The sequence below is a fragment of the Lepus europaeus genome, chromosome 13, assembly GCF_033115175.1.
Source record: "Lepus europaeus isolate LE1 chromosome 13, mLepTim1.pri, whole genome shotgun sequence".
Classification (NCBI taxonomy): Eukaryota; Metazoa; Chordata; class Mammalia; order Lagomorpha; family Leporidae; genus Lepus; species Lepus europaeus.
The window spans coordinates 26,846,147-26,917,114 of NC_084839.1; the positions used below are offsets into that span (position 1 = coordinate 26,846,147).

A 70,968-nucleotide genomic window follows, 5' to 3' on the forward strand; every position below is an offset into this window, starting at 1 on the left:
TAAAGTCCAAGTCCAGCACCTTTGAAAAATCCCTCAGTCTAGGGAAGTTTTTCAGAAGTTCCTATCTGTCCAGAATCAAAGGGTCTGGTGTGTCGGACGGGGTGGACTGGACTGGCGAGAGGAAGCAACCTCAAGTAAATGAATCACGCGGTGTACTCTAATCACCTAGGCACCTGCTCGCCTGAAAAACAGCTTGTTGTTTTCATTTGTCATAACTGGGCCTCACTGGGCAGCAGGAAGCCAGGCCTTAGCTGCCACCCGGTGACGCTGATGACGCGCAATGTGTCCCAGCTGCTGCAATTAGAAAGGCTGAGCCGTCCCCTTTAAGAAGCTGACTCACGTGGACGCTGTGTTGTGTGCTCTCAGCTGGGAGGAGGGGTGGATCCTAACTCTCACCACATTGGCTGTCTCGGGAGCGGGGGCAGAGCTAGCCTCTTTGATTGGCTGTAAGAATCCGAAGTGACGGGTTGGGGGCGGAGCGAGCTGTAGTAATCCCGCCCTGGGTCCGCGGCTTCTGGTGGGGGGGGGTGGGCCGCCTAGCGCTGGGGAGCTGGAGTGGGGGAGGGTGAGCTAGAGAAGGGGCGGGGCCCAGCGGAAGGGGCAGGGAGCCAGAGAGAGGGGCGGGGCCTAGGAATGAAGGGCGTTCTGGGCCAACCGGGAGAGCCGACTGCGTGGGGGCGGAGCTACACCGGGTGATTGACGCTGAGGCCCGACTAGGAGGAGGCGGGGCCAAGGCCGGGGCCTGACTAAACCTGAAGATTCGGGTGGCCGAGGGGCTTCTTCTCAGCTGAGGACCGAAAAGACGCTGGCAGCCGCGGATCTCACCGCCGCTCAGGGTGAGTACCGCGGCGGGGGCTGGGCTCGGGGCCCGTGGGGGCTGAGGAGACTCTCGGGTCGGGCGGCTCCGAGGCGCTCGGGGCTCGGCCCCGGGTGGGGGCCCAGGCAGGAAGTGCCTGTTCCCCGCTGCGCCCGTCCCGGGGTTCCAGCGCGGCCGCCCCCGGCCCCTCTGGGCGGGCCTGGCGCCGGGGCTGCGGGGCGACTCGCCCGGCTGTCTGCTCTTTGTGAGGCCCTGGCGCGGCGGCCGCGGTCGGCCCGCCTCCGCCGCGACCCCTCGGCTCCTGGCCGGCCCGCCCAGCCGGGCCGCCGGGCTCACAGGCTCCTCGGCACGGAAGCCCCCGGGGCCCGCCGCGGACAGTTTGGCCCGGGACCCCCCCCCACCTCCGCCCCGCGTCTCGTCTGCCCCGCCCCCACCGCACCGCCGTGCCCGCCGCGCTGTCGGGGGCGCGCCCGGGCTCCGCGCGCCGGGCTCCGCGTCCCTCCCGCGGGGCCGCGCGCCCGCCCGCCCGACGTGAAGTCCCGACTTGGACGCCGAGTTGTTTGGGCCGTGGGGACTCCGCGGCGCGTCCCGCCGGGCCGGAGCGGCATTGCCCACGGCGGGGTCGGCGCTTGCGGTTCTCGCCGCGGGGCGAAATCCGCCCCTCCTGCCCAGCCCGCTCCCGGACCGCGGGCGGCGGGCAGGGCGTGACGGCCGGGCGTCGCGGCGCCCAGCTGTTCCTGCCTGTGTTTGTTGTGCCGGAGGAGGCCCTGCTCCGCGCTCGGCCGCCCGGCAGCTCCCGATTGGCCGGCGGGCGTCACGTGGCCGCGATCAGCTGGCCGACGGGCTGCGCGGCCCGGGTGCGGGCGGGCCGGGCGCTGCGGGCGCCGGGGTCGCCGGGGTGCGGCCCGCGTCCTGCCTGCGCCCGTGGAGGGTGGGTGCGCTTCGCACAGCCTTGGCGCCGCAGTGCTGCGCAGGCCGGTCGGGCAGAGTTAGGAGCAGCGGGAGTGGGGAGCGGAAGTACTCCAAAAATCTGCTAATCCCGACACCCACTAATCCCCCTTCCAGGGGAGTCTGGGAAGGTGGACAGGCCGTTTATTTTTGAACTTTCTCTGTTTTCAGAGGCCTCTTGGTAACCCGAGGATTTTTATTCCAGGTCTCCTGGACAGATGGAAAACCTGAAGGCACCTCAGGCTAACCTTGTGTTTTTGGACAGTCAGCTGACTTGTTAGTGAAGTGGGTGGGTGGGGCGAGGTAATAGACTATTAGCTGACTTAGCATCGCCGCTGCGTTCCAACGAAGAGGAACCTGAACGCGTGCGGTGTTCGTGCCAGATGCGAAGTGCCTGGGCGGCTTCTTTCCCTAAAAGTTTACCGCATCTGTGCCCTGGGTTAGGTAAGAAGGAAATGACGGAGCACTTGGCGTTTGTTCTGTAGAGCAGCTTACAGTTCAGTAGAAAGCCATAGGCAGATGAACCTGAGTGGCAGTACAACGTGTAGTTAGGGAATGAGTGTGGAAAGAAGCAGGAAGCAGTGTGCAGTGAATTGGGATTGAGTAGTCCTAGAGAATGAAGAGACTTTGGGTTGCCGTTGGGCAGAGGAGCTTAGGTAAATCAGGCCTGGAACATTTACAAGGAGCCTGAAGAGGGGGCTTGTACGGTTTGGCACACAAAATACTTTCCATATGTCATCGTCTTTCTCCGTGTGTTCTGGACCCCAACTAGGGTGTGTGACCTTTGGAGGTGTGCTGCACCCTCACCTGGCCATGAGTCTGATACAGAATTTGGATGTTGTGTATCTCTAGCAGCCACCTGTTTTTAGGAAAGAACAGGATGGAATGTGCTCAGTTATTTAACTCTATACAGGGAAGCTAAGTAAATCGGATTTTAGCAGTAACTTTTCTAAACAAGGTTGGTAAAATTTATTTAACCTCTTCTAGCATGTAATCTGGTTGGATCTCTGGACCTGCTATTTGCCTTTTCTGTTCTTTAAATGGTAGGAGAAAGAAACAGATTTAGAAACAATAAAGTAAAAGGAAATAAGGCCAAAAATTACATGAAAAGAAATTAAGCTGTTTACAGCTCTCCAAAAAGCAAACAGTCCTTGAGGCATGAAGCTAGTCCTAAATGTGTCCATGGGATGTGAAAGTAGCCATAAATGCTTTCACGCCCAGTGTATCATTCTAAGCTCTATAGCACCTAAATGGCTTTATGAGTCCGGATCCGTTTCCCTGGCAGTCCAGTGTTGTAATGCCTGGTGTAATGTAGGGACTGAACCTTAGCTAGGCAATGCGACTTGACACCTGAACCAGGAAACCAGACAGTTAAATTGTGCTCCCATCCATCCACTTGGAGGCTTTTGATATTGTATCACAATAAACTGATCATGAATTTGTCTTGTCAGGAGGTTTTCTGGGCGATTACCAACTCAGATCATTTAATGACTCACCATGACTCGCTGAGTTACATGACAAGTCTTACTTTCTAATGATGACTAGCCAATACTGTGGACATCCAGTAAACTTGGAAATCATGTAGCAAAACAGAAAAACAAGGCATTAATTGTACGAAGGGAGAATGCAAAAACATGTGCCTAAAAATTGCTAAGAAATGATGGCCTGACTCCACAACTTAAGACATTTTACAAAGCAAAGTAAGCTGGTCAGCTATTGCCAGAAGGTTGCACAGCTCTCTGTGTCACAGAAACCTTGGCGTGGTGAATATCTTGGACGGGAGTTGGAATATTTGTTGTATGCATCAAATTCTATTTGCTGTGTAGGTTTTCAATAGAATTTGAAATTTCACACAAAGCATTATGAAAGTGGTTGCTGAAATTACAGTTGCCTGAAATGTTAAGTATTATAGTAATTAACTCAGCATTGTTAAAAGCTATGGGTTCTGTTCCTTTCTTTCTTTCTTTCTTTCTTTTTTTTTTTTTTAAAGAGAAGGTACTGAAAACCAGATTACATGCTTTCACAGTGATTCTGTTTTGGCAGAATCACTACAAAACAACACCTCCTGAAGGGACAGACTCCTTTAACTCTCTCTGTGCTATGCTCCTGCATATGCATTTCCCTGAAGCAATCTTTGTACCATGCCTGTGCCCACTCTGCGAGTGCTCTGGAAGACTCCTGGTCTGTCCAGTGCTGGAGTTCAGGGAGAGAGAGAGAGAGAGAGAGTGAGTGTGTGTGTGTGTGTGTGTGTGTTTTCCATGGAGATGCCTTAAGGGGATAATTCCTTTATAAAGGAAAAGTCTGTATGTGAAGTAGATGTTTTCTTAACAGAATGTTTTATGAGATGCAAATTGATACCTATTCTCCCTGGTATTTTTGGGGCTGGGAAGTAGCGCCTGCTTTTGCTAATTCCACTTGCCAGGTTTGACACCAAACTGAAGGATAAATTATAGGAGGGACAAAGACCTATTTCAGAATCAAGATCTAAGACATTAAGAGTTGCGATGGTTCAGAGGTTTCTGCCTTTCCTTCTGCGTGTGATTTCTATCACGGGGTCACTGTGCTTTGCTGTAGTTAACAGGAGGTGAAGCCAGTGGGTTTATTGTTCCACATCTCTTCTGAGCTTTGCTTTCCTCATCGGTAATAGAGGGAAGCTGCGATAGGAGAATGTTGAGGAAGGCAGTCTGGTTTTTACTGTCCTTTCTTTAGCATTCACTGTGTGCTGGGCACTGTTGTGGGGGATGTGTTTATTTAATTTTCATAACACAGAGCAATGGATATTGCTGGCCCACCAATTGCCAAGCTACTGAGGGAGAGAGCTGAGATCTTAACCCAAGAAGTCTGGACACTAGGAAATCTATACTGTCCATTGTGTCCAATTTTTTTTTTTTTTTTTTTTTTGGACAGGCAGAGTGGACAGTGAGAGAGAGACAGAGAGGAAGGTCTTCCTTTGCCATTGGTTCACCCTCCAATGGCCGCCGTGGCTGGCGCGCTGCGGCCGGCGCACCGCGCTGATCTGATGGCAGGAGCCAGGTGCCTATCCTGGTCTCCCATGGGGTGCAGGGCCCAAGCACTTGGGCCATCCTCCACTGCACTCCCTGGCCACAGCAGAGAGCTGGCCTGGAAGAGGGGCAGCCATTGTGTCCAATTTTTAACATATTGCATTCCTGCAGACTTTGTTTTTCGAGGATTTCTGAACGAAAAGTGTCAGCTCTAAAAGACTCTATAGCTTCTGTAAATTAAAAATACTAAAGGCAGTGGTCCTAAAATGTGATTGCTTCACCAGGTCACTGACAAAATAGAGATTGGAAATTCTAGGGGGCTAAATGTGCTGGCTGTTAGAGGGAGATGAAATGGAAAATAATTGCTAAAATATCTATGAATCATCTATGAATTTCATATATTTTCATCCTGACCACTCAGCTGTTTCAGGTAATTTCAAATCAGTTGAGAATGGATTCCCAGTTACATAACTGAGAAAATTATTTTTCTTATTTCAATCTTTTTAGAATTTTTATAACCTGGCACTTTGAAAAACTAGTATCCAAGAGGCCTTATTCATAAAATTATCTGGGAATTTCACTTATAAAAATTAAACATAATTAGTGTTTTTTGCTTAAGATATTAAAAAGCTGTGGAGCATCTTAAGTAAAACTTAAGCTGAAATTACTATGAGTTTGGCTCTTATTTCAGCCATAAACTTGGAACACAGAGATACCACAGCATCCATTTTATTATTAATGGATGCAGTAAAGTGCCCCCACAGTCAACAGAGTTAGCTATCTGTGAAAGCAGCTTGCTCTTAAGAAGTTTTAGAAATTTGTGATGGAGGAGATTTGGGATTCCTGTAAGTCCAAGCAAAGCACATCTAAGAAATGGTTCACTTGGTTTTTTTCTTCTTTTTTTTTGACAGGCAGAGTTAGAGAGAGAGACAGAGAGAAAGGTCTTCTCTCCGTTGGTTCACCCCCCAAATGGCCGCTACGGCTGGCGCACTGCGCCGATCCGAAGCCAAGAGCCAGGTGCTTCTCCTGGTCTCCCATGCGGTGCAGGGCCCAAGCACTTGGGCCATCCTCCACTGCCTTCCCGGACCACAGCAGAGAGCTGGACTGGAAGAGGAGCACCTGGGACAGAATTTGGCGCCCCGACAGGGACTAGAACCCGGTGTGCCGGCGCCGCAGGTGGAGGATTAGCCTAGTAAGCCGCAGTGCCAGCCTGAGAAATGGTTCACTTGTAACAGTAATCAAACAGAAGAGGGATCAGTAATTGGCAGTGGCTGGGTGTGATGGGAGTGACTGGCTACAGACTGGTTAGTGGGAATTCGGGGGCATGATGGAAACATTCTAAAGCCAATTTGTGGTGATAGTGGCACAATTTTATAAATTTATTAAATATTGTTGAATTGTATGCTTGCAGTAGGTATCTTTTATTGTAAGTAAGGTGTTCCTTAATAAAACTGGTTTAAAAAAGAATTATTTCTCTGCTGTGAGAAAAAACATTTCTAAGTTTATATTAGAGCAGTCTCTGAACACTTGGGAAAGGGCGGCTGGAGCACATGCTTTGGACCATATTTTTGCAGCACCATGTAGCTTAGGACAGAGGTGGTGACCCCTGTGAATGTGTGCTGCATTTAAAAATACGCACTCCTTCACCACGGAAGATTTATCTGGATGTGGTGAGAGTTTGAATCCAAAGACAATGAGGGAGCAGGTGTGGGGAGAGACTTCCAAGGATGATTGTGGAGGTGTCTCCAGTTTTTCCGTTATTTATGAAGTTGCCACGGTTTCTAGTTGAGGAGAGTTGTGATCAGAATTGCCACCAGCTAAGTTAGGGAATACAGGAGGAATATGGAGGCGCAAGAAGTTCATGATAAACCTGAGGGGGAAAGACTGAGTCTAGCAGCCTTCTGGGCGTGGGAGAGTGAATGGGGTACAAAGAACTAGAACAGGGTTTAGTTCTCACCCCAGCTTGGCCACTTTTGGAAAATTGGATGGTCTCTATTTATCTGTGAAAGTGAGGTAATAAATCCCTACTTTTGAAAATGTCAAAACTAAATGTGGTACGTAAAGTACAAAGTGCAGTGCCCCATGCAGTGTAGACACATACAAGACAGGTTCAGTTTACCCTCTGGATACAGAGAAGCCTGATTCAAATGTTACATCTTAGTTTTTAATGACTTTCCTTCTTAAATAATAAAGTGGCTGTCCTAGGCTGCTGTAACCAAATATCACAGACTGGGTGGCTATAAACAACAGAAAGTTATTACAGTCTGGAGGCTGGAAGTCCAAGATCAAGGCACAGGCAGATTTGATGTCCAATGAGGGCCATTTCTATGTTCACTGGGCCTGTGTCCTCATGTGGTAGTGTGGTAGGAGGAGGCCTTTTCCAGGTTCCTTGGGCCTGTGTCCTTGGGTGGTAGGAGGCAGGTCAGCTCTCTCGGACCTTTTTTTTTTTTTTTTTTTTTAAGATTTATTTATTTATTTGAAAGGCTAAGTTGCAGAGAGAAAGTCTTCCATCTGCTGGTTCACTCCCCAAATGCCCACAATGGCTGGAGCTGGGGCGATCTGAAACCAGGAGCCTGGAGCTTCTTCCAGGTCTCCCACACAGGTATAGGACCCGAGGGCTTGGGCCATCCTCTACTGCTTTCCCAGGCCATAGCAGAGAGATGGATCGGAAGTGGAGCAGCCGGGACTCAAACAGGCACCCATGTAGGATGCTGGCATTGAAGGCAGCAGCTTTACCTGCTATGCCACAGGGCCAGCCCTAGGACCTATCTTTAAAAGGACACCGATTACATTCATAGGGCTCTACCTTAGTGACCCTTAACACTATCATGTTGGTGATTAGGTTTTAGCATGATGGATTTTATTTTTTAGAAAGATTTAACTATTTATTTGAAAGGCAGTGTTAGAGAAGGAGAGACACAGCTCTTCCATCTGCTGGTTTACTCCCCACATGGCCTCAATGATTGGGATGGGCCAGGCCAAAGCCAGGAGCTTCTTCAGGGTCTCCCATGTGAATGTAGGGGCCCAAAAACTGCTTTCCCAGGCACGTAAGCATGGAGCTGAATCAGAAGTGGAGCAACTGGCACCCACATGGGATTCTGGGGTTGTAGGTCGGGGTTTTAACCTGCTGTACCACAGTGCTGACCCCAGCAGGGGTCACAAGCAGATGGTAACAGTGGCATTCTCACTGATGTCAGCCTCTTGAGAATTTGCATAGTCTGTCAGCACTGGGTTGCATCTCTAACCCTGCAAAACTTGTGCTTACACCTGGAACCTGGTGACCTCATCGAAGTCTTCTGCCCCCTACGAACCTTTGACAGCAAATGATGTTTTTGGTTTGTAGCTTAGTTTTTTTTTGGCAAACAAAAACTACATTTCATAGTTTTATATACATAGATAGTACTCTATAAATGGTAACCACAACTAGCAATGGTGCACCATAAAATTCTGCCCAGATATTTTTGGTCTTGGTAATGAGTCATATAATTGAATCCAGTGAAAAAATGCTTGGATAAGGAGTAAAAAATAGATCGGAAAAGGAAAAAGAAGGCATGTTAAATCTGTTTACCCTCAGTACCAAATGGTCACAACTACATTGTAATTTTGATTGTGAGTTAAAAATATGTAGGTAGAAGGTATAGGCAGAGTTCACCTTGAAGTTCAGTACATTTTCTACAATAGCGTTGTATGTGCCATGACCACTTTAGAAACATCTGGTTACTACTGCATTATGGTTGGAAAAAAATACCATATGTGTATAGGAAAATCAACTTATAAATAAGTCCTGAGAGCCCTGGCTGGAGGCTAAATGACTGCACGAGCACTGGTCTTCGGACAAGTTTAGACTCTGAGGATCTTGTGGATCCCTGTCTGTGAATGAGCAGCATTCAGAAACGAGACCAAAATCGCCTTCTCACTGGATTGTCAATGCTTTGTTTATATTGACAATCGGAGATTGAAATGCTGGTGAAGTAATTGTGTAAAGCAGAGTGAAGATTAAGCAAATGAAATGCCCTTGCTGTAGAGGGTGCAGCTCAGCTGGAGTCACTTGTGTGCTGGTGGAGAATACTTGTGTTACCAGATCTCTCCATAGTTAAAAGCCCAAGCTATATGTTTTTTTTTTTTCCCCAAAACTTAATACTTTACCTGATTTTGTTAAGAATAAAAACATGTGGCTCAACTAAAAATGATCTTACCTCATGTTTTTTTGAAGGAAAGGTTTTTTTTTGTCTGTTCACTGCTGTATTTCTTAGGCCAACAAATGAATGCAGCCTTCAGGCCTCAAATTTGTAACTTCTGACCTACATGTACAAATATTATCTTCTTAAGCATCTGGAGAAAGTAAGGCAATAATCTTCAAGGCTGAAAAGCTAGACAGTAAGTATTACTTTTTGTTGTCCTTTTGCAGAAATGTACCAAAATTAAATGCCATCCCTTAAGACTATTTTCATTTTTATTTGTTAAAAGATGTATGTATGTATTTTAAAAGGCAGAATTAGGAAGAGGAAGAGGAGGGGGGAGAGGGAGATATTTTATTTGCTGGCTGTCTCCCCAAATGACCGCAAGGGCTGGGGCTGGGCCAGTCTGGAACCAGGAACCAGGAACCAGGAGCTTCCTGGTCTCCCAGATGGGTGGTAGGGGCCCAGGCTCTTGGGCTATCTTCAGCTGCTTTCCCAGATGCATTAGCAGGGAGCTGGATCAGAAGTGGAGCAGTTGGGTCTCGAACTGGTACTCTCATGGGATGCTGGTGCCACAGTCCACAGGTTAGCACACTGCACCACAATGCTGGCCTCCATTAAGTCTGTTTTTACTTCAGCGTTTATTTGTTTTTTGTTAATGATCTGATTTTCCATTTATTAGATGCAAGCTGTAATTATGTCATCTATTTTTTTAAGTTTTTTTCTAAATTTCCATATCATGTTTCAAGGGAGTCATAGTCTTTTGGAAGTGACATGTCTTATGACATTTATGCTGCCTCATCTCTTGAGAAAGTTCATAGCTCTAAGAATGGGATTTTCTTTTTAAATTTCTAATAAAATATGCCAAACTGAAGAAGAATGTGGAGGTTTACTACTTTCTGGAATATTTATTTCCTAGAGGCAACTATATAAGTTCTGCATATCGTTTAAAGGTGTATATTCTTAAATATTTAAAACATAGGAGCTGATAACTATACTGGGAATAAGTTCTTTAAAAAATTTTTTTAGTTATTTGAAAGGCAGAGATACATGGCTCCCATCCACTGGTTCACTCCCCAAATGCTCACAAGGTCCTGGGCTGGGCCAGATTGAAGCCAGGAGCCAAGAACTCAGTCCAGACCTCCCACACTGGTGGTGGGGACCCAACTGCCTGAATTGTCATCTGTTGCCTCCAAGGGTGTGCTTCAGTAGGAAACAGCGGATTTGGGGGCAGAGCCAGGGCTCGAACCCAAGGCGCTCCGATAGGGGATGTAGGCATCACATGTGGCATCTTAACATAGCCAAACGCCTACCCTCATGCTTTTTAAAATGAAAGCCGTGGAGTATTCTGGAGAACACCTAGATCTTTAAAAATACTGTTTAGGAAAATTAACTGTAGGGAATTTAAGAAGTTGTATATATTAACCCCACTAACTTGAAAATATTTAACTGTATTTTCCTACTTTCAGAAGTTTATTCCAAAGATTGTATTTTTTAGTGTTTCAGTGCTTCTGATATCTTGAATCAGTAAGATTTTTTTAAAGATAAGCAAGTTCTATGACAAGAAAGCTCATCTTTCTTGTCTGTATTCCTGTTGGCCCTAGCCTGTGCCACCCCTAGACCATCTGGTGTGCCCTCTCCAGGGAGGCGGCAGGGAATGGTAATGCAAGAACTTTGAGGTGGGGGGCTGCATTCCAACTGATTTTTGAACTTAACCTCTGACAGGTTAATAATCTTCTTAGACGGCTTTGGGTAGTATATGAATTGGGCATGTTACCCATACAGAGTTGTGAAAGTTTTGAAATAAGTATCTAGTACGGCACTCCCTAGACATTAGACTCAAACTTAGTAAAGTTTGTTATCACCCCGTCCAGTTGTAGATGTGACCACTGGCCACAGACCCACTCACCTGGTGCTCCCAACCCACACTTACCCTCTTGTTTTCTCCTTGCCCCCTCTTCTGCTCTGATCTCATCATCCCGTTCTTTTCTCACGTTATGCTAGTTTCTGAATCGACTTAATGCTACATCTTTTTTTCTCACCTCTTGGCCGGTCTTTTAAATCATTCCTCTCATTCCTTTTCTGAAATTACACTCCCCTTTTAAAAACACTGAAAGAGAAGTGATACCACTCCAGGGCTTTGGCCTGAACACGTTTACTTCCTTGGCTAGCTGCTTCTAAAGTGCTCCTAGCTTGGACTGCCTGTTTGTTTATTAAGCGTGTGAACTTTGTATCCTTTTGTTCAGGGTCAGCTATTTCACATCAAGTCTGACAAAGAGATTATAAATGGGTCTCTGTGACATCTACCAGGTAAGTGCTAAGACAGGTTCTTGTATAAAATGCATTTCTCATCCTTTCCATTTGCTCCTAGGTTTTTAGAACTTCAGCTATCAAAATGGGCAGAATTTTCCTTGATCATATCGGTGGTACCCGTCTGTTTTCTTGTGCAAACTGCGATACGATCCTGACCAACCGCTCAGAACTCATCTCCACTCGGTTCACAGGCGCCACTGGCAGAGCATTTCTTTTTAACAAGGTTAGTGAGATGAACTCTTCATTCTGGCTTCAGTTGCCAGCAGCACCAAGATTACCCCCTCAGAGCTGGGACACCAGGAAGAGGCTGTGAACTGAAATCTATAGAAATGATTGCCCAGAAATTTTTTTTCAGTAGACCTCAGAGAGGCATTAACTAAAACTGGATTATTGACCTTGAAACTTTAAAGAATGTGTTAAAGAAGGGTGGTAGTCCTTGGAGCCAGCACTGTGGCATAATGGGTAAAGATGCCACCTGTGGTGTCAGCATCCTATATGGGTGCCAGTTTAAGTCCTGACTGCTCTACTTCCAATCCAGCTCCCTGCTAATGCATCTGGGAAAGCAGCAGAAGATGGCTCAAGTGCTTGGGCCCCTGCACCCATGTGTTAGACTAGGACGAAGCTCCTGGCTTCCGATTGGCCCAGCTCTGGCTGTTGTGGCCATTTGAGGAGTGAGCCAGTAGATGGAAGATATTTATCTTTCTAACTCTGCCTTTAAAATAAATAATCTTAAAAAAATTGCCTCAGGAAATGTGCAGTGTATAAGAATTTGGTAGACTTTCACACTGACAAGACACCCATCTCCTAGTATGCTTATCCACATAGAGAGGGAGACAGGTGCCTTAAGCTGTTGTGACCAGCCAGTAAAAGTTCATAAGGATCATCTGACCAACTTCTCTTGCTCTAATTCATGCTCACCAATCGTCCTGGTTATGATTTGGTGTATTATGTAGGTTTGGCAACAAGAAGAGGTACCTAATTTGCAAATGTACTCCTATGTCCAGTCTGCCTTTCTCTTGAATTTCTAGCTTGCTTTGAAATTGGTTGATGTGATTGTACCCTGGAGTCTGATGTATACTTGCAAACTTGAATTTCTAAACCTTCCAGGCTGAAGAATAGGGCCTGGTCTGAGGGACTGGTCCTTAGGAGGTGAGTTAAACCTGTAGACAAGCTTCTCTGTTAGGATTGATGGTCTATACTCCTCGACCTTTACTAAGGTACATACGTCAGGCCAGATGCTTGCCAGAAAGATTTAGTGGAACATGGCTATGCTCACAAATTTCTGTTACCCTTGGATGTTCTCAAGCTGTAACAGTGAAATACTTGCAACATGACCGTATAGCCTTCAAAGCCAAAAACACTCCCTCTCTGGGCCCTTCACAGGAAAGTATAGAGGACTGCTGGGTCTTCAGAATTAATGGAAATTCTTCACAGATTGTCATAGAACTCTCTTCATTGTTTTCATTGTCTTTGAACTTAAAAACTATTTCAGTGTATGATCTATAGAAAGCTTAGACTCAGCCTGTTTGAATATAAAATGTATTTCAGAAGCAGATGTGCTGCATCCTTAGAGGATCTGTAGTGTGCTCAGTTCTTTCACACGGATTTCCTGACTGCAGTCATCACTGAACAGTGGGGTGACTCAAATTCCAGGACTCTTCATGACTACACAAAGAACTAAATAGTGTGACTTGGGCTAGTACAACGCATGATTGCATCTAATGTCCACTGAAGTATGACTTCCAGATGTTTACCTATCCTGGTAATTTCTAAAAGTAGCCCTAGAGCAGGGTTTTTGTAGGTTTGACTGAAGTAACAACTTCTGTTTCTAAAGTTGCCATTATTGTACCAATCATAATATTGTGTACTTCTTTGACAAGTAAAATACCTTTGCAATTTTGTTTTGATCTGTTTCTTAGGTGGTCAACCTGCAGTACAGTGAAGTTCAGGATCGGGTCATGCTCACTGGTCGTCACATGGTTCGAGACGTGAGCTGCAAAAACTGCAATAGCAAGCTGGGATGGATCTATGAGTTTGCCACTGAAGACAGCCAGCGCTATAAGGAGGGCCGTGTGATCCTGGAGCGGGCACTAGTTCGAGAGAGTGAGGGCTTTGAGGAGCATGTACCATCTGATAACTCTTGAAGAAAAAGAGATCAGTCCATCTTCTCCCAGGTCTCCTTCACTGAAAACAAAAATCTACTTACATACACTGTCACCTTAGCATCAGAGTCGGATTCATGAACTGCGGAACAAGAAGTTGTGAGAATCTAAGATGGAACCTTTCTTTGTTTCTTTTTTTTTTTTTAATTTTGTATTTTCCATCCAACAGCAGTGTGTAGAGAGTATTATGCAGATGCAGTGAATTTTCCCCCTGTGTTTACATCTTGAGGCAGAAGAGTTTTTCTGCAGCTACAAGGTGGGCAATGTGAGGAAAAAGTCTGGGCTGTTAGAGAAAGTGGTTTTTTGTGTTTTGGAAGGAAAATATGTCAAGAGCATGGTTTTTAAACTTATTTGGCTTCATTTTAAAACTTTTTTTTTGAAAAAAAAAAATCAGTTATTTCATTTGATTTGCTAGCTTCAGAGAAGAGATCCGAATCTGTGCCCAGCGCTAAAGGCTCAGTGTTAGCATGGCTTGTGCTGGCCAGTGTGCCATATTCTTGTTGGAGATGAACCGTAGCACCAGAGCCCATTCTTCCCTGTCAGTCTTGACCGTTCTTCATGACTTGTCAGCACGTAACTGGTGTTGATTGGAAACTTCTGAAACGGGGCAGAGTTGCTTGGTTGTCTTTTTCCATGTAACTTAAGCATAGTAATATAAATAAAGTAATAGTTGGATGTTATTGGTCTTGTGTTGCTTTTAAAAATACCTAGTAGAGGGTATTTGATAAGTAATTTTCATAGTAGTTTCTTTTTATCTCAGTCGAAAGTGACTGTGTATAAGATGCCATTCTCTGTTTAAAAGAAAGCACTGTTTAGACCCACATTACTGAATTTAGAAAACAGTTGAACAGAATGTCAATGTGCGCTCATGCAGAAAACATTTCATCCGCATCTGTTTTAAAAGGAGGGAGAGATGAATAATACTGCTTTACAACGCATTTCAGCCTTTCCCCCTCTGTTTGCATTGATTTTTGACAAGTCTGTGGAGCCTAGTAGTTTCACCCAAGGACTAGATTTCTTGCTGTGTTATTTTTTCAGGTCCTCCCTCAGAAATTCAGCTATTGAAGGTGGAACTGTACTTGGTCCCCTCAAGTCGAAGGGATCAAATTTGACATGGTATTATTTTAATCTCAAATTTGTGACATCATAAAATATTAAAATATAAATGTTCTTTGTATCCCAAGTACTTCTAAATATTCTAGTATTTGATTTTGGTGGAATAAGTAACAGTAACATTGGCTCATTATTCAAAAACGAATGGGTGTTTACATGCTCAGTTCTAGGTCTTTGTCTAGAAAGGAAACTTGGCCTCACTGGAATCTTTGTCATTGATACTGGGAATGACTTCTGAGTACCGTTAAGTTCTTACTCACCTTTGGACTGGAGGAGAGGCATGGGTTTCTGATGAAGTAAGTGGACATAAATGTACCCTCCCTTCACAGCGGATACAGACTTCTTCAAGCATTAAGAAACAGCATTCATTCCATTCATTTCCATACTGGCCTTTGATTATGTGCAGAATCCTGGTAGCATGCCTTACCCGCAGCACTGTGTGCATCTGCTGTCACAATAAAGCATATTTTGTCCTGCACTGGTGCAGTATTGCTGCTTACTTCCCATTGATTCTGTCTAGTAATCCTCTTGCTTTAACCTCTGAACACATACTTCATACCTTTATGTGGTTATAGCTTCACTTGGTGTCGTGATGAAGTGACATTCTAGTTAATACTAGCTAATAACCCCCAAAGGTAATGAGTTTACCAATATTAGCTTCTCTGTCATTTTGCTTTAGACATGGGCAGCTTATGTGTACAAATGTCACTTGGCTAGGTTAACTTTTAGGTGACTGGCAGGTTATAGCAAGGAGCTCTCTGTGCCTGCCTTTTCTTGTTTAAAGATTTATTTACTTTTATTTGAAAGTTACATAGAGAGAGAGAGGTCTTCCATCTGATGATTTGCTCCCCAATTGGCTGCAATGGCCAGAGCCGCACTGATCCGAAGCCAGGAGCTTCTTATGGGTCTCCTATGCAGGTGCGGGGCCCAAGGATTTGGGCCATCTTCTGTTTTCCCAGGCCATAGCAGAGAACTGGATCAGAAGTAGAGCAGCCAGGTCCCCATATGGGATGCTGGCGCTTCAGGTCAGGGCCGTTGCACCATAGCGCCAGCCCCCTGTGCTTGCCTTTAAAAACCATTCAATTTGCAAAAAAAAAAAAAAAAACCAAGATGCAACCAGATTAGTTTGTTTACAGAAAAGCAAATGTTGCTCTTTTGAAGTAGGAACACTGACAAGGAAAGAATTTGTTTTGAGTTGGGAAAGATAATGAACCAAGTACAATTAAAATTATTGTGTAAGTAGGTTACTGAGGGAGCACAGATGGAAGCTTTTAGAATCCTTCCTTGTCTCGGTGATGGTGAGCATAAGTTGTTTCGGTCTTTTTTTTTTTTTTTTTTTAATTTATTCAGTTGAAAGGGAGAGACAGCAGGTCTTCCATCCGTTGGTTCACTCCCCAACTAACTAATCAGCTGGAGCTGGGCCGATCCAAAGCTAGGAGGCAGAAACTTCTTCTGGGTCTCCCACGTGGGTGCAGGGACCCAAGTGCTGGGGCCATCCTCCACTGCTTTCGTAGGCCATAGCAGAGAGCTGGATTGGAAGTGGAGCAGCTGGGATACAAACTGGTGCCCATATGGGATGCTGATGCTGACCCCCAAGTTGTTTCAATCTTAAACATATTTTTAATAAAGAGAGCCTCACTGAATATCCTGAGTTAGAAATGCTAGTAAGTATGTAATGATTAAGTTGTAGTTGTGAGTGGCCATTTTGAGATTGAAGGGGGGAAAAATGGTACCATATGTTTTCCAGATTTACTTATTCATGAAGGTTACCTGGAATATGTACATGGTAGAGACCAAGTTCAGCCTTTGCCTCAATTGCTCAACTAGTCATTTTTGAGTGGGCAGAATTGAGAAACTACCAGTTGTAAAATATTCAGGTATTCAGAGATGGGTTCCTGATGGTTCATTTCCAAAATAATTATTTTAAAAAATCCCACAACTTAAATAGATACCTGTTAATTGCTTGTCTGTTTAACACTTGCTTGCCAGCAGGAGCCATATGAAACTTCAAGGAAGCTGTGAATTGAGAGTAGCTAGCGCTTTTGCACAATGTGAACATACCTATTACAAGAGTGAAGCAAAACTTAAACTAGGTTGACTACTCATCCCTGAGTTGGATGTTAGTTTTATGGCTTCTGCATTTTAAAATATTGGGCTTTCCAAATTGAAACTTACATAGGAAGGCATAAATCCTAAAGCACCGTGAAGGATGATGATCATGGACATTATACGTGTTTAGGTTTTTTAAGTCAGCTGCAACATGATCACCTGGGTAAGTGTGAATTTCCTCCCCATTTTCTCCCCTGGTGCTGATGAGTCTCTGAGGTGAAGCCAAAAATGCTAGCAATTTTTTAAAAACTAAACTCCCAAAAAGTAACATGTCTGAATAGCAATTCAGAAGGTTATAAAAAAATAACCTGTCTGTTTTGTATTGCCACCTGATGTCAGAAGAGACTTATAGTCCTTAGTGACAGGGCAAAAAAGTTTAGGGGCAGCTGTGGTGTAGGGTTTGCTCCACTTGAAATGTCTGCATACCAGATTGGAGTTCATGGTTTTGAGTCCTGGCTCTGCTCCCAATTTTAGCCTCTTGCCAGTGCACACTTCGAGAGGCATCAGATGATGGATTATGTACTTGGGCCCTGCCACCCACAGGATTGAGACCTGGATTAAGATCAGGGCTTCTGGCTTCAGCTTTGGCTGTTAAGGATGTTTGGGAATTTAGTCACTGGATGAAAGCTATGTCTGCCTTTCAAATAAAAGTTAAAAATCAACTAATTGGCAGTTCTCTACATGTTTTAAAACAGTAACTCATAAGTCGCATAAATGTATCTATAAAACAAAAACAGAGAAACTGGCTTCAAGGAGCAGAGAAGTCTCTGTAAAAGAGGCCCCTACTTTGGAGAAAGATTCCAGATGGGAAATCTAAAATCCTGTTTTTAGTACTAATTTCTTGCCCTGTGATTTTAAAAAATTATTTAACTCTGAACCTTAGTTCTCTCAAAGATGAGTTGTAAAAACAAGCCCCATCTTAAAAGATTCTTGTTATCATGTAGTGAGACATAATACCATAAAACCTGTTGAATATTATTCAGATGCCCATGCTCTGTTCAATAATCTTAAGTAGCCCTTCACAATCTAACCTAATTGTGTTCTAAATGAAAGAATGATCAGAATGCTGTCAAACTCCCTTTAAGCTTTCTTGGACCTGACAGGCACTGCTAAGCCTTTCAACAAATTAGGGTAAGGATTACTTGCTACCTTCCAGTGTGCATATTAGCAGGAAGGTGGAATCGGGATCAGAGCCAAGACTCAAGCCCAGGCACTGTAATGTGGGACACAGGCATCTCAAGTAGCATCTTAACCCCTGTAAAAATAGCTGCCATTCCACAAACTTTTTGAAGAACACTCATATGGTTAGCAGTGGATCAATTTTATTGATCTTTCCAAGGCATTTTTAGCTTTATTTATTGATTTTTCTATAGTTTGATTTTTTAAATTAATATTTTCTTTCACTTATTTGGGACTTAATTTGTTCTTTTTCTAAGGGTAAATTTTAAAGAGAAATCACAAGTAATTGATTTGGAGCCTTAATATATAAAGCATTTGAAACTATAAAATTGCTTCTAGACATTCTTAGCCAAATCATGAAAGTTTTAATATCTTGTGTTTTCATTTCCATGTAGTTCAGAACGTCTTCTGATTTGTGATTTCTGTGGTCCGATGGTTATTTAGAAATGCATTGCTTAAATTCCAAATATTTGGGAATTTTCCAGATACATTTCTGTTATTGAGCTCTGAGTATATTCTGTTGTAAGGAAACATGTAAAAGTGCAATTCTTTTAGACTGAGATTTATTCTTTGGCCTATGGTCTAACTTGGTAAATATTCCATGTGCAGTTAACAATTTTGGTATTGTTGAGTAGAATTTAAAGCGAATGTCAATTTGATCCACACAAAAAAAATTAGGGTGTGAAATCTGCAGTTTATCAAACTGCCCTTTTGACCTTTTGATATAAGGCTTCTTTCATAATCTGCTCCAGCTGACATTTTACCTTTCAAAAATCTTAGAGGCTCCTATTCTCTGATGGAGGAGAAGAAAGATTGATTCATAGAATACAGCCTCAATGGTAAAGAGAATAGGATTCCCACCCCCATGCCTACAAGGTCACTTTGAGAAGAATGCTGCAATTTCCAGTAATAGCTACTGATTGTAGTTACTTTGCAAACCTACTTTGCCTGTGTTTGCCTGTTTCATACTGTTGCAATGTTAGTTCAGTAAAGTTTCCTAAAATTGTAAAATTTATATACTAAATCATATGGTTTTAATCCTCTTCTGATTTGCCTTAAAGATTAACATGTCATTTTTCTGCCCCTGGTTTAAAAGCAAAGGACACATTCCATCCAGTAAAAAACAAAAACCTGTATCCAGTGCAAATTAGAAATTCCAGCTTTGGAAAAAGATGCTATTTGAGTCTTTGAGATTCAACCAGAGATTTTCAGAGACTGGTGCAATTTAAGAAATCTCACCACTGCGCTCCTGAGTCAGGAGGAAGCGTAAGCTGTTCTCAGAATTTCACAGCTGCCACCCACTGTGGAGGCACCGTGGGGTGTGCTGTTCTGTGGCCACACCACCTCTGGCTACCACATCGTCTGCGGACTCTACCCATGGTCCTGGAAAATAACTGGGCAAAGCATATATTACTGTGAACTCAGGAAAGTCCCACAAGTGGTTTTTTCCTGTGTCTTCAGCTAAGCCATGTGTGTTTTGGAAACCTGTGGATGTAGCAAAAGATGGAAAAGTGTTTTGACCCCTTTCCAGGGTGAGACTGAGGTCCCGGGTTAGAGTCCTGCTCCTCAGGGCAGCAGCAGAGAGTGAGCTGCAAAGGTTGGGAGGGAGGCTTTTCTCCGGACTTTAATAATGGGCAAAATGTTCAAATGGTCCTGCTGAGCTTTGCATAAAAGAAGAAATGTTTAGTGGAAAATCAGTTCGAACCTCTGCCACCAGAAAAGTGCCAGTAGATGGCGTGAGTGTGCAAGAAATTCTGATCTTAACTTTTCATCTCTGGCTGATCTGTTTTTTTGGAAAGAAGCTTTGAGCCAGGCTGTTCTGTGGCTGTTAGTCCACTAACCACAGACTGGCACGTGCTGATGTGAGAGTTGTAGTCATTATTGTAGGGGTCAAAGGAAACAGAAAAAATGTTTTTCAGGGCTGTATGGGCACTGGTTCAAGACCTGGCGCTCTACTTCTGTCCTAGCTCCCTGCTAATGTGCCTGGGAGAGCAGAGGAAGATGGTCCAACTGCTTGGGCTCCTGCAACCATGTGGGAGATCGGGAAGAAAATCCTGGCTCCTGGCTTTGGTCCTGCCCAGCCCTGGTCATCATGGCCATTTGGGGAGTGAACCAACGGACAGAAGATCTCTCTGTATCTCCCTCTCTGTCTTTCAAATAAATGTTTTTAAAAAGTGTTTTCATACTACTAAGTGCTGTGCAAATAGTAACTTCCATTTTTTGGTGATAAATTTTTTTTGTTTTAGTATCTAAAGCCTTAGCTTATGTAATAACAAAAATGCTTATTGTGAAAAGCTATTTTTTTTAAATATGGCTTTCATTTTGATAATGGCAACCTGAGCTTGCCAAGAATTCAATGTCACAGTTTGAAGTCATTTAACCAATTGAAACCCGATTTCTTCAGCTTTTTTTTTTTTTTTTTTTTTAAGATTACTTATCTGAAAGGCAGAGAGAGATTTTCCATCTGCTGGTTCACTTCCCAGATGGCTACATGGCCAGGGCTAGGCCAGGATGAAGCCAGGAGCCTGGAACTCCATCTCGGTCTCCCACATGTGTGCAGGGGCCCAGGCACTTGGGCCATCTTCTGTTGCTTCCCCAGCCACGTTATCAGAGAGCTGGATGGGAAGTGGAGCAGCCGGGACTCGGACTTGGTCACCCGTATGGGATGCCAGAGTCTTAGGCAGTGGCTTACCCGCCGTACCACCTCAGCGGCCTCCATTTTTCAACTTTAAAGCAGAATGGTCCAAGAGAACATGTGTGAAGACATGTATGGTATTCCAAACATGAAACACAGTCCCATCACTTGAATGAGATTCAGTGAGTTTCTTAACCAGTAGCCTAAGCTCCAGTTGCTACAAAGTATTTGCTTGTGTTTTTACTCACTGTACCTGTTAAGTGTGCCAGGCAGCTTGCCAGCAGCAAGGAGGATTTTTGCAAAGCCTGGTGAAACTACCGAATGCTTCCCTGCTGCAAGAAACTGAAGGCATCACTATGGGATGCATAAACTCGGGGCAGACTGAAGGGTCTCCACTCTTCCAGCAAATGACTCATTTCTTAACCACTGCACCAAACGCCCTAATTGATTAATTTCAGAGCTGGGAAGAAATCCTCCTTCTAGAACAAATGAAAATAAATCCTCTTCAATGTGCAATGGATTCTGAAATTGGATTAACTATGTTCTAAAACAAGCTTCATCTATCTCCCTTCCAGAAGCAAATACCCAGCTGCCTTGTTGGGACACAGGACAGTAGGACACTGCCTCTGACAGCCAGGCCAAAGTAGAGGACTTGCATAGTGGGGAAGGGCAAGGAGTCCAAGTGCAGAGCCGCCTTTGCACGGGAAACATCCCAGGTAACGTGTCAGTGGGTGAATCAAACATCTCAGGGCCTCCGACTTAGGCAGTTGGAGTAGCAGTCTGAAACTCCAATGCAAGGCAAGGACCTGGGGTGCAACCAGAGGCGGTGGTTACAGAGTGAACAGGGGAAAGCATACACCACTTGAAGCTCATCACTGTCAATTTACAAGGAAAACAGTATCTGGTCAACCACACTTAGGGCCTCCAGGGCTCCTGTTTGCACCCCTCATCTGCTCTAACCTCTCATTTGAAATACAATCGTACGGCACCTAACATGCGCTAGGAGATTCTGACCCCTGGGACACGACCTTCTTAGTGTGTGTAAGTGCACGTTGTGATGTTGGTACCACGGAGTCACCTAAGGATGCACTTTGTAGAAGGCATCCCTGTCATTAAGAGCCACATGACAGCTTGGAAGCTATGGCTGGGAGAGGTGATGGGACGCGGCCAAGCTCTCCCTGTAAGACCACCCCAGGAGAGGTGTTTCTACATGGCAGCAGGCACAACAGCGCAGGAGCATCTTGCACGCGCACAGACGTCTCCCCACAGCCTCCTTGGGAGGCACACTGGTTAAAAGCCAGAGCGCCTGGGCCCAAAGCCCAGCTCTCACACTTGATACCTCTGCTCTTGGGCAAGCTTCTTAACCTGTCCATGCCTCTGCTCCTACATCTGTAGGGGGGATAAGAACAGTACGAACTTCCTAAGGTGGTCAGTAAGTTTGAAGTGCCTGCGAGTATTCTCACTTCTTGTGCAGAGGGGGAAGCACTACTTAGAGGTCCAGTGTGTGACCACCTGACCCCCGCCTCTGCAGTGGCCACACTTGGGAGAGATACCAGAGGCCAGAGCTAGGTGCCTGTGGGTTTGTTCACTTTTCAGGAGTTAGCTTCCAGGCTTCTAGAATAGCAAGCACAAGGATGAAGTTGTTTCCATCAGAATTTCTCAAACTATGCATAAGAATTAAGGGAGCAGGGTTGTTAAAATAGACTGCTGGCTTCGCCTCCAGCGTCTGATGCAGCGGGTCTGCTGGGACCTGCGAATTTGCCTTTCTAACAAGTCAGTGCTGTTGCTGCTGGCCCACAGACCACACTTGAAGAACCACTGACATAGCTTTTTTTTCCCCCTTTCTGCTTTCTAACCCTCAAAATAACCCTATGGGCTTGGCTTGATCTCCGTCTTACTGTGGAGAAAACCAAGACCTGGGAATGTGGCTGCCTCCTCCGCTGTCTCACCATCTGGTGGGACCCAGGGTGCCCCGGCTGGCTTTGCGGCTGTGCCGTCCCAACCTCGCCTGTGGCCTGGGATGGGTGCGCGTGCTCTCCGCCAGGCGCAGAGCTGTGGGCCAGAGAAACAGGGCAGGAGTGTGCGGGTGGAGCTGTGAGGGAGACATCCGTGGAGATGGCAAGGCCTCCCCACTGGTTCCTGCCCACGTCCTCTGCACGCAGCCACCACGTCGACCTCGTCACCTCCCTGACTCCTGGCTTCCCCCTCTTTGCTCCTACAAGGGCCCATTTGCCTCCGTAGATTGACTCCCTGGAAAGCTTCGGTCACACTCAGTCCTCGCCCATCCAGCTTGCTGGCCTACATTCAGTTTTTCCTCTGGCTGTGTCACTCCCGCTCATCCTGGAGGCCTCAGCTCTTTGTCCACTGTCCTTCGCAGCCCCCGTGGGGGTCATGTGCTCCTCCTGTCCCTTCCCAAGAATACTCTATCCTCATGCACATCACCTGCACTCGCAGGTGTATAATTCGCTCTCTGCTGGTCTATTTCTCCTAAATTGCTAGTCTCAACCAAGTTTTCTCTTTAAAGTCCTTGAGAGCAATTACCATCTATGGGGCACTGTGGAGCCAGGGTTCCAAAACTGTCCATACATTTTAGAGTCACCTGGGCATCTTTGAAAAATTCTAAAGCCAGGCCACTCCAGTCTAGTTTCAGATTTTGGAGTCTCTCGGATTTCTGATTTTCACACTAGGGATGCTCAACACAAGAAGTCTTTGCAAATATTAAGGGGGAGAAAAATCCCAAATCAAAGCATTTGGGATCTGGGATAGTCAACCTGTACATAAGCAACCAGCATTTCCTTCTCACAGTTCCAGAGGCTGGGAGGTGTAAGTCAGGGCCTCCCCGGTTTGGTGTGTGGTGAGGGCCCACTTGCTCACAGCCAGTGCCCTCTGCTGCGCCCTTGCCCTGTGGAAGGGAGGAACTTTGGTCTCCCAGCCCGTTGGGAGTTTCCTAGGCCCAGTCCTGAGCACTCCACCCTTATGACCCAGTCACCCCAAAGACCTCACCACCTAATGGCATTACATTGGGGGCTGGATTTCTTTTCTTTTCTTTTCTTTTTTTTTTTTTTTTAACATTCATTTATTTATTTGAAAGGCAGAGTTACAGAGAGGCAGAGGCAGAGAGAGAGGTCTTCCATCTGCTGATTCACTCCTCAGTTGGCCACAATGGTCAGATCTGCTCAATTGGCCACAACACTCAGATCTGCCCCAGTCCGAAGCCAGGAGCCAGAAGCTTCTTCAGGTCTTTTCATGTGGGTGTAGGGACCCAAGGACCTGGGCCATCTTCTGCTGGGAACAGGCCACAGCAGAGAGCTGGATCGGAAGCCAGGACTCGAACTGATGCCTATTTGGGATGCCAGCACTTCAGGACACAGCATCAGCCCCAATAGGTTTGTATTTTACAAGTCACTTGTTGCATGGTGAAAGCTAAAAAACAGACTGACCTTTCCTTCTGCAAACCCACGCAGTCTGGCGTATGAACACCAGAGGGAGCCACCAGACCACTTTCAGGTCTGGCTGCGTTTGCCTTTTCCTTACTGACCTAGTGGGCACAGCCAGGAAACAGGCTCCCTACCTGAGGCCCTGCTCCCCAGGGGTGCACAACCAGCCCCAAGACCCAGTTCAGAGGCAGCCCTTCGCTCCTGTCGCCAGGAAGCTCACAGGTGGCCTCTGAGACTTGCTTCATGGGCTTGATAGCAAGTTTGGGGGAGACTTGACTCCAGCTCCCCAAAAGCCAGACAAGTCCCTGTCCTACAGCTGGGTGAGGCCTCTGAGTAAGGCACTGTGGCCGTGCAGCTCCCTTAGGGAAAGGGTCTCTACCTCTTCCAGGGACTCATTTATTCTTAAGAAAGGGTAGAGCACCCAGCCAGGTCTTGTTCCCTCTGTTGTCTTGTGCAGCCCGCCCGCACCCCCACCCTGACCTGTCTCTGAGCTTGTGGCTGCCCCGTGGCCAGCATGTGACAGTGTCCCTGCTGCAGGTGGCGGCTGACACCTTCCATCTCTGGACTGAGACGTGGGGGCCCTCGTCAGGCTCTGACGTCCGTGTCCTCCCACCCGCTAGTCAAGAAGCCAGGGCCTGTCACCTGGGTCTGCCCAGCCTTCGAAGTGCTGTGAAGCCAGGGACCACCCCTCCGGACCAGCCAGCCAGCCCTCAAGAGGGCCACGCAGGAGCCGCGACACAGCTGGAGAGAGTGCAGGGGCAGCTGAGTGAGCAGGACGCCAAGCATGCCCCCCGCTCTCCTACTGTGTCCCCCAGAAAGGACAGAGAGCCCTGGCCTTCATCTTCTCTAGCCCGAGATCAAGGGTATCCAGGTGTTCTGGGTCCTTATGTTCTGTTTTCCCAGCCCAGCAAAACAGCTTTTTGTGGGGGAGGGAGGAGAAGTTTGGACAGATCCTGGAGACCTCACCTCACGGATCTGGAAGTGGGAGGTCACAGGAAGAGGTGAGAGGGTTGAGGTTAATGGACCTTGGAAAGCCCCAGGAGCTGGCCAGTTCCCAGCCCTAGGAATGACCCTTTGCCCATGAAACTGGAGAGGAAATGGGTCCACCCTCCAGGGACCTTGTGGCAATGCAGAGGAGGCTGGATTTTGCTTCTAATGCCATAGGCAGAAGCATTTGCACATTGTCATACACATGTATGACTTATGTCATCTATTGCTTTGTATTTCTTCTTTATATTGCTGCACATTATTTTTAATTCTTGAAATTGTATCTATAAATAGGTTATAATAATTGTAGACTTCAGTATTGTAGAGGGGCACTAACATATTCGTGATGAAATAGAGCCTTATTGGGGCTGGCGCCATGGCTCAGTAGGTTAATCCGCTGCCTGTGGCATCAGCATCCCATATGGTCACCGGTTCTGGTCCCGGCTGCTCCTCTTCCAATCCAGCTCTCTGCTTGTACTGGGAAAGCAGTACAAGATGGCCCAAGTCCTTGGGCCCCTGTACCCACATGGGAGACCAGGAAGAAGCTCCTGGCTCCTGGCTTCAGATTGGCATAGTTCCAGCCATTGCGGCCATTTGGGGAGTGAACCAACAGAAGGAAGACCTTTCTGCATTACTTCCATATGTTTTCAGAATTCTCCTGTCACATAGCAGGTGCTCAGGGAATGGTTTTGTAACTGGGGCTCATGGTCTGCATGGCATGAGACAATGGAGTGCCTAAAACAAACAGAACTGCAGAACACATAACTACGGAGTGTCTACTACAGGGCAGGCCCTCGGAGCTGACACTGAGTGGGGGACTCCCCAGTAAAGGAGTCACAGGCATCCTTCACAGGGTGACACAGGCACAGTACTGCGTCAGACAGCCCTTGTCTTGGCTCTCCCTTCCAAGGTGCAGAGGCCTGAGCCCACCAACTGGGCCCTCCACTATCCTCAGTCATTGGTCTGGTGGAAAAGCACAGCCGTGTGTAAAACGGAAGGCTCTCCAAAGTCACAGCGACATTGGGGTGGTCCCTTCCTGCTCAGGAAAGAACATGGGGGGCTGGGAGGGTCAAAGGAGGAGCTGGACACTGGCACATTGTTATTGACTTACTAAAGATTTTTGTGTCTATGTGAGAGGCAAAGCATCAGAGAGAGATGGAGAGAGAGAGAGAGAGAGAGAAAGAGAGAGAGAGAGAGATCTCCCATCCTCTGGTTCACTCCCAGATAGCTGTAACAGCCAGGTCTGGGCCAGGATGAAGCCAGGATCCAGGAACTCCGTCTAAGCACTTGGGCCATCCTCCACTGTTTTCCCAGATGCGATAGCAGAGGTGGAACAATCACACTCACACTGGCACTCTGATAGGGTATGCTGGTGTGGCACGCTGCAGCCCAACCCACTGAAGGGAGCTCTGGGGAACACCTGTGCCACAGGGACGAATACCCCCTCCTGGGCACTCTCACCTCTCCTGGCCCTGCTCTGGCCAGAATGTTCTCACCTGCAGGAGGTGACGACAGAGTCAGCAGAGGCTGCTCCAGCCCTGGAGGAACAGGGTCTCCGGAGAAAGGCGTGGTGGCCCCTCCCCAGGCGCAGGCTCTCTGGGAAATGACCTTGCAGAGAAACAAGCCACCCCCCACGGTTCAGAAGAGTTCCACCGGCTCCTTGGCAGCCACGAAATTGATTTTCGGTTCCCTCTTGACTCTCTCTGGCCGGTGGAACTCAGTTATCGAGCCTCACTTCCTGTTCTGCCAGTAACCTCATTTGGTAAAATTAGAATTAGGAGTTTAATTCAATGTCGTGCAAAGCCGAATGCAATTAGGCTGGTGGTTTCAAGACCTTCGCTAGGAAGCCGAATGCTGCGCTCTCGATTCCTCTTCCTAAAATTGACATCTAGCCAAGGCGGGGGGGGAGGGCACTCCTCCCCAGTTCTGTGTCCAACAAAGCTAAGAACCGATTCTGTGAAGCTTGACCTGAGCCTATCTTTAAAAATAAAAAAGCAAATGATTCTTGGATTTTGCCCCATGCAGGATACAGGTTGCAGCACACATGGCGGATAGTCCTCGGGTACCTCTGGGTGCGCCACGGGTTTCCGTGTAGCAGTTAATGTGATCTTTAAACAAAATTCCTTGTTTACTTTCATTTTATTTGAAAGGCAGAGAGAAAGAGGTACTCATCCATTGGTTCACTTCCCAAATGCCCACAACAAGCCAGGGCTGGGCCAGGCTGAAGCCAGAAGCCTGGATCAGCCTGGGTCACTCATGTAGGTGGTGGTGGGGCCCAAGCACTTGAGCCATCCTCTGCTACTTCCCAGAGATGTTAGCAGGGAGCTGGATTGGAACCAGGCACTCTGACATGAGATGTAGTCATGTGTCCCAAGTGGCAACTTAATGGCTGTACCATACACTGAAGGACCCTTATGGGGGAGAGGGACAAGAAACTAGGCCTGGGCAGATATCAGGGGCTTCTTAAGAGGTTAGATGTTCCCCAGGGTCCAGCGGGCACGTTCTCTGGGAAGGAAAAGTCTATCCCCTTTAGAGAACCTCTAGGCATGCCCAGAGCAGAGCTGCCACTCCCCTTCGGAGAGTCTCAGTACTCGCCTCAGCATTCTCCTCAGCTGGTTCCCTCAGCACTCTCCTCAGTACTCTCCGGTATGCTAATTGTCCCTCCGAACCGGCCAATCCCATATGCTAATTTGTTGACTATATAACCTGTGTGAAACTGCCGCTCAGGGCTCCTCACCGCCTTAGGTGGGGGCCCGTTTGCGCAAACGTACAATAAATACCTCATGCTTTTTGCATCAACTGGTCTGGAGTCTGGATTTTTGGGCGTCCTCTCGAGCAAGTGGGCATCTCTACAACTGAGAGGTCCAACAACACCAATCCCTGTGTAATATTAAAAAAAAAAAATACTGATTTATTTGAAAGGCAGAGTTACAGACACACACACACACACACACAGAGATCTTTCATCAACTGGTTCAGTCCCCAAATGGTCACAGCAGTCAGGGCTGGACCAGGTTGAAACCAAGTGCCAGAAGCTTCTTCCAGATCTCCCATGTGGGTTCAGGGACCCAAGTACTTGAGCCATCTTCTGCTGCTTATTATCAGGGAGCTGGATTGGATGTAAAGCATCCAGGATACAAACCAGCGCCCATATGGGATGCCAGCATCACAAGTGGTAGCTTTTCCTGCCATGCCACACCCCCTTTATGTTTTCTTTACTCATTTGTGTCTTCAGAAATATACGTTACCTTTGCAGGTGCCTGGGGACCATGTACTACACTGTCATGGTCTTCAAATCCTTAGTAGCTTCTGAGTCAGGAACCCTGCATTTTGCACTGCACCTCACAAATTATATACCCACCAGATCCTTACCATAAGGCTTTTGCTTGTTACATGTCGTTAATCCCACTTGTAAAATGGGAAACTGGGGGCTGCCATTGTGGCACAATGAGTTGAGCTGCTGCTCATAACACTAGCATCCCATATGGGCACTGGTTCTAGTTCTGGCTACACCACTTCCGGTCCAGCTCCCTGTTAACAGACCTGGGAAAGCAGCAGGAGATGGTCCAAGTGCTTGGGCTCCTGCACACACGTGGGAGACCCAGAAGAAGCTCCTGGCTCCTGGCTTTGGCCTGGCCCAGAGCTCCCTCCCTTCCTCTCTTCTCTCCCTCTCTCTCTTTCTCTCTCTCTCCCTCCCTCCCCCTACCCAGTAAAAATAAACAAACAAATGAAATGAGAAACTGATGATCAGTGTGGTTTCAGCAGCTCTTCCCAGGTTATTCAGCCTGAAGATGGATTGGAAGCCAAGTGTCGGCGCTGAGCCACAGATCCAGACTGTGGGTCTGATAATGCCCCACTGGCTTAGTTGTCCTACTCAACCAGCCCGCCTCTCCAGATTACAGGATTAATTCTGGACACTCTGGGCTAAGGGGAATTAGCAGGAGTTCTCGCTTTTCCTTAATCATCAAGATAATGACTTTCGCTCTCTAAATAGTTTTGCATGTGAAGTATTTATGTTCTGACAAAATGTTTTTCAGCAAAACACAATAAATTTTGTCTTTGAAACCCCTGCAATCTTTCTATTTCATACACTTTTAAAATAGCATTAGAGATGTCGACATAAAGAATGTTCGCTCCATAACAAAATTACACTTCTTCTTTAGATGTAGTAACTTAATAATTAAAGCAGTATGCATGAAATATAAATACAAGGTATTCATAAATAAATTAAATTAGATTTTAGCTGTTAAGAACCAATTATCATGTAAGCTATCTCTGATGGTTGAAATAAGAAAGTAGAATATTAATTTTGACATTCTCTATGGGCTGTGATTATAAATTGCTAAAATGGTCTAATGGGTCATGGAATTTTACTGAGATTGGCAATGGCCCCTGAAATATTCATAGTATGTTAGAAATGAGTCGTCTTGATTGATCTTAGTTATAATCTCATCATGTTTACAAGACGGGAGATGGCGGGGTGTCACAGAGCTGAGAAGTCTGTCCTACTTATGAAATAATAATAGTAATTATGATGGTGGCACCGTGATTAAAATGTTCAAACCTAGATTTGAAACCCAGCTTCACCCTTTGCTGGCTGTGTGACCTTGAACAAGTTGCTCAACTTCTCAAACGTCTTCACCTACAGAAAAAGGTGATAATGAGGGCTCAGATAATGTATAATTATAGCATATGCCGCAGAGACTAACACTTGGCAAGCACAAAAATAAATGTGAATTCTTAGGATTTCTGCTTCCACACTAGGGGAGCTTGAATAGTTTGGGAGCACAGAACTTTCCTATCTCAGTTACTACACGTCAACTTTGCTTTTAAGGGCTATGACCTGTTCTTTTTTTTTTTTTTTAACTTTTATTTAATGAATATAAATTTCCAAAGTACAGCTTATGGATTACAATGGCTCCCCCCGCCCCATAACTTCCCTCCCACCCGCAACCCTCCCCTTTCCCGTTCCCTCTCCCCTTCCATTCACATCAAGATTCATTTTCAATTCTCTTTACATATAGAAGATCAATTTAGTAAGGAAAGATTTCAACAGTTTGCACCCACACAGAAACACAAAGTGAAACATACTGTTTGAGTACTAGTTATAGCATTAAATCACAATGTATAGCACATTAAGGACAGAGATCCCACATGAGGAGCAAGTGCACAGTGACTCCTGTTGTTGACCCAACAAATTGACACTCTAGTTTATGGCGCCAGTAACCACCCTAGGCTCCTGTCATGAGTTGCCAAGGCTATGGAAGCCTTCCGAGTTCACTGACTCTGATCATATTTAGACAAGGTATGACCTGTTCTTTAGCACCAACTTGAGAAAGTATTGGGACACTCTCAGCGGTGTGCTGGCAAATGCTTAGCAACAAGCTGTGCGTAGCAGGGGCAGTGGGGGGAGGGACTCTGCTTCATGGCACCTGCCAATTTCCTTTGTGTAGTTGTTCCTACCATGACTGATTACTGGGCTGCTATAATGATGAAATAAAGAGAGGACGTGAAACCTAACCACTGACACTGTGCAACACCAAGGAACTGAAATTCATTGGTTGATGCACAGACAATTACTGTAGTTACGTGATCCCAAGATACTAAGTCTTTGTCTTTTAAAAAAGATTTATTTATGCATTGTTATTTTATTTGAAAGACAGAGAGGGAGAGATATCTTCTATCCACTACTTCATTCCCTAAATGCTTGAAATAGCTGGGACTAGGCCAGGCTGCAGCTAGGAGTCTGGAACTCCACCCAGTTATCCACGTGGATGTCCAGGACTCAAGTACTTGACCCATCATGCGTAGCCTTCCAGGATACACGCTTTCAGCAAGCTGTATCTGAGGTGGAGTATTCAAGACTGGAAACCAGGTGCTTTGATTTGGAATGCAAGGATCCCAGGCAGCAGCTCAACCCACTGCCCCAACACCCACCCTAGTCCTGTGTCTTTTGATCAGCTGTTCATCTGGGCCCTGGGGCTCCTAGTTTGTGTATCCTAATCTACTTTTTCCTTCTCTGTGACCCTTTAAATCACAATGATTGTCTGCACAATTAACAAGGAAGCAAGTTGGTTAGTCTGTTTCAGACCACAAAAGCAGAGACTAGGTCATGTTGCCTGAGGCTTGGAGCAGTGCCTTAGGGAGCTTTGGGGGGGGGGGTCCCTCAGAGCAGGTGGTCCACCACCTCATGCAGCACAGGAACCAGGCTTCTTGGCCTTCAGGTCACTTTGGCTTCCCTTTAGAAGTGGACATCTTCAGTTCCCAGCTCTAGTGCCCCTGCCAGGCACAAAACTGAGCTTCCACCTCTGTTTTTCTATCAACTCCTGACTGTTGGCCACTTTGTGTCAGCTCTGTTGAAAAGCTCTCACCATCATATTAGGAACACAACTCATACTGCCTGGGTTCAGATCCCAGTACCGCCAGGGTTTCACTCTGGGTTATTTACGTAGTCTTGCTGTGCCTCAGTCTCCCCATATGTAAAATGAGGATAATAGCACCTACCTTATAGTAGGTTATGAGATAGAAGGAGTTGCAGCATGAGAAGTGTTTAGAAGACTGGGTGACAGTCTTGTGGTGCAGCAGGTTAAGCCGCTGCCTGCAATGCCAATGTCCCCCATCAGAGCACTGGTTCAAGTCTTGACAGCTCCACTTCTGATCCACCTTCCTGCTCATGTGCCTGAGAAGGCAGTGGACGATGGTCCAAGTGGTTGGGACACTTCCACCCAGGTGGGAGACTCAGATGGCATTCCAGGCTCTGGCTTCAACCTGGCCCAACCCTGGCCATTGCCATCATTTGGGGAGTGAACCAGTGGATGCAAGATCTCTCTCTCTCTCTCTAACACTTTGTCTTTCAGATAATGAATAAATGCAGAGTGAGCGGTAATTGCTGACTGCTGGCTTCTGCTCCTGCTGTCATCTTCTGTGGTCTCCCTATGAAGTCTGTACTCCAGCTGGGTCTGCCACTGTGTCATGTGTGCTTCCCACTCTGGGATGGAGGATTCCCTTGTCTGCATAAGAGTGGCTGCCTTTGGCGAACCAGCGACATCCCAAGGACCAGAGTGTGGTGCGGGACGGTGTGAGGAGGGCTATGGCTGTGCAGGCACCCGAGCCTCTGGGCTCAGTCCTTTCTGCCATGGAGAAGGAGGTGACACAGGGCCCCCAGCAAACCCAAGCGACCTCACTCTGTGGCTGGGGACGGGAGGCTTCAGTGGAAGAAAGCAGAGGGAAACGCAAGGAAGTGTCCACGACTTTTTCATCCTTGAATGTTGTCCGTGTTTGCCTTTCATTATCCTTGGCTTGAGGCTCATCTTTCAAAGGCTGGGCTGTGAACCCCTTCCCACCAGGCACCTCTAGGGTCTGCTCCCCCGGCAGTGCCCTCTGAAGATGCCAGCGGCTCTCAGGCCGGCTCGAGTGATCTCCCAGGGCTGCGGGCAGCGTGATAAGAAACAGCTTCTTCATTTTCCTCCAAGGGCAAGCATTTAAGAGTGTGTTTCCAAGGTTCATCTGCTCATCTAATAACAATAATAATTACCTTAATGTTCTCTGATAAGGGGTTAGTTAAACAAATTATGGTACATCCACGGTACATGGTGCGGCTATTAAATTAAATGAAGTAGAACAACACACTGTAGCATTCATCATCATGTCACTTCAAACCTGTGTCGTGAGGGTGGCTTTGTGTGTCTTACATTGGGGAGGGACTGCTCTTAAGGATCTTGGAGCTAGACAGTGCCTGGTTCCATCCTGAATTAAAGTCACACCCTTGAGTGAGAGCCACTGCATTTTTGCCCTGGCTGCCTTGAAAGGGGAGAGAGATTCCCAGGCGTGGACGAATTCCCTGGAATCCCACTGGAGGCCGAAGGGAATTCCTAGAGGTGAGGCTATGCCCCAAACGTCAATGTCCGGGAGATGGCAGGGCTCAGAACTGGAGGTCCCAAGTGAAGCGTGACTGTGAGTCTTTAAGTGGAGTCTCTAAGACTTCTTGTGGAATCAGGTGGCTTGATCAGGTTGGGTCAAGGCTGACCACCTGCTTGCCTTCCAGCTGCTACCTTGGGGGATGAGTGGCTACTGAGGGACCACTTTCCAAGGGAAGTTAGAGAGGTTGGTGGGGAGTCCAAGCAAGGCTTGAGAAGGGGCTAGCACTTGCCACAGAAATGGCATCAGAGTGGACAGGCACAAAGACAGAGAGATGTTGCCGCCTGTGTGGCCACTTACAAGGCCAAGGGGAGTCGGCAGCCTGGGATCCACATGGGAGGGCCTTCCTCATTACTCTGAAATGAGCATGTGGCAGGATAGATAGTGGCTGGGCTTGATCTGCTGGATCAGAACCTCACAACAATGACATCTCCCCAAACCATTGCAGCGTGCTTGCTGCCTAGGGCCCAAGAGCAAGGTGTGGAGCCCTCGCCGAGTCCGCGCAGTCCCTGCTGCAAGAACTCCTGGCCTGTGCAGGCTCATCCACCACAGGGCTTTGTTTCTCGTTGTCCTGGAGGTGGGCATGCAAGGTCAGGATGTCAGGTAGCAGATGGCCGCCTTCTTGCTGTGGCCTGGGTCTCCCAGGCAGGTAATAGGGACCAAAGGACTGGAGGTATCACCTGCTGCCTCCCAGGGGGTGCATTAGCAGGAAGCTGGCATCAGGAGTGGAGCTGGAATTCAAACCCAGGTACTCTGAGCTGGGATGCCAGTGTCCTAAACAGTGCTTTAACTTCTGCCCCAAATGCCCGCCCTGTGTCCCTAATTTGAAGCCACGTGGGCCTCAGTGTTAGAAGGATTTTGACCAATAGAGATTTGGGGGTGCTAGCTCCCCATATTTCTTTTTCTTCAACAGTGTTGAAGTTAGAAGGGTGTAGAAACTGAAAGGCGTCATTAAGGCTTCTGCCCACGTGATGCCACTCCACGTGCTGCCTGAGTTATGTGCGAAGGAGGCAGGGACACGTCATTCAGGCTGTAGCCAGCGCTGCCCAGAGAGGATTTACTGTGGTCCTGGGAAGACCGGGGTACAAGGCAGGGAAGTTGCAGCCAGTAAGTAGGCAGCATTAACAAGAAGCAGCAGTAGACACTGGGCACCTCTTGGGGAAGGTCCGGGAGAAATTAGCAGGAGGAGGGGCTGGCGCTATGGTGTAGCAGGTAAAGCTGCTGCCTGCAGTGCTGGCATCCCATGTAGGTGCCGGTTCAAGACCCGGCTACTCTATTTCCAATCCAGCTCTCTGCTATGGCCTGGGAAGCCAGTAGAAGATGGTCCACGTCCTTGGGCCCCTGCACCTGCATGCGAAGACGCAGAGGAAGCTCCTGACTCCTGGCTTCAGATTGGCACAGCTCTAGCCATTGTGGCCAAATGGGGAGTGAACCAGCGGATGGAAGACCTCTCTCTCTCTCTCTCTCTCTCTCTCTCTGCCTCTCCTTATCTCTCTGTGCAACTCTGACTTTCAAATAAACCAAAAAAATTCTTAAAAAAAAAAAAAAAGAAATTAGCAGGAGGAAAATGGACACAGACAATACCCATTATCACATGAGCCACAATCTCTCCAATGTCATGGGCTAGCCCTGGCCTCCTCATCTCTAAACTGTGAAAGGTCACAGCACCTGCATGATGGGGCTGCGTGAGGTTAAGTGAGCCAGCGCGTGTGCTGTGCAGTGCCTGGCGCTCGGTGAGACGTCTTTACCTGTTGATGCTGTCCTGTCCCGTCTTTCCCTCCCTGCCTGGAAGGAGGGGTCACGCTCTGCCTGCTCAGATTTTCCTCTTTCTTCTTTTATAAAAAGATTTATTTATTTGTTTCAAAGGCAGAGTTAGGGAGAGAGAGAGGGAGAGAGAGTCTTCCATTTACTGATTTACTCCCCAAATGACTGCAACAGCTATGTCTGGGCCAGGTTGAAATCAGGAGCCTGGAACTCCATCCTAGGCTCTCACATGGGTGGCAGGGGCTTAAGGACTCGGGTCATCTTCTGCTGCTTTCCCAGGCGCATCAGCTGGGAGCTGGATCGGAAGCAGAACAGCTGGGATTCGAACTGGCACTCATATGGGATGCTGGTGTTGCAGTCGGTGGCTTAACCCACTGGGCCTCCACGTTGGTCCCCTTCCTCTTTCTGAGGCTTGGAGCCGTCCAGCCTTGCCCCTGCAGTTTCCAGAGCCTTTCCTGTGTGGGAGGAGAGAAAGGAACCAGGAAGCAGGGCTCAGGCGAAGAATGAAACAGGTCAGCTCAGGTGGGTGCGGCAAGCTCAGATGCAGAGCCAAGAGAAAGCAGGATTTTTTAAGACAAATGAGTCTTTTAAAATTCCTTTGTCGGGGGAGTTTGGTCAGAGCACTGCCTAGTGTCTGGCCGATGTAGAGACAGTTTTACACATTCTATGTGTTTTCTACCAACTAAGGCCCCACACTGCTAGTGTGGCTCCCATTGTATATGCTTCCGCATGGAAAATTCCTAGAAGATATACAAGTGACATTAGTAGTAGTTTTCTCTGGGCTGGCAGAAACATATTTTTCATTTTAAGCCTTTTCATTTTACTAACTTATTTTTTCAAGCTGGGCACATATCACTGTCTTAAACTATTTAATATAAATTTTGTATCAAAAAAAGCTATTTATGAAATACCCGTGTTAAGGATTGTGTATGCATTGTCTCTGGTCCTCAAGAGATCTCCCCAATAACAATGAGAGAGAGAGAGAGAGAGAGAGAGAGAGAGAGAGAGAGAGATATTGATTGATTGATCTTAAGGAACTGGCTCAAGGGTTGTGACATGTCCAGAATCCACAGGGCAGGCCCCAGGCCAGAAGCTCGGGTGAGAGCCGGTGCTACAGTCTCGAGTCTGAAGCCAGCAGGGTAGGTAGGCTGGATGCTCAGGCAGGATGGCCGTGGTGCAGCTGTGAAGAGAATCCCTCCTTCTCTGGGAAACCTCAGGGTTCAGATGCGTGGAGGAGGCCCACCCACATGGGGGGTGGGGAGGAACTCCACTTTGCTCAAAATCTGCGGAGTGTGAATGTGAACCACATCCAAAAATATTGTCTCAGCAACATCTAGACTTGAGTTTGACCAAACACCAGGCGCCACAGCCCAGCCCACCTGACACATAAAATGAATTGGCCAAAGCCTCACAGCTAATAAATGGGAAGCCAGGACTGGAAGCCACATTTCTCTGGGGCTAGAGGAGGAGGAGGAAGCCACAGGCACTGGGACACAGACATAGCTGCTGGGGCGGGGCTGAGCCCAGGAGCAGGTGGACAATCGCTGGACCAGCAAGCAGCTCCCTGAGCTTCACGGCTGAGCCCTGATGCCAGCTCACCATCTCTAAGCTCTCTACCAGCCACACACACCAAGATGTACTGTTACTAAAGAGGCAGTATGAGTGAACACTGTAATGATGGTGTGCTGTTATATACCCTTCAGAATGGAGTGCACTTTAAAAGGACTGAAAATACCAAGTGTTGGCAAGGACCTGGAACAACTGAAGCGCTCATAAATGGGCAGTGGACGTGTATATCAGTGCAGCTGCTTGGAAACTCATCTATATAGCTATTAGAGCTAAATCTACTTCTACTCTGCCACATCCCCAAGTGTAGCACACCCAAATGTACATTAGTCCACAAAAGATGTGTAGAGCAACTAATTCATATTCATTGATTCCTAAACATTAGAAACACCCAATGCTTCTCAGTAGACTGGATGCATTTTCAGGGGTATATTTATATAGTGAAATATTATACTGCAATAAAAGATAACTAATTACTGTTACACACAACAACATGACAAATTTCATCAATTATGGAGTGGGGGAAAAAAAAAACAGACCCTCAATATAAAAGTCCATTTGTATGAAGTTTAAGAACAGGTAACACTTTTTTAAGGTGATAGAGGTCAGGATGGTGGTAACCATGAGGGGTATGGACTGAGAATAGGCACAAAGGAATCTCCTAGGAGTGCTTGGAATATTCTGGACCTTGAGCTATGTGTTACACAACTAACTTCACATGCAAAAACATATACTGTATGTATAACTCATTGAGGAAAGGCCAAAAGTACATATGATTGTGCAAAAGAACAATTTAATGCAAGGAGGTGATTCCCATGGGCATCTTTAAGGGGGGAGGAAAGGGAATGTAATTTGAAAAGGGCACGAGGGAATACAGATGATATTCTCGAAGTGGTTGCATAGATAGCTACTTATAGCAATTTGTTAACTTATTCATAACACATTTTATATACTTTTAGGTACATGTGCTATGTTCTACAATAAAAATATCTGAAGCAATCAAGTGAGAAGCTTAGAAATTGTTGCTCTCTTGATGTGGCCAAAGACTGGAAGGACCCTGGCAGATGGCTGCAGCCCAGGGGGCCCCCTCCTGACCAGGGTTCTGCTGCCTGTGTCTGTGAGGAAGGGGGTCCTGGTAGCTTGTCTCTCCATGACCCACTCGCTTCAGGGCTCCTGATCAGGAGGAGGCACATCTCCTCGTAGAAAGTTCCATTTTGCTCAAGAAGCGGCATTTCCTTCCCTTGTCTGATGTGTTGATTAGATTTCAGACAGGATTAGCGGGGTTGATGCCATTAAGTAAAAAGTCATCTGCTTTGGAAACAGCCCAGAAAGTCTGTCTGGATTCCATTTTTAAAAGCTTCCAATCCTATTAAGATGAAATATTGAGAACCATGTGGACTTAAGTTGGCTGGGAGAAATCAGAACTCCCAGTACCAGCTGTCTCGTGCAAACACCTGGGTGGGGACAGGAGGTAAAATGGGGACTTTGGCTGTGAGATCAGTGACTTCTCCGAAGCTCTATTCCTCAAGAATGAGTGATCAATAAGTCAAACACCACCATCTGCCAGCAAATGGTTGGATACATTACAGCACACCCACGCCACGAAGTAGCGTGCATTCATCTGAACATGCAAACTGGAGTCACACCCATGGATTTGGATGATTTTCCACCAGGTGTTATTGATCGACAGGAGCAATATACTCCGGTCTTTAAAAACATCTCCAACAGGATCCTGTTGTCTAAACTGATGGCAAACAACCCTCCCACTTATGTACACGAGTATTGATGTGTATGCTTATGGGCCTGTGGAGCCAGTCTACATGAATGGAGAAACACACAGAAAGAAAGATGCCAGGTAAACATCAATTACCCAGCAGGATCTTGCTTGGGTGGGCTGAGTGCTGGCGAGGGTGGAGGAGACAGGTAATGGGAAACAAAACGAAAGAAAGCAGCAACAAAAAAGCAGCCAGCAGGGGGCTGACTGCTGCCGTGGTTCAGACACCACTTGGGCGCGTCCCGTGGTGGCTGCCTGGGTTCAAGGCTGGGCTCTGCTTCTGCTTCTGCTTCCAGTTTCCTGCTGGTCTACACCCTGGGAGGCAGCAGACAATGGCTCAAGTAGTTGGGTCACTGCCACGTACATGGGAGACCCACTTGGAGTTCCCAGTTCTGAGATTTGACCTGGCCCAGCCCTGTCTGTTGTGGGCAGTTGGGGAGTGAATCAGTGGATGAAAGACCTCTATCTGTCTCTCTTTGCCTTTCAAATTAATAATGATGGAAATAAGCCAGCAGGAATGATACGATCACACGTGTGTGTTTATGTAGAAATGAAGAAGGTGAGAAGTTAGACTACACATTGCATGTCTACGGTTCCAGCCGCATCTCAAGCTTCATAAAGAACAGACTAAGGCTCTGGCCACCGGAAGCTTACACTCTCTTTGTGGACACAGGCAAATCCACGCAGCACTCAGCTATCAAGTTCAGCATAACTGGACATTCTGCTGTGCCGTGCCGTGCTCTTGCCACTCTGTTAGGCTGCTTACTTAGTGAACATTTCCTTACCCCACACCAGGCACCAGCATGACCACTGCTGCTAGGGAGTGAATCTAGTAATGGAAAAGGCAATATAATTAGAGACAGGTACAGAGATGGGTTCAGTCGATCTGTATCGCAGGGGTTTAACAACTAGGATTTGGACAGTGAAGTGGTCGGGGGGCCTTCATCCTCCTAGGCCTTGCAGCCCATGCATGAGGCTCCAAGGCTTCCCGAACACCCTTCTGTTACCTGCATGGAAGCGAGGCCCTGGGAGGGGCCGTGAGAGCAGCTCCACTGTGTCTGAGATTGAAGCATTTGAGGCCACAGGAGCACTGAGGTTGAGACTGTACCCGTGCATCCACGGGCCAGGGAGCACCAAGGACTGCCAGCAGCCACCAGAAGCAGGGAAGGGCCCTGCCCTAGAGCCTAGAAGGTGATGGCCCTGCCTTGACTTTTTTTTTTTTTTTTGGACAGGCAGAGTGGACAGTGTGAGAGAGAGACAGAGAGAAAGGTCTTCCTTTTCCATTGGTTCACCTCCCAGTGGCCGCTGCAGCCAGCACGCTGCAGCCGACGCACTGCGCTGATCTGAAGCCAGAAGCCAGGTGCTTCTCCTGGTCTCCCATGTGGGTGCAGGGCCCAAGCAGTTGGGCCATCCTCCACTGCACTCCCGGGCCACAGCAGAGAGCTGGACAGGAAGAGGAACGACCGGGACAGAATCCAGCGCCCTGACTGGGACTAGAACCCGGTGTGCTGGTGCCGCAAGGCGGAGGATTAGCCTATTGAGCCGCGGCACCGGCCTGCCTTGACTTTTAACTGGGAGAAATAGGCTTCTATGGTTCTAAGCCACTCAGTCTGGGGTACTTCATTATGCTGACCTTAGGAAGCGAATGTAGATGGCTTTGGCTTGCTAGACGTGGGTGGGGTAGAACCTCACTTTTGTTATTTACATGGTGGATGGTCTCAGGGAGTCAGAAGGCTCCTTTGATCCTTGGACTCATCATCTGTAAAACAGAAAGAGCAGTCATCCTTCCCCTGCTATGAGGAGAAAGCCAGGCGATTCACCTACAGCACCAGCTCCTAACTCTTTTGCTGTACAGTAGGAAAGGAGATGGACCGGGCTGGGCTGGGGAAGGGAGCCCCTCTCCCCTCTGTGCCTTACAAAGCAGTGTGGTGCAGCCAGCGATGCCTCATCTGCTCAGCTGCAATTGACCTCCAGTAACGACTGGCCTGTTGTGGAAAAGAACGCTGTCGGCCGACGCTGGTCCCTTCCAGCATCGGTATCAGCTTAATGGTCTAGAGAGTGATGCTGTAGAAAATCGGGTTGACACTGATGAGGGAGGAGGTTAATTCGAGACAAAAAGACCCAGGTTCTGTCCCTGGCTTGGGGACTTTCATCTCAGTGGGAATAGCAACACCTTTGGCCTCACAAGGACTTAATAAAAATGAATGAGTTTTCACAAAAGCCCTTTGAATATTGGAGTAGAGTTACTGAAACATGAACGGATTCCACTAGAGATACAGATGTAAATTTGGATTTAGCTCCTAGAGTAGGGGAAAGGCAAAATTCCTTCTTCCTGCCTATGTTCCTTGAACATTAAACATATATATTTGAGAGGCAGAGAAATGGGGAGGGAGAGAGAGGGGGAGAGAAAGGGGGAGAGAAGAGATTTCCTATCTTCTGCTTCACTCTCCAAAAGCTTGCAAGAGTTGGGGCTGGGCCAGGCTGAAGCCAGGAGCCAGGAACTCCATTGAAAATGTCATGTCAATGTGGGTTCTTGGAGCGTAACCCATGGAATACTCTGGCACAGAGTGTTGATACTGGAGAGGCTGTGCATATGGGGGTGGAGAGGAGGGAGTGTGTAGGAACTCTCTCTGCTGCTCTATTCTGCTGTGCATCGGAAACTACTTTAACAATTAAAGCTTATTAAAGAAAGAACGAGATACCAGTGCTCATCTCTTGAATTGAAAAAGGCCTCTTCTAGCTCTCTCCTCTCCGGTCGCTGATCTCTTTCTTGCTAATAGTGGCCAATGGTGAGATTGCATTGCATGCAAAGTGCAGGGAAAGAAATTTTGGCAGGAAACAGGTGCATGTTGGCTGGAAAGCTCAGAGGCTTCCTCTGTTTTCTTGCCCGACCTAGGGCCAGCAGGAAGGTGGGCTCGAAAGCACACGCACCTGCTGCCGTCTTCTTCCCTGAGTGGCGGGAGCATAGCCTTCCAGGAGCAGAACTGCAGGTTAGTGTGGCCCTCAGATGGAAGTGCCTGGATGGTCACAGACCACCCGGCTGAAGGGGGGAGGGTCAGCAATTCCAGGACCAGGGCACCAGCCAGCAAAGAGTGACCCAGTGCTGAAGGAGAGCTGTCACTGTGACCCTGAACAAAAACCCTGTCTTTTTTTTTTTTTTTTTTTGACAGGCAGAGTGGACAGTGAGAGAGAGAGACAGAGAGGAAGGTCTTCCTTTTTCCGTTGGTTCACCCCCCAATGGCTGCTGCAGCCGGTGTGCTGCGACCGGCGTGCTGCGGCCAGCGCACTGCGCTGATCCGAAGCCAGGAGCCAGGTGCTTCTCCTGGTCTCCCATGTGGGTGCAGGGCCCAAGCAGTTGGGCCATCCTCTACTGCACTCCCAGGCCACAGCAGAGAGCTGGACAGGAAGAGGAGTGACTGGGACTAGAACCCCGGGATGCCAGCGCCGCAGGTGGAGGATTAGCCTATTGAGCCGTGGCTCCGGCCAAAAACCCTGTCTTTAAGGCACGACCAGTGGGAGAGGTTGCCTCCTCTCTCCCTCTTACACCCTGCACTGTCCCCACCTCCTCATTATCAAGTCTGGAGCTGTGCCACATGCTTCACAGACATTTCTTAGTTTTTGACTTCAAGTCCGAAGAAGGCCCCATTCCTCTTATGAGTGGTGGGTGCCTGAGCCCATCGCTCATACCTCTGAGGCTCAGTAGGCACAGTAGCACCTGCCCTGGTGGCCAAGAGCGTGAGTAGTAGATTACCATTGGTAGAGTGTGTGTGTGTGTGTGTGTGTGATGCCTGATACCTCTGTCCCCCAGCCACTGTCTGTGTGGAATAGGGCAATGATGCCTCTTGCCTAGGATCTGGGGGAGAATTCCAGGGACCTGATTAAGAGCTGCCATTTAGAAGCTCCCTCCCTGCAGGCCATCTTACCAATGTGTACGGTACCATCTCACACGCACATACTATCTCATTAAGTATATACCACGACCAACAACTCTCTACGAGAGCTTAAAATCTTCCCAGTCTGTAAATGAGGCGATGGAGGGGCAGGGGTTTGGGTGGCTTCCTCAAGATCACAGAGCTAGGCCTTACAGGTAGGCCTGGACGGGGCGGTGCTAACCCAGGACAGGTGAGCTCAAGACAGCCTGCACTGGATGCTGGTTTCTACCCTGCCCCTGAGCTCACCAGGTGAAGGAAAGAAAATCAAACCACAGAGACAGCAAACCAGTCTGTGGCTACCAGGGCAAGGGGGCGGGGGGCTGTAACCCACGGTGTACACGCTGCTGTGTTGGACACATACCAACTATTTGTCCAGTGGCAAGGCTTGTGTAAACAAGAAGCTGAAAATAGGACCTATAAATATAGGCAGCTTTTTTTTTTTTCTAAAACAAAACAGCCTTTTATAAATTGTGACATTTAGAACTAAGAAAACATCGCACTCTTCTATATTCTTGTAAGTATTCTTATTTAGGCTAGGATTACCAAAAATGTTCCCCGACAGAAAATATTTTTAGAGCTCCCCCAAAATATTTACTTCTAAGCATCTGCACGCTCATTTTTACGGCCCTGCTGTCTTTCTGAACATCCAAGGATAGCTCTGCAGGAACAGAAGAACACAATAAAGCTTTTTATTGAAGAAACCCACGGAACAGTAGAACATCACTGCGGCCTTGTGGGAGACATTCGGGTAGGGAAAGAAAGGCACTTTCTGACCCTGTGGCTACACCCCGTGGCCACCTGTGGAGCTGGTCTCTCTCCCTGGGTCTCCACTTACCCCACCCCATGCATAGCTTCTGGTTTCCTCTCCTCAGCTCCTCCTTCTTTGTGCTTTGACCGTGGCCTTGACTTCTGTCCCCCCCGAGCCTGGAGGACTCCCAGGCAGGACCCCTCCTCCCTAAGGTGGCCCCTGTGCCTGGGGTTCAGTGCCCTGCAGTGCCATCTTGACATTCTGTATTTTCCCTCCTTGAATTTGCTCTGCAGGTAAAGCTTGATGGGACAGCACCTTGTCTGTTCACGGTCCCTCCCCTGTGGCCTCCCTGGGGCCTCTTCCCAGATCATTGGTGCTCCAGGCCCTGCCTGGCCTTCTCCCCACCCTGGCCTGCCACCACTGTGGTCCATGGCCAGGACCATCCAGTGGGTCCCATGTTGCTGGGCCCAGGCCTGGGGAAGGTCAGGGTTGGGTGGGGAAGTTGGCAGGTGTCATCCTTCAGAGCTGGCCCAGGTTCTGGGTTAGAACCTCCTGCCAGCCCCTCCCACCCCCATGCAGGTACCCTGGGAGTCCCAGTGTGGAAGTTGCTCTCTTTTGGGGGTCTCCTGGCCTTTCTGTGGTAGTGACTGGAGGCCCAGGGAAGGGGAAATGACCTTGCTGACCCCACAGGGGCTCTCCACTTTTCTTTTGCATGGGGCCCCCCAAACCGTACAGCCAACCCTTCCCCCGGCTTCTCCCTCCCTGTCTTTCATGGGCACTGGGGCTCCCAGATTTTGTTCCAGACTTTCTGAGCCTCATGAGTGGTGCCAATCCTTCCCTGATGCCTTCGTCCCGGTCACCTTCAGAGCCAGGGTGGACCCACGTCTGACCGCCCGACACGGGCCCGCGTCCATTCTCTTCCTTTCACTGCCTCTGGTGCTGAACGCAGTCCGTGCCACCAATTCTGGCTCCTGGTCCTGTGCCTTGGGCCTCCCTGGGCCTCAGTTTCCTCTTTGTAACAGGGGAGGGAAGGCTGGGCTTCCAGCCCTTCCAGCTCTGTCACACATGGGCTCTTGTTCCCGGGTGTGAACACCTCGAAAAATGGGGCCCGTGGAGGCCATTGCTGTCCCAGCCTGGGTGCTTCAGGCACTGTAGCCATCCCACCCAAGGAGGGTGCACTCCTGACCTTTGTCCCCAGCCTGGGACTCAGCTGTCCTTTACCCCAGCCAGCCAACTTGGCCTTCAGATGTCGCCATTCCAGGGGGAGGAGCAGAGACCATGGCCCTGAACTCTTTCCAGGTATGGAAAAAGTGAGAGACTCGCATCTCCCCTCAAAGGGTAGACACAGAGACAGAATGGACAAAAGTGTGACAGTTGGGAAGGGGAGACCACTCCACTCCCTCTAGAGGCAGCAGGAATCACCTGGGGACATAATTTAAAAACCTATGTCCTGGGGCAGGCATTTGCCCTATTGGCTAAGACACCTGACTCCCATATTCCGGTACCCTGGGTTCAAGATCCTTCCCTGCTCCCAGACCCAACCTCCTGCTGATGCACACCCTGAGAGGCAGCAGGAGATGGCTCAGGTGGTTGGCTCCCTGCCACTCTTGTGGGAGACCTGGGCCGAGTTCCCAGGTCCTGGTTTCATCCTGGTCCTTCCCTGCTGTTGGGGGCGTTTGGTGAGTGAAACAGCCTATGTCTGATTCTCTGTGTCTTTTTCTCTGCCTCTCAAATAAATAAATCCAAATTTTCAAGAGAGCAACCCAGATTGCTCAAGCCCCAGGGAGTCTGGTGGGGCCCTGGAGCCTGCATTTGTCACAAGCACCTCTGGTGATGCCGCTGCCTCACCCATAGACTGCACTTGGAGAATGAGTCCTCTGATCCCACAGCTGGCGATGGGTGAACCAGCCTCAGACTTGAGCCCAGGATCCTGAGGTTTGACTTCAACAACAGACACTGGTGTGGGCCCTGAGCTCAAAGGTGCAGCCTTCGGGACTAGGCCAGCTGCCTTGGGTGGTGCAGAAGCGGAGGTGGCCATGGCTATGATGGGTGGAGAATGAAGCAGATGGGTGGAGAGAGGCTCTGACAAGAGAGAGAGAGAGAGAGACGTCTGGAGCTGCCTCTTTCTTTCCCCTCCCTTCTCTTTCCAAGATCTGTGCCTCGTTCACATTTCCCTGGGTTCTTGTTCACAGACACACCTTCAATACCCACTCTGTCCCTGGGATAACTTGGTTTTGCTTCCAGGGGGCCTGGACACATAGGATAAGCACCGACCACCGGCCTAAGCAGGCCTGGCTCCCAGTGCCTGGGGAGAGAACCTGCCCATGGCTACTGCTTGGGCCCTGATAACATCATTGGTGGAACATGCAATGGTGATTTCTTTTTTTAAAATTTTTTATTTTTATTTTTTGACAGGCAGAGTGGACAGTGAGAGAGAGAGAGAGACAGACAGAAAGGTCTTCCTTTGCCGTTGGTTCACCCTCCAATGGCCACCGCGGCCGGCACACTGCGGCCGGCACATCGCGCTGATCCGAAGGCAGGAGCCAGGTGCTTCTCCTGGTCTCCCATGGGGTGCAGAGCCCAAGCACTTGGGCCATCCTCCACTGCACTCCCCGGGTCATAGCAGAGAGCTTGCCTGGAAGAGGGGCAACCGGGACAGAATCCAGCACCCCGACCAGGACTAGAATCCGGTGTGCCGGCGCCGCTAGGCGGAGGATTAGCCTGTTGAGCCATGGCGCCGGCCAATGGTGACTTCTTATTCTCTGTTTTCTCAGGATAGGTTTCTCAAAAGGCAATTATTAAAATGGGAGGGGTGAGGTTTTTTTAATTATTATTATTATTTCCTGCACGCTGCCTTCCAGAAGGCCCGATGGAGCATCTGCCTGGTGGGGTCACACCCAGTGAGCCAAATGCCCCTTCTGGGTGGAGCCACACAAGCCTTTGCACTTCCAGGAGTGACGGTCAGCTGTGGGGCAGGGGCGGTCGTGCCAGCAATGGAAGCTGCTCCTGGTTTCCTTAGACAGAACAAGAATGTATGGGGGGACTGTGGTCAGCTGAACAGGATCCCCCCAAAAGTGTCCATGTCTTCATCGCCAGAGCCTGTCCGCTAAATGATGAGTGCCAGATGTGGAGCTAGCGATTACACCAGAATCAGCAGGCTCCTCACAGGAAGTCAGAGACAGACAAGGGGATGTGACACTGGGACCAGAGACCAGAGGGATTGTAAGTGGAGGGTAGGGGCCGCAGGTCAAGGGAGGCAGGTGCATCAAGCTCCCCACAGAGCAGTGCACACCCCCACAGGAGCTGTAGCTCAGAGGGAGGCACTGCCGCAAATACTTTATGTACGCACCACTTGAACTCACATCACACATCCATCAGCGCTAGTGGCCCAGGCACTGTTGGATCAAAAAATAAAAAAGCAACACCAAAGACTCATGCTGTTTATCTCTCAAGAGCCAGCAAAATTACTTCGATAAAAATCCTCTTCTTAGTAATGGTGATTTTCATGAAAATGGTAAATTCACTGAATAAGTACATTGCGGGCTACAAACACAGTTGCTGTACTTTGAAGCTCTTCCCATCCAGAGGCAGAGTGGATTCCCCCCGTGAATCTGGGCCTACCACTTGCTTAGGGACACAGTGGGCGTGAGAGCGCAGCACTTCCCAGCCTACACCTCCAGGGGTCCTGTAGCTCCTATTCTCCGGTAGAAGCTAGCCTTGCTGGGAGATGGGCATAAAGGCACAGAGACGAGGTGGAGAGAGGCCCCAGCTCTCCCCAGCTGAGGCCCCAAACACAGGCATGTGTCTGGGTGAGAACAGCACAGCCCAGTCCGGACCAGAAGGATCTCTCAGCTAGCCCAGAACCACAAGCTGAATAAATTATCATTGCCTTTAGTCGCTTGATTTGATGTTGTGCAGCAGAAACTGGCCCAGAGGGAGTAAACACTACATTAAAAAAAAAAAAGATTGATGATTGATTTGAAAGTCAGCTTGTCAGAGGGGTGGGGGTTGGGGGAAAAGAGAGAGGTCTTCCATCCACTGGTTCACTCCCCAGATGGTGCTAGGCCCGACCAAAGCCAGGAGCCTGGAACTCCATCCAGTCTCCCACGTGGGTGGCCAGGGCCCAAGGACTTGGCACATTATCTGCCACCTCTCCTGGTGCAACTGCCTGCCCCACACTAGATTTTCAGTCTGCTGGATGCCCGGGTCCCTAAGTGCCCCTTTCCAAGGTCCTTCTGCCAGCAGATGGAGTCCTCTCCGACTTTCATGATGGGTACAGACAAATCTTCCTCCCCTAACAAACACATATTTTTAATATGGAAAAGAAACGTGGAAAATATGGAAAAGATTAAGGAGACAAATAAAACCACAATTAGATTATCTAGATAGGTGCTGTTAGCATTCATGGTTCTTTCCTTTACATAATTATCCATTATCTACTGTATAGATGCACTATAGATGCACAATAGTAAGTCTACATAAATTTGTAAGGATTCGTCAAAAAGTTCATGGAAAATGGGATTAAAAGATGTTTGTTTTGGGATAAAAAACTTGAAATCCATGCATTTTTTTTCAGACTATGTTGTCCACAAACTTTTTGAAGATCCTTTACATGCATGGATTGCAAATAAACCCAAATAAATGTAACCTTTGAATTACATTTTCCCATAAACTTCTCAAAGTACCTTGCTATATTTACACACATATATTACATTTCCACATTTGTGATTAACTTGTTTGCACAGTTCTGAATCTCACTTTTCGTTTTAATGTGACTTTTGTATATCCCCAGCCATTAAAATGTTTGGAAAAATCACTTGTAACAGGTGCGAGTATTCATCATAAAGCTACACCATCATTTAACCACTCCTAACCACTCCTCTATTGTTGAGTATTTATGCTATTTCCGTTTTTTTTTTTTTTTTTTTTTTTTTGCCGTCCTCCGCGGCAACGTCCTGATCACCTGGCCCCTGCTTTGTTCATCTTTCCGGACGCGTCCTCAGGATGACGGGCTGACTGGGTTAAAGAGAACCACACGAAAAGCCTTGTCCCCCAAAGAAACCCTAACCCAAACCTGCGAGGAGAAGTAGCTAAGGAAAGTCGTGTTTATCTCTGCTCAGATTTCGTTTCGCGGCTGCTGGGTCGGAAATGAAGAGCTGCTGGTCGACACCCAGACCTGCCTCTATAGCAGCTAAGCTCTGGACACAGGGACCCCCTTGAGGTGCTCCGAGCCCTCCCCTCCCTCCGCGGACGTGGCCTCATGGCAGGGTTCAGGGGCCCCTCCCCACGTCCCTCTTAGCGGGGGCTCTGCATCCCTCCAGGCTGGGAGTCCTGCCAGGAGCTGGAAACTGATGTTCCCGAGCCCAGTACATCTGATTTTTGCTCTTGGCTGGAATTCAGAGCAGGGAGAAGTAAACCCCATCTGGGCCAAGGTGAGCCTGTCTTGTCGAGGTCCTCGGGCTGAATGGAGGAGAAAGGCAGGCAGGAACCAGGGGCAAGGGCTGAGGGGAGGCGCTGTGCCGAGCGAGAGAATCCAGGCCATGGGCTGACTCAGGAGCTCTGCCCGTCTGTCTGTCTGCCTTGTCCAAGTCCTAAACCACCACCACTGACACTCTGAGGCCGAGGCCGGCCCCTGCGTTTTAAAAGGAAGAAGGAGGAGAACCAGGATCCGCTGGGGATTTGCTGTGTGCCAGGCACCTTACAGTACAAAGGAGGATTGTTAGTATTCTCATTTTTGAAAATGACCAAGCTAAGGCCTTGATAAACAAGATTAAAGATTGATTAAAGAGCTGGGACTGGAATTGGGTGCTTTCCATCCCTGGGTATCGAGGCAGGCACAGTAGAGGAAAGATCACCGGCTTTGAATTCCCTCCGAGCTCTGAAACACATTCATATTCATTCTTTGAACTTAGGGCTGGTACAGCCCCGCTGGGCCTCAGCTTTCCTCTTCTGTGAAATGGGTGACTGCCTAGCTTGCAGGGTTCCTGTTAGCAACAGGGAGAATGCTTGCTCAACGCCTCGTGTCCTGCTTGGCCCGCAGAGGAGCCCTCTAAAGCCAGTGCAGCATCTACCACTTCTGCTTCTGGCACCTGTTCTGGGAGCCCTGGCTGGGAATCCCGCCCTGGTCCGGGTCGCAGGGATGTCTGGGAGACCTCGGTCCCCTCCACTTCCTGGTCATGCCTTCCCTGTTGCTGGAGGTGCCGGGGTCCTCCACAGCACTCTGGCTTTTGTCTCTGAGAAACAGCTTGACAGGAACACCAGTGAGAAGGCTCAGGACTAAATCACTTCCTGCGTCCCAGACAGCCGGATGTCCAGACAGAGGACAGAAAAGGCCGTGGCCCGGAGCTGCACGTAGGGAAGGTGACTGGCACGTTACCTGTGCAAGGGGCCCTGCATCCAGGCCACACTTCCTCCTGCCCTCCCTAAGGTCTCGGTGGGTAGCCGGGCTCTCGGTGGTCACTCTGCTGGTCCCCAGGCCTTTCCAGACCCTGTGGGGTTTGCTGAGCACTCCTGCGACCCCCCTCCCCCCAGCCATCAGCCCCAGGGTTTCCTTTAAAGGCTCTGGTTCTTGGAAGGGATCGCAGAGGAGCAGCCGAGCAGCCGCCTGGAAACATTTCACTTTCTATTTGCAGAATCATAGACGTTGACTCCCGATCTGTTCCTCCCTCCCCTTGGGCCTCCAGTCAGTGATGATAGCGATTTCATTGTTGTTTTTTTTTTCCCCCTTTTCCCTATAAAGATAAAGAGTCAGGAGGGCTCAGAAAGGTTTTCAAAATACTCAGGGGCCAGTACTGTGGCATAGCTGTTAAAGCCTCCACCTGCAGTGCCAGCATCCCATATGGGGACCGGTTTGAGTCCCGGTTGCTCCACTACCAATTCAGTTCTCTGCTGTGGCCTGGGAGAGCAGTAGAAGATGGCACAAGTCCTTAGACTCCTGTACCTGAATGGGAGACCCAGAGAGGTTCCTGGCTTCAGATCAGCACAGCTCCGGATGTTGTGGCCATTTGGAGAGTGAACCAGCGGATGGAAGACCTCTTTCTGTCTCTCTACCTCTCTGTAATTCTGCCTTTCAATAAATAGATAAATCAAAAAAAAAAAAAGAAAGAAAGAAAGAAAGAAAGAAAGAAAGAAAGAAAATACTGGAAGAGTTACAAACTGGCTGCAGGGGTGAGAAAGAGGAGATCGAGCCCTCTCTGCCCAAGCTCGTGCCATCATTGCACATGGGCTGGGCTGGGTGCCCTTTAAGGCAGCGTTTCCTAACTGGCGGTGAGTCTGTAAAACTCCCAGGGCCCTTATGGGGATGCACATAGATGCAGTGCACTCCCAGAGGAGGCCTTCGCTGCTGGCTGGGGATGCAGGCCGGGAGCAGGTGTCTGAGGAGCAGGCGTGGAGGCCCTTCCGTGCTTCCAGCCCACCCAGCGCTGCAGTGCTGTGGTCTGCAGACTCTTCCCTCTTCCTCATGCGGCTGGGTCTTTGCAGGCAAGACGCTGGCCAAGCAAGCTTCTCCCAGACACTTCCATCTAACTAAACCCACACTTGGATTTGCCTCATTCTTGCTGCATTTAAACAACAGGACTTTCAGCTCTGCGCAGATGTCCAAAGCAGGCATCGCATGATGATTCTGGGGTGAATGTGGGGGCGGGGACATCTGCCTCTTGCCCCAGTCCCTCCCCTTTGGCTCCTTCGCCCTTTTTTTTTTTAAGTAACGTTCAATTCAGTGTGTCTTGTTTTTAAAAATGACATTCAGGTCAGACATTCTAATGTGTCATTGTGACACATGACATTCCACAATGGGCAACCTCTAAATACTCAGTGAAAATTACCCTTTTCTTTCTTTTTTTTTTATTTTTTGCCAGGCAGAGTTAGGCAGTGTGAGAGAGAGACACAGAGAGAGTTATAGACAGAGACAGAGAGAAAGGTCTTCCTTCCATTGGTTCACTCCCCTAATGGCTGCTGCAGCCGGCGCTGCACCAATCCAAAGCCAGGGGCCAGGTACTTCCTCCTGGCCTCCCATGTGGGTGCAGGAATCCAAGCACTTGGGCCATCCTCTGCTGCCCTCCTGGGCCACAGCAGAGAGTTGAACTGGAAGAGGAGCAACTGGGACAGAATCCGGTGCACCAACCGGGACTAGAACCTGGGGTGCCGGGTCGCAGGTGGAGGATTAGCCAAGTGAGCCTTGGCGCCGGCCTTCTTCTTCTTTTTTTTAAAGATTTATTTATTTACTTGAAAGGCAGAGTTACTTACAGGCAGGGGCAGAGAGAGAGAGAGAGAGAGAGAGAGAGAGACAGAGGTCTTCCATCTGCTGGTTCACTCCCCAAATGGCTGCAACAGCTGGAACTGGGCTGATCCAAAGCCAGGAGTCTGAAACTGCTTCTGGGTCTCTCACATGGGTGCAGGGGTCCAAAGCCGTGGGCCATATTCCACTGCTTTCCCAGGCCATAGCGGAGAATAGGATTGGAAGTGGAGTAGCCAGGACTTGAACCAGTGCCCATATGGGATACTGGCACTGCAGGTGGTGGCTTTACCTGCTATGCCATAGTGCTGGCTCCCTACCCTTTTCTTTCTAGAGCTCCAAGTTACTTTATTGAAAAAAAAAAGACTCAAGTTCTATGTATTTTATACACAGGGGCTGAATATCAAGAAAATGCATTCTTTCTATGATGACTTAAACGCATTGCCATGGATAAATATGGTGCACTGGAAATTGATGTCAGTTCTCTATAGAGATTCATGGCAGTGTTCCATCAAGGGATGACCCTGGGAGAGAGAGGTCTTTCATACGCTGGTTCACTCTTCAAATGACTGCAACCTCCAGGGCGGGCCAGACTGAAGCCGGGAGACAGGAATTTCACCCTGGTCTCCTACATGGGGTGGTGGGAGCCCAAGTACTTGGACAGCTATCTGCTGCTTTCCCAGGCACATTAGCGGGCAGTTGGATCAGAAGTGGAGCAGAAGGGACTGAAACCGGCCTTGTGATATGGGATGCCTGTATTGCGAGCAGTGGCGTAAGCTGCTGTGCCACTTCTTCCTCGACATTTAACCATGGAAAACTATCAGAGAATCTGGCTTAGGTGGTCTGAGGAGGAATAAGAGCATTAATATATATTTTTAAGTTTCCAAGATGATTCTTATGTACATCCAGGTGTGAGAACCACTAGATTAAATTACGTGAAGTTTCCAACTTCAGGCTGTTCAGCCGGTGCGCTGTTCATTTCAGCCTGGCACACGTTGTTAAACACCTGTCATGTGCTGGGCATTGCATGAGGCTCAAGAAGGATGAGTAGCTGGGTTGCAGTTACTGCCTGTGGGTGTGTGAAGTCAGGTTGGGGCATATAAGAGAAGCAAACACCTGGGGCTGGGGTTGTATGTAGTCACAATGATGCTGATGCCGCCATTCTGTATGGGCAGGGGTGTGTGTCCTGGCTGCTCTGCTTCCAATCCAGCTCCCTGCTGATGGTCTGAGAAAAGCAAGGGAAGATGGCCCGAGTGTTTGGCCCCTGCCACCCACATGGGAGACTGGGAAGAAGCTCCTGGCATTGGCCTGGCCCTGCCCTGGCTGTTGCAGCCATTTGGGCAGCGAACCAGCAGATGGAAGATTCTCTCTCTCTCTCTCTCTCTCTCTCTACCTTTCAAATAAATAAATAAATCTTTAAAAAAAAAGCAGAATTAATTATATCTGGAGACTCCACAAATGGTGATACAGGGAACTATTGCCTCTATGAGGGGTTTCTAAAGGTTTGTGGGAGATGGAATCGAAGCAAAGTTGGTACAGAAAATGTGAAATCCAAGGGTATGAGCAGCCTTCAGAAGTTTCATGGGAAATGCATATGATGGAAAAACTATTCATTGATAGCAAACTCTTTGTACCAAAATAAACTTATCTTTAAATTTCCTTTTCCACAAACTTTTTAAAAAAGATTTATTTATTTATTTGAAAGGCAGAATTACACAGCAGAGAGAGGAGAGGCAGAGAGAGAGAGAGAGAGAGAGAGGTCTTCCATCCGCTGGTTCACTCCCCAATTGGCCACAATGGCCGGAGCTGTGCCAATCCAAAGCCAGGAGCCAGGAGCATCCTCTGGGTCTCTCACGTGAGTGCAGGGGCCCAAGGACTTGGGCCATCTTCTACTGCTTTCCCAGGCCATATAACAGAGAGCTGGATTGGAAGTGGAGGAGCCAGATCTCAAACCGGTGCCCATATGGGATGCCGGCTCTTCAAGCCAGGACGTTAACCCACTGCGTCACAGCGCCAGCCCCTTCCACAAACGTTTTGAAGTCCCCTTATCTACACACAAATAAGAAAAGGAGGAGATGGAGCTCCCTATGCGTATAATGCCCAGGTCCCCCTCACTTTCATCTGTTTCCTTCCCTACCAGGAGGCACAGAGCGTGGATCCAACAGGAGCATCTGAGCTGCAGGGCAGGTGCTGGGTTCTCAGCTTTGGGTCCTGGAGAGAATGGGCAGGGCTGTGGGTGGCTGGGCCATGTAGTTTCCCAAACTGGGTGATTTCTTTCTTTCTTTCTTTCTTTCTTTCTTTCTTTCTTTCTTTCTTTCTTTCTTTCTTTCTTTCTTTCTTCCTTCCTTCCTTCCTTCCTTCCTTCCTTCCTTCCTTCCTTCCTTCCTTCCTACCTTCCTTTCAGATTTATTTATTTATTTGAAAGGCAGAGTTAGAAAGAGAGATGAGACACACACACACAGAGAGAGAGAGAGAGAGAAAGAGAGAGGAGAGAGAGAGGTCTTCCATCCTCTGGTTCACTCCCAAATGACCTCAATGGCCAAAGCTGGGCAGATCTGAAGCCAGGAGCCAGGAGCTTCCTCTGGGTCTCCCATGTGGGTTCAGGGACTCAAGCACTTGGGCCATCTTCCACTGCTTTCCAGGCCATAGTGGAGAGCTGGATTGGAAGTGGAATAGCCGGGACTCAAACAAGCACCCATATGGGATGCCAGCACTGCAGGTGGCAGCTTTAGCCACTATGCCACAGGGCCAGTCCCTCCCTAGGTGATTTCTTAACACAGAAGTGCAAACCCAAGCCCGCCAATGGCATGGGCTGAGCAGCAGGTGCCTCTCAGCATCTCTTCTGCACAAGCCATCAGGGAAGCAACTCAGGGCTGCCTCCTGCTCCTGCTCCCTGGCTGTGTGTGTCTTCCTCCCAGGTGTGTTCGGTTGTTCCCCTCCCTGCCGGAAGGCCTTGCCTCACCTGGGCTTCCCTATCCCAAATGGTCTTCCCCCTCTGCAGTCCTGACCTTGTCCGTGTTAAGTGCAGGGGTGGTTAGTGGGCTGCACTCCGTGCTGAGCACAAATGACGTAAGGACTCTTGCAGTGTGAGATAAGAATTCTACTCCCAAAGTGGGGAGAGTGCATGAGTGAGATATTTTAGGAAATGTACAACCATGCTCCCAGTCTAAATCAATCCACCGAAGAGTAAATGGATCCCTGCCTTCCCTGCCAAAGACGGAAGAGGCTGCTCCACTTGGAAGGCAGATACTTTGTGGCCAGCCTTTAACTCTCCGCTAGTCTTAGGATGCTGAATCTAAGAGGGTCTCCTGCAGGTGGAGACCAGGGACAATCCTGCAAAACCATGAGGGTTAACAGGCACCCCCTGGGATGCTGCTTGGCCCCAGCTATGGGACATTCTCAGTCCCTACACCCACTGTCAGAGGGAGATGTCAGGATACCCATTCTAGAAATGAGGACTCCACGGCTCAACGAAGCTAAGAGACTCGTCCTGCATCCCACCAGAGACAAACGGCTCAAGTCAAGGCTTCCTGGTTTTCAGTCGGTTGCTCACAGTCTGACAAGCATGATCTGTGTTCTGTTCAGACAGAGGAGGAGCTGAGAAAGCCCTCAGGATGCTAATCGGACAGAAAACCGCCTGAAAGAAGACATGGATTTGGTGGACATTGCAGGCCAGCTTGCCTGTCTGGGCAGTGCTCGGGAGTCACCAGCAGGGTGCAGAAGCCCGCTGCTCTACATGCTCTCTTTCATCCTTTTCAAGACAGTAGTGGTCTGGGCGTGAGTGTGGAAGAACAGAAAAGAGCCTGCGCGCACTGCTGCGCCTTGGGGTGCATCTGAGAGCAGGGTGAGGGAAGAGGAGCCCTCCCTACCGTGGCTGCCCCCTGAAAGCACAGATTTGCCCGAAGGCCTAGAGACAGTGTGAGAGCCCAGCCCAAGCCCAGGTTTCAGGAGTGAAGAATCGGGGACTCACCGTGCTGCATTCTAGCCCAGGACCACTCTGTCTGCACCTGCTTCTGCAACCTTGAAGGTGGGAACACCTGCTTTTATGAGGACTGAGTGATCAGGGGAGAAGCCCTCAGCAGCCCATCAGGTGTTCGTGGAGATTAATCAAGGGGAGTTCCTGGGTCGCTCCCTGAACTCCTCTCCTTAGCAGTGGGCTGGTGTCAAGGAGGCCAGCTGGACACTGCTGTGTTAGGAGGGTGGGGCGGGGGTTTGGGGGCTGGCAATGAGGCCTCGGCAGCCAGGAAAGGGAAAAGGGAACATTTCTTCCTCCGTCTGGCTGTGGTGGCCTTGACCTCAGGGCGTCCACCCCAGTTTCCCATGCTTCATGAGGGCTGCCTGTCCCCAAGGGCCCCGTGTCCTCAGATGAGAGCCCTGAGTCCCCTGAGCAGCCGCTGGGGAAACTGAGGCTTGGGGGTGTGGCCGGACTGCCTCAGCACCAGGGCTGGGTAGGCAGTGTCCCTCCCAGACCGGCATGCCCAGAACTGAAAATGCCGCTGGCAAAACCTGGCAAGCCCAGATGCCCACAGGCCCTGTCCAGCCCTGCCCGACCCTGCCCGTGTCACTGGAGCCCGCATTCACCGCTTCTACCCAGGAGCACATCAACAGTGCCCGTGCAATTCTGTACATGAGGCCAGCATTTCTCAGAAGCAGACAGGATAGAAACTGCTTGACACTCATTTTTTTTTTTTTTAAACCAAGACAGACTCCACTGGTTTAGCTGATCTGCCCAAGGTTACACAGTGGCTGAAAAACAAAACTCAGAACCTGTTCTCGTGGCCCTAAAGACAGCTCTTGTACCAATGTTTCCACTGACACCTGCTCTCTTGTGCTCCGAAACTTCTGGTATAGAAATACGTTCTCAGTCTCAGGTTATGATCCGTTGCCATTGCCAACCTGTGTGAAGGAAGACCCTCTCTTGTTTTGTTTCTTTTCATTTTCCTATCACTCCCAACTTGTATTTCCATGGCCCAAGCCCCTTCTAGCCCCCTGCATGGGCACCCCCTCCAGCTTGTCTCACTTATGTTCTGGAATACATGTATACCTGTCCTTGAGATATGCTCTTTCTGTGTGGGTACGTGTTCTATATTTACAATGATGCTTTTGTGCTATAGCTGTCCAGTCTTATTTTTTCTCTGGAGTATTTTATGTAATTGTTAATCAGAATAAAAACATATAACATCGGGGCCAGCCCTGCGGCTTAGTGGGTAAAGCCGCTGTCTGCAGTACCTGTATCCCATATGGGCGCCGGTTTGAGTCCCAGCTGCTCCACTTCCAATCCAGCTCTCTGCTCTGGCCTGGGAAAGCAGTAGAAGATGGCCCAAGTCTTTGGGCCTCTGCACCCAAGTGGGAGACTCAGAGGAGGCTCCTGGCTCCTGGCTCCAGATCAGCCCAGCTCTGGCCTTTGCGGCTGTTTGGGGAGGGAGCCAGTGGATGGAAGACCTCTTTCTCTGCCTCTGCCTCTCTGTAACTATGCCTTCCAAATAAATAAATAACTCTTTTTTTAAAAATCACATACAACATCAAGTTTATTATTTTAACTGCGTGGGGGCTGCCAGGAATTGATTAGTGGATATGGAATTTCATTTGTGCGAAGTAAGAGAGTTGCAGAGATCTGTTGAACAACAATGTGTATAACTTGGCATTGCTGTGTTGCACACTTAAAAATGTTTGACAGGATAGATTTATGGTATGTGTTTTCACTACAATGAAAATGCACCCTTTTAACCATTTTAAGTGTACACTCCAGTATTAAGCATATTCACAGTTTTGAGCAACAAATTTCCAGAACTTCCTCACCTTGCAAATGTGAAACTCTATATCCACTTAACTACTACCCTTCCCCCCCTTTCTCCAGCCCCTGGTAACCACCACTTTGCTTTCTGTGTCTTTGTATTTGTCTTTGTGTGTTGGGCTCATTCATTTTTATAAATGGTATAAGATTAGATTCCAGCTTCACTCTTTCCATATGGATATTTAATTTCCCAGGCCGTAATTGTTTGAAACCATTGTTTGTCTTTATTTCAGTTCCACACTGCTTCAATTATCGTAGCTTTATAACATGTTTTGAAATCAGGACATGTGAGTCCTCTTTGTTCATATTGATCAAAGTTGTTTTGTTTATTCAGGATCCCTTGATTCTATGTGAATTTTAGTATGAATCTTTCTATAAGAAATGCTATTTGTATTTCAATAGTGATTCTGTACACTCACTTCAGATAGCATGGACGTATTTTAAAATTTTATTTATTTGAAAAGCAGAGAAACAGAAGGAGAGGAAAGGCAGGGAGAGGGAGGGAGTAAGGGGAGAGAGAGATAGAGAGAGATCTTCCATCCACTGGTTGACTCCCTCAAACAGCTGCAACAGCTAGATCTGGGCCAGGCTGAAGCCAGGAGCCAGGAACTCCATCTGCGTCTCACACATGGGTGCTAGGGACCAAGCACTTGGGCCATCTTCTGCTGCCTTTCCAGGCTCATTAGCAGGGAGCTGGATCAGAAGCAGAGCAGCTGGAACTCAAATTGGCACTGTGATGTGAGAGGCTGGTGTTGCATGTGGCAGCTTAACCCGCTGTGCCGCAATGCCTGCCCCCAAAATTCTCTGTGATATTGTTAGCCTAAAATTTTCGTCATACCTTGGACTTCTTTCCATATTTAACGCACGGTTTCATCTTTTTCCCCTCCATCAATCTCATCAGGTGTTTGGATATTTTACTAACCTTTTCAGAAAGCCAGATTGTCTAATGCCGTCTTTGCTGTTTTATTGCTCTGAGTCCTGACCTTATGTGTATACTTTCCTTTCTTCTTTTCTTTGGGTTTATTCTGAGGCTCTCCCCATCTAGATCTCTATATGAAAAAATTAGCTCCAGGGATGTTTCAAAAAGAGGTTTGGGGATAAGCCTCCTGGAGTCTCACACACCTGATAATGTTTTAATTTTTATTTTTATTGAAATAATATTTTGGGGACTGGCACTGTGGTGTAGCCGGGTAAAGCTGCTGCCTGCGGTGCTGGCATCCCATATGGGCGCCAGTTCAAGTCCTGGCTGCTCCACTTCCAATCCAGCTCCTTGCTAGTGCTCCTGGGAAAGCAGCAGAAGATGGCCTAAGTCATTGGACCCCTGAACCCATGTGGGATACCCAAAGAAGCTCCTGGCTCCTGGCTTTGGATCAGCCCAGTGGCCATGTGGGGTTGAACCAGCAGATGGAAGATCTCTCTCTCTCTCTCTCTCTCTCTCTCTCTCTCTCCCTCCCTCCCTCTCTCTCTCTCTCCCTCTCTCTCTCTCCTTCTGCTTCTGCCGCTTTGTAACTCTGCCTTTCAAATAAATAAACCTTTTATCAAAATAAAAGGAAATAATATTTTGGCCATAAAAGTCTAGGTTTGAAGCCCTTTTCCATCAACACTTTAAAATACTAAAGTGCTTGGAAAAAGTTCACAGAAATAAACACTATGAAAAAATTATGCATGGGTATCAAGAATTTTTTGCACCAAAATACACTTATCTTTCCATTCCAGTTTTTCATGAACATTTGTAAATACCCTTATAGATATCTTTAGAATTTTCTCTTCATCATAAATGTTCTCAAATTCTACTCTAGTGTTTCTAGTTCTTTGTCTCTCTCTCTTGTTTGACACCAGGAATCCTTTCGATGTGAAGTTTTGAGTTTTCTTTATCTTAAAGAAGTTCTCAGTCAACACACCTTCAAATAAGTCCTCCATCCGTTATCTGTTTTTCCCTCTGGCTCCAAAGCCTGTGGTCTTAACCACTATGCTGTCCTGTCCCTCTGAAAAGAGTCAGGGGCTGGGAACCTTTCTCCTGCGAGGGCCATTTGGGAATTTATACCATCATTCGTGGTCATATGAAATGATCACCTGAAAACCGAACCTGCTACAGATGCATTGAATTTCAAGTCCCATTTCAGTTGCCTCCGCAGGGCCAGACCACGTGACTTCAAGCAGATTCCCACCCCTGGTCAGTACCGCTCCTGCCAGCGCATGGGCAAAGGCAGGGGTGGCCCTGTTTGGTGTCTGCAGTCCTGAAGCATCAGTGCCGTGCCGCGTACTGAATGAAGAAGTGAGCGAGCAAGCGAATGGACAGGATGGAGGCGTGGAAGCAGACACAGGGTGGGAGCGGCCATACCGTGTGCCCCACACCAGAAGCGGGACCTCTATCAGGTTCCCGTGAGCGGCACATGGGACAGCCACGCGGGCTGAGATACCAACCTGGGCAAGTGCCTGCCATTTCTTTGGCCAAGCTCTCTGTGTGGCCCGCTGCTCCCTTCTGACAGCATGGACATCCTGATGTCAGGCCGGGCCCCTCCTTGTCCTCTTCCTCGGCTCTCAGTTCTTTCTCCCGTGACATGGGGATGATAGCCCTGCGGCTCCCAGGTGCCAGGTGTGCAGGTTCTCTCTGAGTGCGGGCCATGCCGTGGTGCTCAGACCAACCTTCGGCTCTGGAGTCTGCGGTGCTGCAGGGAAATCCCACAGGGGGATGTGGGCTCCTTGATTTAATCCTGCTTCCCAGAGGGGTGCAAGGTTCCCCACAGGCCTGTGGTTGTTGGGTTCTTGGAAAAGAACTGGGTAGTGAGGTGGGGGTGGGGTGGTCAGACCCAGCCTGCTGCCAGGCGGGGGAGGAGCCTCCTGTGGGTGGTCCCTGCCAGCCCTGGGCCCCCTTTCTGAGACTCCTTGTCCACACTCGGTGCCTCCTGTAGTGCACTGAGTGTCACAACAGGGTCCCACACCCCGGGCAGAGCCTCCTTTGCTACATGTGCATCTTACAGTCCTGCTCTCAGCCCAAGCATCTCCTGGGCAGTGTACACTTGCTCGCCCTACATTGTATGTATTTCCTGTCTTAGCCCAGAGCCGGCACTGGCTCTGCAAAGGTCAGAGCTTCTAGCAGCCTGGCCGGCAGGCCATGTTCCAATGCCCTCGTGAGGGCCCTTACACGATCAGGCAGAACCCTGAGAAACGCTCCTGGTTCCCAGCGCGCGGACGTCCTGAGTAAGTCTCTCCCCTGGACCCATTCGATCGGCTCCCAGAATCACCACCGTCAGCTTCTTGAGTGGTCACTCCCAGCAATCTTTGAACCTTTACCGAATCGTTCTTTTCTGTCATCGCTTTGGTTTTACTTCTGAAGTCCTAAGCCTGGTGGTCTTGCAATATTCCCGCCTTTCTGCCCCTCTCTTACGAAAGCCTCCTGTTTCTACAGAAGCTGTGTGTGGTGAGAGATCCTGGAAAGACGGTAGGGAATTAGGGTGGGTGATCTCGGTGCCCTGGACTCGGTGATTCTGTGACCTTTACGGCACGGTTAGCACTAAACTAGCATCTCTGGGGATCACTAACGATTCAACCTCCAAGGATCCATAGTGCATGCCCTTCTGATGAGTGAGAAGATATAACGCTGGCCAGCAAGTTCTTCATCTGGTGGAACGATTACTGAGTCACTCTTGCATCATCTAGTGATGCCTTGCACAGCCTCTGTCAGTGATGGCAATGACAAGACAACATGTGTGAGGCCCCCAGAATGCCCCAGGCACCTTGGATACCTTCACTCATTTCTTTCTCACAATCGAGATCACGTTTTCTTCTCCATGCTACAGCAGCAGAAACTGAGGCACAGAAGCCGAGGTCACATGCCCAAGGTCAGAGCCGGAATCCAAGCACAGCAGACTGGGCTGTTACTGCTCTGTCTTGGCGCTCAGAACAGAGCACTGTACACTCCTGCATGTGCAGTTGTGTCTCTGTGTCTCCTTCCAGGAGGCTGCCAGAGCTCTCTTCTTGCCCTCCTGTCAGTGGTGGTGGTGGTGGTGTGTGTGTGTGTGTGTTTGCCTTTTGCACACTGAGCAGAGTTGGAAGAGATAGATGACCATAGGAGGGATCTTCCCAAAGTTCATAGGGGACAAGAGGAAGAAATTAGGAGTCTTATGGACGGCTTAGAAATCACAAACACACAACTCATAAAAGAAAATGAGGGGCCAGCAGTGTGAAGTAGTAGGCTAAGCCTCAGCCTCTGTGCTTGCAACCCCATGTGGGCAATGGTTCAAATTCCAACTGCTCCACTTTTGAGACAGCTACCTGCTAATGCACCTGGGAAAGCAGTAGAAGATGGCCTAAGTCCTTGGGCCCCTGCACCCACATGGGTGACCCGGAAGAAGCTCCTGGCTCCCACCTGGCCCAGGCCCTGCAGTTGTGGCCATCTGGGGAGTGAACCAGTGGATAGATCTCTCTCTCTCTCTCTCTCTCTCACTCTGTCTCTCTCCTTCTCTGCATTTCTGCCTTTCAAATAAATGAATAAATCTTTTTAAAAAACGAACACAAAGGAAGATTAAGAAAGATGTCATTTCTTCCCAAATTAGTCTATAGAATTTTAATTGAAATCCAACAACATTATGTTTTGTTTTCACTTTGTTCTGTTTGGTGTTGAACTGGACAACCTGATCTCTGAATTTCTTCGGGAGTGCAAAGGGCCAAGAATAATCGAAAAACAATTTTGAAAAAGTACAAGGTGGAAGAACTTGTCCTACCAGATATCAAGATTTATTGTCAAAATATTTAGCAAAGAAGACAGCATAGGCTGGGCACAGGAGACACTAATGGAGCAGAATAGAGAGGCACCCCCGACCTGCCTGTGTTTGCAAACCACAGAGGGCAGGGGTGATGTCATGCGAGTGTGGTAAGGGTGGTCTGTGTGACACATGAGCACAGGACTTGGAAACACAAGATGAAGATACAGAAAAATTCTTCATGATGCTAAGATAAAGGGCTTCTTTAAAAACCACACACACACAAACACACACACATGTGCACACACACAGGGGTGTCCTAGCAGTTAAGGTGCTGATTAAGACCCTCATGCCTGTGTTTGATGCTTGGCTCTGCTTCTGCCATTGCACACTCTGGGAGGCAGCAATGATGGCTCAAGTAGTTGGGCTCCTGCCACCCACGTGGGAGACCTGGATTGAGTTCTTGGCTCCTGGCTTTGATCCTAGTGGGGAGCTGTTGTGGGCATTTAGGGAGTTCTCTATCTGTCTATCTCTGTCTCTCAAGCAAATCTATCAAATTTTAAAATAGACCATGTGAATTTTAAAATAGACAAGGCATAATTTTGGCTACATTAAAGTTAACTTCTGTCCAACAAAGGCACCATAAGAAAGTGGGAAAGCCATACAGCCTGGGTGATATTTGCCATGAATATAAGATGTAAAGATACCTCTCAATAAGAAAAAGGTAACATATGGGGTGGGGAGAATGGGCAAAGAATATCAAATATCTATTCATGGAAGAAGCCCCGAAGGTCAGGAGAATATAAAAAGATGCTCAGTGTCACGATTAATCAAAGAAAACACAAATCACAACAATGGTGCAATACCATTCACACCCACCACATTAGCAAAACGGAATGCCTGCCAGTGCTAAGTGCTGGGAAAGAGCAGGCAAACCCAGCGGTGGCATTCACTGCCCGCGGGGCTGCAAGCTGGGCCGAGCACTCCGGAGCGCTGCTTGGCAAGGACTGGTGATGCTGCAGGTGATCACGTCCAGAAATTCCTGTCCTAGGCATAAAGTCAAGAAGACAGGTATTCCGACGTCCACTGCCTACACATCCATCAACGAGAGAATGGAGTCCTTGATTGTATTGTAGTCATACAAGGGAGTACAACCCAGCATGTGTCAGCTCGATTACAATCTCCCAACAGCAATGCTATGGGAGAAGCACGTTGCAGGGGATTACAGCGCCGTGTACATAAATATATTACATATGTGATTATGTGCTATTGTACAGTGCCATAAAACGTTACAACACCATATACGTCAGGTTTAAAAGCTTGCATCACACTTAACGTGTTTGTGGATACATAAAGAGGCAGTGCAAATATAAAAATGTGCGTGAGGGTGATGAACGCTGAATTCAACACAGTGCTTAACTCTGGGAAATGAGGGGGAGACAGTGAGACGAGGCGTGCAGAGGGCAATTCGGTTGTATTTCTAATATTTACTTTCTTTGAAGTAAAAAGGCACGAAGCAAACAAGGCACAGAGCAAGTGAGGCAGAGAGTTAATATTTGCTGGTGCTGCTGTGGCCACCATTAATGCTGCTCACCAAGTGCTTCTGGCTCTCTGCCTTCCACGCCCTTGCAGGACTGCGTTTCCCCATGCACTTGGAAGTGAGGGATGGCCTGGAGACTGGCCTTGGCCCATGGCCTGTGAGTGGGGAAGCCTGAGGTTCTAGCCTCGTGAGCTGGTCCTCCAAAGCTTCGGCCAAGAAGGCAGCACAGAGGTGAAGCGTCTCCCTCCCTCGTCCCAGGGACAGCGTGCGCCAGGGACGAGTGGATGAGAGAGATGAACCTTGTTGCTTTTGGTTGCTGAGATGTAGGGGTTGTCAGTAACAATACAACCAAATCTCCCCTGGCAGAAACAGCTAGGCAGTGCGTCCACAGGCGTCTGCTGTCTCAGTCTCCAGTTTTATCTATATGCTGAACCAGCACCCCCTTTAGAATACTTCATTTAGTTTTAAAAATTATTTTCATTTTATTTAAAATATGGAGAGACGGAGAGGTTCTATCTGCTGGTTCACTCTTCAGATGTCCACAACAGCCAGGGCCAGGCCAGGTCAAAAGTAGGAGCTAAGGGCCGGCGCCGCGGCTCAATAGGCTAATCCTCTGCCTTGCGGCGCCAGCACACTGGGTTCTAGTCCCGGTCGGGGCACTGGATTCTGTCCCTGTTGCCCCTCTTCCAGGCCAGCTCTCTGCTGTGGCCCAGGAGTGCGGTGGAGGATGGCCCACGTGCTTGGGTCCTGCACCCGCATGGGAGACCAGGAGAAGCACCTGGCTCCTGGCTTCGGATCAGTGTGGTGCACCAGCCGCAGCGGCCATTGGAGGGTGAACCAACGGTAAAAAAGGAAGACCTTTCTCTCTGTCTCTCTCTCTCTCTCACTGTCCACTCTGCCTGTAAAAAAAAAAAAACAAAACAAAACAAAAAAAAACTAGGAGCTAGGGCACCGGCACTGTGGCATAGTGGGCTAAGCTTCCTCCTGCAGTGCCAGCATCCCATATGGGGGCTGGTTCATATCCTGGCTACTTCTCTTCTGATCCAGCTCTCTGCTGTGGCCTGGGAAAGTGGTAGAAGATGGCCCAAGTCCTTGGGTCCCTGCACCCGCGTGGGAGACCTGGAAGAAACTCCTGGCTCCTGGCTTTGGGTTGGCACAGCTCTGGTTGTTGCGGCCAACTGGGGAGTGAACTATCGGATGGAAGACTGCTCTCTCTCTCTCTCTCCTCTCTGTGTCACTCTGACTTTCAAATAAATAATTAAATCTTTTAAAAAAAAGAAGATGGGACTGGGCTACCTGTCTCCCAGTTTGGGACACCTTGTCTTGACCGGCCTTTGAGAAGGCCCTTTCCTATTCCAGTAGCCTGTTTTCTGAGTAGCCCAGAGTAGGGATGGGAGCTGTGTGCACTTGCAGGGGCCTTATCAAGGATACGGGGATGGTGAGGGGCCACTGCCCCAGCCCGAGTCCACACTTCCTTCTGAGCGGACCCCCAGCCTACAGCACCCCCCCCCCCTCCCGCCCCCGTCAGCTCTGGGAGCCTTAGCTCTGCTCCAGAGAAATGCAAACAAGAATTTTGCAGAATGCCACTCTTGCTGACTCTGGATGGCTTTGGGAAGGAATTTCCCATTTCGTTCCCCCTTCTCAGATGTCATGGGCAGCATCCGCTCCCTGTTTCCCCAGCCTCAGCTCACCAGGAAACTGCTCTGGGCATGGAGGCTCCTTTCCAGGGTTACCTGCGACCCCCTTCATCCATCCCCACCCCCGCTTCCACCTGGGAAGAAGTGGGTGTGGGGCAGAGCTGGGAGAGCAGGAAGGGAAACTCAGGCCCTGGATGGCGAGTCTTGTTGCGAATGGTGCAGAGACAAAAACCTTGCCTGGAAGTGACCCTGAAACGCGACGCCTCTGAGAAGTTCCGTGGAAAGAATGACATCATGGCCAGCCACTCCCCCACCCCACCTTGTTTCCAGTAGGAGTGAGAAATAAATAGACTGACACATTTTCCAGTCGGGGAGTGATTCTGGAGAGCAAGTTTGCCTTGGCATCAGAGCCCAGGTGGGGCTCTGCTTGCCCAGTAAACAAAGAGCCCGCAATCTCCCTGGAGCCTTGGCCACTGAGCAGGTGACTGAGGGAGGCAGGTGAGCAGGGTGCCTGGGGCTGGCCAGAGGCGCGGGCAGAGCCAGCCCAACCCAGAACGCCCTGTGTAAGGTAAATACTGCCCTCATTGGAGTGACGCTCTCATTTACCGACTGTCAGTGGGTCACCAAGAGAAATGCCATCAAATCCACCAGATTCAAAGGTGAATGTCCTGTTCCTTACATGGATTGTTCTTAGGCTTCAGAGTGCTGATGGTCCCCGGGGAGTCTCACTCAAACGCAGGCTCTGACTAAGCAGCTTGGGATGGCGAGAAATGGACCTCTTAACACACTGCCAGCCGTGCCCTGCTGGGGCTGCTCTGGGTACTCCTCGGAGGTAGCAAAGCCTTAATGCTCCCATGATTGTCTTCATTTGGCCCAAATAGTTGCCATGTATGGAGCACCCAGGCCGGCACCAGGTGCTGAACCAGGTGGCTCCTATTGTGTCTGTCTTTGAACTCCTCACACTGGCTTTGCAAGGTGGGTGTTATTATTCCCGCCCACTCCTTGGCAGGCGAGGAAATTGAAGCTGAGAGAGGTTAATTCATGCCTTCTATATGTCATTTCCAAGAGACTTCATTGCTACCTTCCCTGTCTTCCCGGTGATCTGAAGTAACCCAAAGACAAAGGATAATAAACCCCTGCGGTAGAGACGGGCGTTGTCCGCCTGTGCTGATTGCCATCCTCGCCACCTGGGAATGAGTAATTCCTTTTGTACAGAAGCACCAGGGCCAAGCACAGATATCGAGGGAGCCTGGTATCAGTGTTTGGCCTGGGAAACCCCGGCTTCGAAAGAGACGGTCCAACAGGAAGGTGGGCATGTCTGGTTTTCAAATCGCTCGGTGCTGATGCGTAGATACGCAGCTGGAGAAAATCCTTCATACCAGGAAGAGCTGCTGTGATGTGTCAGGTTGGAAAGAATGTCTTAGAAAGGCCATTCAGGGTGGCAGGGTAACCATAAAAACCAGTCCAGCATGCGGAAACGCCAAAGCAAAGACAATTTTCCCCGGCTGGCCCACCTGGAGATGTTTAACTACCTGGAAGACCTGTGCTGTGCCCTTGCAACACCCAGGCTGCTTCCAGGAACAACTTTGCATCACGTCTGGGCCACAAGGACCCAGGCAGGCTGACTGGCTGATCCTGCCCGAGACTACACTCAGGGAAAGTAGGAAGAATGTGACTGTCCCCACGGCAGCCCTTGGAAGACCTGGATTTTGGTGACCACTCGACACGCTGAGCCACATCTGTAGTGGCTCCAGGGCACAGCCATGATTTGTGCTGCAGGTGGGGAGGCCATGCCAGGCCCTCCTGGAGGCCCACAGCCACTCCATATCCCAGAAGCTATTCCACAGGAGGTGCTCAGAGCAGCAAGACCCAAGGCAAAGCGAAGGCCTCTGAGGAAGGCCTATCTAATCTTGTTATTCACATGGGACATTGTTCTAGAAAGTACATAAAATAGGCCAAAGTTCAGCAAAATAAGAGCGGACACGGAAGGGAGGGGGAAATATAAAGTGAGCTAGGATGAATCCCAGTGTGGTTGCCATGTTACTGTACGCTGTGAGCACCTGTGCGTTTGGACTAAGGAACTTCTGAATCAACTCAGACTTCCTAATGTATAAAGCAACCTGTAAGGCAGTTCAAGAAAAGCTGCCTAAGATGCACAGCCATTCCCAATGCCCAGGCTCCCTGTGGGTTCTTGTAGGGGAGAAGAAGAAGATACACAGAGGGACTGGCATTGTGGCACAGCAGATAAAACTGCTGCCTATGATGTCAGCATCTCGTATGGGCACTGGTTTGTGTCCTGGCTGCTCTGCTTCCAATCCAGCCCCCTACTAATGGCCCCGGAAAAGTGGCAAAAGATGGCCCAAGTGCTCGGGCCCCTGCCACCCACATAGGAGACCCAGAAGAAGCTCCTGGCTCCTGGCTTCTGCCAGGCCCAGTGCTGGGTGTGGTGGCCACCCAGGGGAGTGAACCAGTGGATGGAAGATCTCTTCTCTCTGTCTCTCCCTCTGTAATTCTTCAAATAAATTAATTAATTAAAAAAAAAGAAGACGACACATGGAGAATGTCCTCAATAACATCCCTACAGTGAAACTCACAGGGAGTTTCATGATTATGTAGCATGGTTTCTGAATACCCCCAATGCAGGCTGGTGGCCATGCCAATGCCTGGGGCCAGGACTGATGGAAGCAATGAAGGAAGATTCCAGAATGATCTCTGCTGTGTTGGCTGAATCCCAGGATCAAAATCAGAGGAAAGGAACTGCTCTGGGAATCTGAATTCAATCTGCAACCCTCACCGCCCACCCCTGGCTCCAACGCCCCCCTCCACAACGCATCCAAGGTATGTATTGTGCTGGCCTCACTTACTCAGTGCTCTGGGGATTGAGAACCCAGGGCTCCCAGCAAAGTGGCAGACATGGGAGACAGGAAGCATCATGTACATACAGCCCAGAGTACAGGAAGCACCATGTACATACGGCCAGAGTCTTCCCGCCTCGCCACTCGGGGCACAGAGTAGACTCTTCTCTTGAGTCAAGCAGAGACTGAGGAGCCGGGGGGAGCACACACCATCCCGGCCTCACCATTCACTGGTGGAACTTGGGGAAGGCATCTCTTCTCCATGAACCTTCATCCCATCACCCATGATATGGAGAAGTCAGACTAGAATGGAGTACATCCCTTTCCCAGGGGTTCGCCCAGTCCCCGTGCTCTGCAATGCCTGGAAAACCACACAGAGGCACCAGAGCAGGCTGTGGCCTTTGGGGTCTGTGGAAGACAGGAAAGGCACCCCCCAGATGTCCCCTCGAGGGAGGTGCCTGTTGCAGGCCTGGGGGCAGCAGGCTGCGTCCAGCTGTCAGCTCTTTCCAGAGAGCTGCCACCCCCAAGTCGGTGCCCTTCCAGGACAGCCCACACTGCAGTTGGGTGAGGCCGGGGAATAGGGGCCCAGGCATTGTGTCTCTGAGCAGGCCACTCTGCCAGGTCATATCTGCCCCAAGCTTCCCCAAAGGGCTGGCCGAGAGGAGTTGCACCCATATCTCAGGGAGATGTCTTTCTTGACCCAAGCCTGCCAGTCCTTTCCTCCAAGTTTTGTCCTAGGATTAAGCCAGGCCCTGCAGGGATCAGTCTGGAGTCTTCCATTGTTGCTGTGAATTCATTCTGAGAGGAGGAGCCTGGTAGGGGCAAGAGGTACGGTGCCACCACACAGACACCAGGAGTTGGGTGAAAGCGGGCCAGAGGCAAGCAGCCCACAGACTTGTTTATTTCAGTTGGTATAGCAGCTTATATAGCCAAGACAGCCAATCCGGTCAAGGGGCGGTTTATGTCCTAACCAATCACAGCCTGTTGCCAGGCAGGCTCTGTTGCCAGGTAGGTTCCGAAGCCATTCCTGAGCAACCAAGGCTCACTTGCCAGTGGCCATCTTGGCATGGCCTTTTCATTCCACCACGTTCCACAATCCATCATTGCCGTGGTGGAGTGGGCGTTGGCATGGACATCAGCCTGCGTTGGGTGTGTTACCAGAGACTCCCTCTGGGTTTCTCTGCAGGGCTCTCACGGAGGACATGCTCCACGACATTCTGCCATGTCTGCTTATTCTCCCCTTCCTTTCCCAAGCCCTGTCTTGGTCTCTGCGGCTGCAGAACCCGTGGCCCAGAGACCCACCAGGCATGAGACTTCCACAACAGACGCCTCAGCCGCTGTGAACCCAGGAGCTCCAGAAGCAGCGAGTGTGGATGGGCTGGCAGCACTGGTAGCTGCAGTGGCCATTCTGTGGATGGCTATGGCATGAAAGCACTGTGTCTAAAGCAGGCATTGCCCTTCTTCTCCCCATACCAGCGCCCTCCTGACGGCTTTTCCAGCAGCAGGTGCCAGCTTCTGAGCCTTTTCTGGCTCCCTCTCCCTGCTGCTGCTACATCCCAACATAAGTCTGAAGTCTTATAGCTCTATCTTTGAGCTGCCTCTGGTCCCCACCTGCCTCCAATGCTCCCCCTTTGGGGGCCCTTGAGCAGCCTCCCAGTGACCCCCTGCCCCATCCTATCAAAGGCTCGTCGCTGGTCCTGCCCCTGCCGCTCCCCATCACTGCACGGAAGGGAGACAAGGATATGCCAGAGTGATGCCCGCCCCTCGCACCTGTTTCCTGAAGTCACTGGGAGGTGCTGGCCGCTGCTTCTGAGAAATACCCCCACACAAACAAACGGCGGAGAAACCATGTGCGCTGGGTGGCAGCTTTCTGTTTCTGTTTGGACTGAGGTCAGTGTTCTTTCCCCAGCTTCACCCCAGAAAGCTGAGCCGTGGTCCAAGTGCTGAGTAGCCACTGATGCATCAGTGTGTGTGGACAGGTGGGGGCCCCTGAACAGAAGAGCTGGGTGAGTGGCTGGCACTCCGTACTGGGATGTTTCTAAATATTCCTGCTGAACAAATAGCTGTGGGAACCCGAAGGAGAGGCCCCTAGCCCCGTGAGCCAGAGGGCGAGCTGTGAGAATGATGGAGCACACCCGCCGAAGAGGATGTGTTCAACCTCTCCCAACTGCAACCCGCGCGCGACAGCTCGACCTGAGTGCTGGAAGCCAATGTGTCAGCCAGCGTGAGATCCAGCGCACACGCCCCACAAAGGCTCTGGAAAGAGGGGGGATGGCACACAAGCCGTTGCATCTGGCCACATTCTCTTCTAAGCAGACAGGTTTGGCCTCTAGTTCTCAGAAACCGAGAAGAGGTATTTGCTGCTGCCTTCTTAGGTTTTCCTGTTATTGAGCAACAAAATGAAGTAATCCCACATGGGTTTCACTTTCCCTCCTGTTTCAAGCCAGGCTGATAGAAGATAATTTCATATTGCACATTTCAGACAAGGAAGCTTGTCTCTGTCCTATCTTGAGGGCACCATAAGCTGAGGCAGGAAATATCAGGCCCGTTATTCAGATGAGTAAACTGAGGTCCAGCAGGTAAAAGTGATCATTGGTTCTTTTATTAAGAATGCCAAGCACAAGGCAGGCATATAGCCTCGTGGTGATGCTGCTGGATGGGAAGTCTGCATCCCACAGCAGAATGCCCTGGTTCAAGTCCTGGTTTTGCTCCTAATTGTGTCTCTGCTAATGTGAACCCAAAGAGGCAGCCAAGTAGTGGCTCAAGTATTTGTGTTCCTGCCACCCAGTGGGAAGCATGGACTGAGGTCAGGGCTCCCAGCTTCAGCCTGGCCCAGCCCCAGGTATGGCGAGCATTTGGGGAGAGGACCCACAGATGGGACCTCTCTCTGTCTCTCTGCCTCTTACGTAAATAAATACATGAATGAATTACAAAAATAGATAAATGCCAGGCAACCTCATATCTGGCGTGTAGCCCATTAGGCTTTTTATCTTCTTCCTTTCAGGTGGAGAAAGACGTTAGCATTGTGGAAGACTGGGGAGGACCCTGGTGATGAAGGCAGCGGCAGGAGAACGCTGCTGCGAGGAGTGTGCACGAGGGGACCCTCTCCAGGACCAAACTGGAAGGGGAGTGTGCACTATGCACCTGCCCCCCAGGTGGAAGAGCAGGTGGCTGGGGTCAAGGAGCATCGAAGACCCAAACACACAGAAGGCACCGGGGTTTTCAGTGATGTCATCAGGACCATGGAAAACAGCCTTGGGAGCGTCACCTCCATCTCTCTGGTTTTCTTTTCCTAAGAGAAAGCCCGGATGAGAATGAACAAGAGAGCCGGGCCCTGCTGCAGTGGCCTTGCCTCCTAACTCACCCGCCAAGGAAAGGGCAGGAGGTGTGGACTCCCAGCTGCTCCTGCTCCAGTGCTCAGTAGTGTTGCTGGTTCTGCCCCAGCCGGAACTGTGCCACCCCGCCTGCCTCCTGGGCTCTGAAACCCTGCCTGTGAGCCTCTGCTACCCTGAGCTTCTACCCACTGTGAAAAGGCACCTGCTTTTCTCACGGTCATGCCCAGTGACTGCTCTTGCTCCAGTTGAGCAGGACTTGTGTGCGAACCCAGGGCCACCTCCACGGGCGC

The 70,968-nt window shown here is 49.0% G+C and overlaps 1 protein-coding gene across 2 annotated transcripts; it reads left to right on the plus strand.

The window, feature by feature from the left end:
- Positions 1-718: 718 nt before the first annotated feature.
- On the plus strand, positions 719-14,100 carry YPEL5 (yippee like 5). 2 transcript variants are annotated; one of them, XM_062209199.1, is made up of 4 exons: positions 719-836; positions 9,021-9,144; positions 11,317-11,481; positions 13,178-14,100. In XM_062209199.1, the coding sequence occupies exons 3-4, from the start codon at positions 11,341-11,343 to the stop codon at positions 13,400-13,402; spliced, it is 366 nt and encodes a 121-aa protein (XP_062065183.1). In that variant the 5' UTR covers positions 719-836; positions 9,021-9,144; positions 11,317-11,340; the 3' UTR covers positions 13,403-14,100. The 2 variants fall into 2 exon arrangements, with proteins under 2 accessions (XP_062065183.1, XP_062065182.1); XM_062209198.1 differs by lacking the exon at positions 9,021-9,144 and having other exon boundaries at positions 721-836.
- Positions 14,101-70,968: the final 56,868 nt, after the last annotated feature.

What these genes read in the sequence shown, in the direction of transcription:
- YPEL5 (XM_062209199.1), top strand. Translation starts at nt 11,341, where the DNA reads ATGGGCAGAATTTTCCTTGATCATATCGGTGGTACCCGTCTGTTTTCT. An exon ending in GAGCATTTCTTTTTAACAAG is followed by an intron (nt 11,482 to 13,177) that starts GTTAGTGAGATG and finishes TCTGTTTCTTAG; the next exon opens with GTGGTCAACCTGCAGTACAG.